Source organism: Xenopus laevis, chromosome 7L (assembly GCF_017654675.1).
Source record: "Xenopus laevis strain J_2021 chromosome 7L, Xenopus_laevis_v10.1, whole genome shotgun sequence".
In the NCBI taxonomy this organism is placed as follows: domain Eukaryota; kingdom Metazoa; phylum Chordata; class Amphibia; order Anura; family Pipidae; genus Xenopus; species Xenopus laevis.
Window position 1 is genome coordinate 4,666,922 of NC_054383.1, and position 72,089 is coordinate 4,739,010.

General features: G+C 42.2%; 1 protein-coding gene across 1 annotated transcript; it reads right to left on the reverse strand.

Annotated features, from left to right (window-relative positions):
* Positions 1 to 25,454: 25,454 nt before the first annotated feature.
* Positions 25,455 to 42,723, reverse strand: fam204a.L (family with sequence similarity 204 member A L homeolog; the record flags this gene model as incomplete). The annotated part of the gene is given in 5 exon segments (NM_001091563.1): positions 25,455 to 26,376; positions 27,109 to 27,227; positions 40,066 to 40,155; positions 41,629 to 41,728; positions 42,694 to 42,723. Coding segments are annotated over 4 exon segments (345 nt in total). The 3' UTR covers positions 25,455 to 26,324.
* Positions 42,724 to 72,089: the final 29,366 nt, after the last annotated feature.

Consider the following 72,089-nt stretch of genomic DNA (forward strand, 5'->3'; position numbering starts at 1 on the left):
AATGCAGTGTTATTCACATAATTCCACTATCATTGCAGTGGGTCTAAATGTGCACAATTGCATTTTTTTTTGTATTTTGTACGTAAATTGGTCACAATTTGCTGAAAACTTTGGCTGTAAAATTGCTGTGGAGGCGCCATCTCAGTGCATTGTGCCTGATCCTGAGCTTTGAGAAGGAGCCAACACTTCCGGATGAAACTGCTTTGAGACACTAATTGTTTCTGCCCTTCCCATTGTATTGTACCACGACTTGGGTCGAGCTCCCTAACTCCACTTAGTGGTAGACATGAGAATAGCACCAATCAGGAAAAAATCAGGGGTTTTCTGCTTTGGTGCTATTCTCATGTCTTCAGGAATAATACCAAACACTCGATGGCTAATGCGGGGGTAACTCCTGCGTTTTTATTGCGTCAGTGATGTAACGTTTCAGGGGCGTGCCCCCCAGACAGACATGCAGAACATCCCTTACAACGTGTCTTACACCCCAAGTAATTAGCATATTAATCAAATGAAACAAGTGGTTAATTATTATACAACATTATATCTATAAACCAATATAGGTGTTTAAAGTAGGTAGTCCATATCCAGCAGGTCCCTTCTAGGATCTTCCTGATTTGTAGAATAGGGAGTGATTCCTGTAATGCAAACAACAGTCCATTCTATTAGGTCACCCAATAATAGGGGTATAGTCTCACTCTTGTGCCTAAGTAAGTGAACCACTTTAGTGAAACACCAACCGAATTTCAAATGCAACATGTACAACCCAATTATTATACTGTACCTACACATACATTTGTACATGGCAATTAGTATGTGGTAGTGAATTGGAAAATGACACTATCTTACCCTATCCAAGAGCTTTCCCTGGATAGTATCTCATTCATTGAAAAAAATCTAAAAAGAGATGAGACAATTATCGTTAGTTCAGAATTGATACAGTTATTTGATCCTGTTCGTTTTTTTAAGGAAAGGGGATTGTATAAAACCTAAGCAAAAGGAAAAGGGAAAAATAACGACCACAGTGAAATCGAATGGCACTTTCCCCTGTCGAAACTGCAGCCACTGTAATGGGATCATAAAGGGGGATTCAGTAAAGTATCCCTTAAAGGACAAGTAAAGTCTAAAACAGAATAAGGCTAGAAATGCTGTATTTTGAATACTAAACATAAACATGAACTTACTGCACCACAAGCCTAATCAAACAAATGATTTCTGCTTTCAAAGTTGGCCACAGGGGGTCACCATCTTGTAACTTTGTTATACATCTTTGCAAGACCAAGACTGTGCACATGCTCAGTGTGATCTGGGCTGATTAGGGATCGTCATAAATGATCAAAACAGGACACGCTTTAGTTCTGCATGGCTGGGAAGTAAGGCGGGGGCTCCCCCTGCTGTTCATAAGTATGATTGTTTCCCTGCAGAGCAGTTAGGGACCGTCTGACAATTCCTATCTACAGCAGTAAATGAAGGGAGAATTTCACTGCATACAGTCAGGTTTCTTATAATTTTTAATTAAAGTATATTGGAGACAGATTTATTTTTCATTAAAGAAAGTAAAAAGAAAGTAAAAATTTTTGTCTTTACATTCCCTTTAAAGGGAACTAAAATATAGATATAAAAGGGTTCCATACTTGTGATAACAGTGACATGGGGGTAAATTTATCAAAGAGTGAAGTTCCGCCGCTAGAGTGAAATTCCGCAGCTCTCCATTCATTTCTATGGGATTTTGAAAGGCGTATTTATCAATGGGTGAAAGTGAAATTTCACCCTTTGATAAATACGCCTTTAAAAACCCCATAGAAATGAATGGGAAGTGGCGGAATTTCACTCTAGCGGCGGAACTTCACTATTAACTTCACTCTTTGATAAATATACCCCATAGTGTATACCATCAAATGCCCATGTGGGTAGGTTAAACAAGCAGGAGTATGAAGCTGCGGTTGAACAAGGACAAATCAGTCATAGGCAATTACCAACCTCCAAAAAAGGGAGATGTACCAGAGAAAACAGGAAAGGAGAGAAAAAGAAAAGAAACGACATTAGCACAACATTTTCAGGAAAAAGGTCAAATAACATCACAGCTAAGGAGGCAAATAGTAGAGAAAGTCTGGGGTAGAACTGAAAAGGAGACTAAAAGGAAATTACTGCAAAGGGAATGTTACTGGATTTGGCTTGTGCAGACTAAACAACCCCCTGGGTAAAATTATAAAACTAAAAGTATTACATGTATTGCTACTTGTAAGTCTGAAAACGAACAGTATCAAATAACTGTATCAATTCTGAACTAACGATAATTGTCTCATCTCTTTTTAGATTTTTTTCAATGAATGAGATACTATCCAGGGAAAGCTCTTGGATAGGGTAAGATAGTGTCATTTTCCAATTCACTACGACATACTAATTGCCATGTACAAATGTATGTGTAGGTACAGTATAATAATTGGGTTGTACACGTTTCATTTGAAATTCGGTTGGTGTTTCACTAAAATGATTCACTTACTTAGGCACATGAGTGAGACTATACCCCTATTATTGGGTGACCTAATAGAATGGACTTAAAGGGATACTGTCATGGGGAAAAAAAATTTTTCAAAAAGAATCAGTTAATAGTGCTGCTCCAGCAGAATTCTGCACTGAAATCCATTTCTCAAAAGAGCAAACAGATTTTTTTATATTCAATTTTGAAATCTGACATGGGACTAGACATATTGTCAATTTCCCAGCTGCCCCAAGTCATGTGACTTGTGCTCTGATAAACTTCAATCACTCTTTACTGCTGTACTGCAAGTTGGAGTGATATCACCCTCCTTTCCCCCCAGCAGCCTAACAACAGAACAATGGGAAGGTAACCAGATAACAGCTCCCTAACACAAGATAACAGCTGCCTGGTAGATCTAAGAACAGCACTCAATAGTAAAATCCCATGTCTCACATTCAGTTACATTGAGAAGGAAAAACAGCAGCCTGCCAGAAAGCATTTCTCTCCTAAAGAGCAGGCACAAGTCACATGACCAGGGGCAGCTGGGAAATTGACAAAATGTCTAGCCCCATGTCAGATTTCAAAATTGAATATAAAAAAATCTGTTGGCTCCTTTAAAAAATGGATTTCAGTGCAGAATTCTGCTGGAGAAGCATTATTGACTGATGTGTTTTGAAAAAAACATTTTCCTGCAACAGAATCCCTTTCAGTAGTGATGTGCGAATCTATTCGCCAGGTGCGAATACGCGGCGAATAAATCCACAAAACTGCCACGAAAATTCGCCGGCATCCAAAAAAAAAATTCGCCGGCATTCTCTTTTGAGAAATGGATTTCAGTGCAGAATTCTGCTGGAGCGGCACTATTAACTGATGCGTTTTGAAAAAAAACATGTTTTCCGGTGACAGGATTCCTTTAATGAACTGTTGTTTGCATTACTGGAATCACTAATAATAATTAACTACTTGTATCATTTTATTAATATGCTAAATACTTGGGGTATAAGACACATTTTAAGGGATGTTCTGCATGTCTAACGAACACGTTACATCACAAACCCAATAAACACGCAGGGTTTAACCAGCTACACTAGCCATCGAGTGTTTGTTATTATTCCTGAATACAATAGTGGGAGAGTTGCCGACCTCTCTAACCAGCACTGGGCAAACGCAACAGGAGAGGAGGGGGAAAGAGGAAAACTGTGGTTCGTACACTGTTCTCATGTCTACCACTAGGTGGGAGCAATTTTAGCAATGCAAACAAATCCTTCAGCAGAGATGTTAGGGAGCTGCTATCTGGTTACCTTCCCATTGTTCTGTTGTTTGGCTGCTGGGGGGGGGGAAAGGCAGGCGTGATATCACTCCAACTTGCAGTAAAGAGTGATTGAAGTTTATCAGAGCACAAGTCACATGACTTGGGGCAGCTGGGAAACTGACAATATGTCTAGCCCCATGTCAGATTTCAAAATTAAATATAAAAAAATCTGTTGGCTCCTTTAAAAAATGGATTTCAGTGCAGAATTCTGCTGGAGAAGCATTATTGACTGATGTGTTTTGAAAAAAACATTTTCCTGCAACAGAATCCCTTTCAGTAGTGATGTGCGAATCTATTCGCCAGGTGCGAATACGCGGCGAATAAATCCACAAAACTGCCACGAAAATTCGCCGGCATCCAAAAAAAATCAGACACCAGCGTCGTTTCGCAAATTTTTCCGTTTCTATAGTTTCAAGGGAAATTCATGAATTTTTCGCGAGCCAAAAAGCCCCAAATTCGCCCAACACTACCTTTAAGCTGTTGGCTGTGAGTGTTGGTGCTGGGCACTGCTGTGTTGTTCGTGGGTTCCCCTGTATCAATACACACACACACACACTGACACACACTGACACACAATTAGGAATAGGAGGCAGGAAGGATGTACCAGCCAAATGCAATTACATAGAAGCGCCAGGAGCTTTTGTGCTGCTTCAGTGAATGGTGATTATCAGCACCGGACTGGGCGCCCCAGCACCAACCAGGGCTGCCACCATAAGGGCCACACAGAAACCCCGTCCCAGCCACAACTCCCCTCCTCCCCCCTCTCCCCAAGTGAATACCGTCTCTCATTTTACAGCCACAATCAGGCCAGGGGGAGGTAATGCTGCAGCACCCAGAGCTTTAGCGGGAGCCAATCTGGGCTAGCGGTAGGGTTGCCAACTTTTTTGGAAAAAAATACCAGCCTCCCTATATATTTCGATTTTTTTCCCTATTAATAACATTGGGGTCAAGCATACTGGCCAGGTGGCAACCCTAGCCAGCGGGTCCACAAGGGATTTATTCCAGTGTCCCACGGCCACTCGATTGCATCAAGTTGCAAGAACGACAACTGCCAAATCAAGCGCTAAATCATTTCAAAGGGATCTTCCCCAAACACACGGCGCAAACAGTGATAATTTATTGTAAAACATAATTTTAGCAAATTCATTTTATAAAATCATTAATGTAGGTTACAGACCTCTGTGCCCAGTGGCCACCGACTTCTTAGGCTTATGTGTCTGCTCCTGGGTTCAGTTTGTTTGATATAGTGTGGGTGTGTATATATATGTGTGTGTATGTGTGTATATATGTGTGTGTGTCTGTGTGTGTATATATGTGTGTGTGTCTGTGTGTGTATATATATGTGTGTGTGTGTGTGTATGCGTGTATGTGTGTGTGTGTGTGTATATGTGTGTGTGTCTGTGTGTGTGTATATGTGTGTGTGTCTGTGTATATGTGTGTGTGTCTGTGTGTGTATATATATGTGTGTGTGTGTATATGTGTGTGTGTGCGTGTGTGTATATATGTGTGTGTCTGTGTGTGTATATATGTGTGTGTGTGTGTATATATGTGTGTGTGTCTGTGTGTGTATATATATGTGTGTGTGTGTGTGTGTATGCGTGTATGTGTGTGTGTGTGTGTGTGTATATATGTGTGTGTCTGTGTGTCTGTGTGTGTGTGTGTGTGTGTGTATATATGTGTGTGTCTGTGTGTGTGTGTGTGTGTGTATGTGTGTGTGTCTGTGTGTGTATATATGTGTGTGTGTGTGTGTATGCGTGTGTGTGTATATGTGTGTGTATATATGTGTGTGTCTGTGTGTGTATATTTGTGTGTGTATGTGTGTGTATGCGTGTACTGTATGTGTGTGTGTGTGTGTGTATATATGTGTGTGTCTGTGTGTGTATATATGTGTGCGTGTGTATGCGTGTGTATATGTGTGTGTGTGTATATATGTGTGTATATATGTGTGTATATATGTGTGTGTGTGTGTGTATGTGTGTGTGTATGTGTGTGTGTGTGTGTATATGTGTGTGTATATATGTGTGTATATATGTGTGTATATATGTGTGTGTGTGTGTGTATGTGTGTGTGTATGTGTGTGTGTGTGTGTATATGTGTGTGTATATATGTGTGTATATATGTGTGTGTGTATATATGTGTGTGTGTGTGTCTGTGTGTGTGTGTGTATATGTGTTTGTGTGTCTAAATCCCCTGTGGGTCACATGCAGTTGCTGTGGGTACCAAGTGTCACATGGTTCAGTGTATGTTTGGGCACTGGGCAGAAGTGCGGCGGAGATGGAGGGGTTTTGTGCACATAAAGTGATATTGTATTTCTCCCAACTATATATTTTATATGCTGTTAAAAATGCCCTGATTCAATTTCTCATTTTAAGCACCTAAATTTCCCATTTTATCAGCTATTAAGCTCAGTTGCGGCAGCCATTAGTCTACAGAATGTGCCGGGCATTGTCCTGGTGGCTCTCAGCAAGAACTCATTGTTTTCATTTCTAATGCGCAGAATATGAATGAGGGAGAGTCTCCGGTGCGGAAAAGCAAGTGGCGGGTTTGTGACTGTCAAGCCTGAAACATGGCACAGTCACTTGTTACCGTCACTGCCACATTCTACTGATTTTCTACTTTTTATCTCCTGCATTTGGGGGCCTCAACGTGACGATGAAGAGGGATTGAAGGGGATTTGTGAATCTAGCTCCAGTGTCTCCAGTGCAACATTTCTATGGGTTCTTAGTAGTGATGTGCAGTTGGGTCCATGGGTTGACCACTGGTTGGACAGATTCAGGTTGAAATTTGGCCAACCACTGAGGGTTAGGGTTGGGTGTGGGTCAGACTGGGGAAGTAAACTCCACCACTGCTCCCAAAGATTCCATGTCTTGAAATCAGAGGCACACACAAAAGTAGTGTACATGATGAGATGACGCAAGTGCGGGTCCTACAACAGCAACATTTTTTAGATTAGGGTCGGGTGCGGGCTGAGTTTTTCTTGATCCGCTCATCACTATTTCTTAGCATTTCTGGCTACTCTTTGTTTCCAGATACATTATGTTTCCACCTATGTGCATCTTCATTGTCTCTTCTGTCGCAAGGCCACCATCCAATGGACATCTTGCAACATGTGAGGACCAACAAAGACCACAAATGTATTAAGGGTATATGGGCACCCTGTAACATTAGTGGTTTTTGGATATGGAAAACACTGGAGCAACTGTCATGCAGCTTTAGTTCCAAGAATATCTAGGATGGAAACTAATTTGTATACCACTAATTCACCTTCAAATGTGACTTTTAGGCATATCTAGGAGATCAGATAATCATTGTCCACAAATCTGAGCCTAATTGTTCTTCTGGCTGAGCTCCACTTGCTAATACTGAAGGCCCCACAGTTTAGGAACTACTCCTCTACATTAACCAATAATGATAGTCTTCTCTAACCAGCTAGAAGGAATACTTGTCTGTAAATAAGTGCACCCTAATGACTGATTCATTTTGCATGGCTAAAAAACAAGTTGATATCCCCTTGTTTCAGGCAATGTTAGAGGAATATATTGGAGAAGCAGTTCACAAAGACCTTTATGATGCTCTCCAGTGAAAGAGAAGGACATTCAGCCAATGGCACATATCAGTCAGCCATCCATTTAGGTCATATATATCTACGTGGGACCTTCTTGATGCTGTTTTTTGGATGTAGTATGAGCCCAGGTGCACCATGAGAAGCTTAGGTCCTACATGAGACATCTTTCCCTCCATGGGAGGTTTTCCTGCCAACTGATTTCTTTCTTGCTTTTGGTCGTTTTGATGAACTGAGCTCCAGACTTCTGTTTGTTAGGTTTCTACAGGCCAGTGCCTTCATCGTAGACCTCTGGTTAGAGGCCCCAAACACAAGTTGGACTACACAGGGGATCTTGAACTGAAAATGTCTGAAAACCTAGTTTCATCTTACTTAATATTTACTGAGCTAGGAATTCTTGTCTCTTCCCCTTTAACCAGGTTATTAATGGAGTCATACAGGGGACACTTTATATTCATTACTCGTCGCTTATCAAGTTCTAGAAGCATCACATTCATATGGGACATCTTAAGCCACTTGACCAAAAACATATATCCATGTAGCTATTTCTGAATGTGAAGGAGTGGGAATCGCAAGCATTTGTGTAACTCATTATCTGTGCGTTTCGCCACCATAGCAGCCGTAGATTTATCAAAGGAGTCCTTCAGCCAGTTCCTGAGCAATTGAAACTGTTGTAATTGGAGCACATGCGTCTTCTGAAGCACTGCCGGAATTCTTATTTATCTGCGAGTGGCACGTTATCACGGAACATTGGCTGTTTGCTCGATGCTTCTCTCCTGTGTGCACCTTCATCGTCCTACAACACATGAATAGTTTTCTGGATGAAAGGACCGGCAATGAAAGGTTCCTCTTGAGGAACTGAGCCCAGTGAAAGTGAGAAACCAATAAATGATGAGAAAAAGAAGCACTGAATGGGTATATTCACCAGCCTGGGCACCTACTGTAATGTTAATGTGAAAATCAAATGACTCAGGGCCTTGCTGACCCCAAAAAAACATCTGGAAGATGACATGCCTAGAAAATAATCCTGTATACATATTGTGCTTTTATATGGACAAGGAATTCATCTGTGACTTACCCTATCCTTATATTTTACAATAGGGGGCATTTTATTTACTATTTATAAGATTTATACATCAGTTGTGCATCTCTTCCAGATTCCTTTGGGAACCCTCAAGGCCTGATATTAGTTTTTGATATGGAAATCCGGACAGGACATTGAAGTTAATGACATGGCCTGTCTCGGCATTCGCCCCACCAGGACAATGGAATCAGGGGTGGAGCAGTGACATATGGGGGTGGGGTTAAGATATTAGGGGAGGTGTTTGTGTCTCATGAGGGTAGGGTTTTGACATCAAAGGTGGTTATTGTGTCTGAATTGCCTAAGGGTCTCTAAGGGCCTGCAGTAGTCATGTCTTTGTACCTTCTTGTAATTGGGGTAGTAGACTTCAGTGTGGGCAGGACAAGTTGGCAGTAGGACCCTGAGGTGGGGTCTTCATGGCCAAGAATTAACCCTACAATGCCCACTGCCATCTAAAGAAAACAGGGACATGCATATTCAGGTGACACGGGCACTACAAACTAAAAATACAATTATTATTAAGGTTTTCTTGAAGTAATGCAGACATTCCATGTCCGAAGGACTATATAGTATATATATAATGTAGGACTATAGGCTTTATATTACTGTGTATCATGGGTTCCGTCTCTGTCACTGGCACAGCAGAGCTGAGTACAGTGTAGCACAGGGGGTACCCCAAAAATATTTGGAGTAAAGTTAAGGGGTTCCCCATCTGCACTTTGAACTCTCCTGTGCAATAAAGCTCTTTTTTCCAACTTAAGACCCAAATGTTGATCTCCAATCATGATTTTCCCTCTGTCTTTGCATGTTTAGTTTTTAATGTAAGGAATAAGAATTGTGCCCATGGCTTTCTGTGGCAGTGCCAGAGTCTCAAGATCAGGAACCCCAGACAGAACTAGGAGTCTTGAGATCAAGAACCCCAGACAGAACTAGGGGTCGCGAGATCAGGAACCCCAGACAGAACCAGGGGTCTCGAGATCTCGAGATGAGGAACCCCAGACAGAACCAGAGGTCTCCAGATCAGGAACCCCAGACAGAACTAGGGGGTCTCAAGATCAGGAATCCTAGACAGAACCAGAGATCTCAAGTTCAGGAACCCCAGACAGAACCAGGTGTCTCAAGATCCGGAACCCCAGACAGAATTAGGGCTCTTGAGATCAGGAACCGCAGACAGAACTAGGAGTCTTGAGATCAAGAACCCCAAACAGAACCAGGGATCTTTAGATCTCAGGATCAGGGACCACAGACAGAACCAGGGGTCTCAAGATCAGGAACCCCAGACAGAACTAGGGGTCTCAGGATCAGGAACCCCAGACAGAACTAGGGGTCTCGGGATCAGGAACCCCAGACAGAACCAGAGGTCTCAAGATCAGGAACCCCAGACAGAACCAGGTGTCTCAAGATCATGAATCAGGAACCCCAGACAGAACCAGGTGTCTCAAGATCAGGAACCCCAAAAAGAACCAGGGGTCTCAAGATCAGGAACCCTAGATAGAACTAGGGCTCTTGAGATCAGGAACCCCAGACAGAACCAGAGACTGTGCCTACGTTGCTCTGTATAGGGAGAGGCACAACGTAGCTGAGAAGGCATTTTCCTTCAGAGAAAGTCATTTAATACAGACTAAGAAAAACTTCCCACATCTGTTGATCATATTAACAACCTCGTTAGTCTTCAAAGCCCCCCCCCCCGAAGCCTCGGGACCTTTGTACTGAGCCATCTCTGTGCTCTGATAGGCTGAGGGCCTGCTGCTAATTAAAACAGCATTAACCCTAATGGTCTGGAAAGAAGAGAGCTCATTTAGAAACAATTGGCATCCACAATCCAGGCTGCAAAAACAAATGATGCCATGAGCCCTGGGGAAGGCACAATTTATCCTGAGATAATTACAGACTAGCTGGGAGCCGGGTCACATAGGACAGGTTTTATACAGGAACTCAAAGTGATCACATGTGAGGAACTATTTACATCCATTTGCACTGTGTCAGCATTCCATTGGCTGGCATCAATCTAGCACCCCTGGGCTTACATTTCCACAGCCTGTAGTCAGGCACGCAAAGCATGCTGGGAGCTGTGCTAGGCTGTGGGCTGACCAGGGAATGCTCTAGGCCTATAGTGATCACTGCCGCATCTTCTCTCCTGCACAGGTAAGGGGTTTGCCTCGTAACCAATAGAGAGTTATATGTAGGAAGAGTAGGAGATAATAAATATATTACCCCAGATAACCATGGTAAAACAAAATAGTAGACGTAACACCTTTATATACATGTTGCCTAACCTGCAGCTTTGCGTGTGTTTTAATTACATTTTCTACCATGCACATCTAAGGGGTCTGAGAGCTGTAGTTCAGAAGCTGCTACAGAATATATGGTCACCAGTCCCTGTTATATATATATATAAACAGCCCCATCAAGACAGTCCTGCATAAAGTACTCCTAGGAAGTCAATAGCCTGATGTACATTGTAAGCAACAGTCCTGCCCTGCTTTATGGCAGCTGAGATTCTAGCTATCTGTATAACAGAACATTCTGTCCCAGTGGCTGCACAGATCCTATCTGATCCCCATTGTAAGCAGCAGTCCTGTCCTGCTTTATGGCAGCTGAGATTCTAGCTATCTGTATAACAGAACATTCTGTCCCAGTGGCTGCACAGATCCTATCTGATCCCCATTGTAAGCAGCAGTCCTGTCCTGCTTTATGGCAGCTGAGATTCTAGCTATCTGTATAACAGAACATTCTGTCCCAGTGGCTGCACAGATCCTATCTGATCCCCATTGTAAGCAGCAGTCCTGTCCTGCTTTATGGCAGCTGATATTCTAGCTATCTGTATAACAGAACATTCTGTCCCAGTTGCTGCACAGATCCTATCTGATCCCCATTGTAAGCAGCAGTCCTGTCCTGCTTTATGGCAGCTGAGATTCTAGTTATCTGTATCACAGAACATTCTGTCCCAGTGGCTGCACAGATCCTATCTGATCCCCATTGTAAGTAGCAGTCCTGTCCTGCTTTATGGCAGCTGAGATTCTAGCTATCTGTATAACAGAACATTCTGTCCCAGTGGCTGCACAGATCCTATCTGATCCCCATTGTAAGCAGCAGTCCTGTCCTGCTTTATGGCAGCTGAGATTCTAGCTATCTGTATAACAGAACATTCTGTCCCATGTTAATCACAGCTCATTATCATGGGTTATGACTAAACCAAATCCACTGCCAATCCAACCCTGCCCAGTGTCCACAAGTCTCACTCTCAACCTTCTTTTTCTTGGGGTCTCCTTTGCCATGAGGACCTAACTGCAATACCCCCTTGATGGTGGTCCTGTTTGCAGTGCTTGTAGAACCATGAAATGTCGAGCTAAAACCTGGAACAATGAGTGACAAAATTGTGACTTCCATTGAGATTTGCCTCCCCACCCACTGTGCTCCTTGTCTGCTAAACTGTAAGTACTATCTACCCTCATGCTCTGCTGGGTTCTGCACCATAACCTCTGGGTGGGTCATGCCACTTCAAGTCCTCTTCTTGGTAGTCTTCCAACAGGAGCATGTGCAGCTGACGTTGATGCAGACCTGGTTCTTCTGCCCATGCTCAGTTTTGGAGAACAAGAAGAACAGATGCCAAAGTGGCACCACGACTCTGCTTTACTACTCTCACTCATGCACCCTTACTCCAGCCCAATGGCATTTTCCAGGGGTGACCAAAGCCAAAGGACAACTTAACAAAAAGTTTGTCTTCAGTGTAAGACAGCAGAATAGGGCTCTCTAGAGGAGGGGCATGGAGTTGGCATCATGGTCCAAGTGTTGGCCTCATGTCCCCATCTTGTTTTGAGAGTTCAGAGGAGAATCACTCCAGAGGGTGAATATACAGACATATTCTGAGGACTTTTCTAAACCCTGAGTGGGTAGGGCATTGTTCAGGACCCAAATTAAAAGGAGCAATGAAAGTTAAGGTGACAAGTCCCACAGAGGCCTGAATTACACACACAATGGAGAATGGATCTCGGCAATATGTACTGAAGAAGCTTCCCACAACTCATATTAACTGGAAACAGATACTGTGAGATAATGTGTTTCCCCTGTGTCTTGTGGGAAGGAATGAGTTAATTAAATTACCTTGAATCCACTATTCATTGCTGCCAGGTAATGGGTAACATGCTCAGGCTTGACAGGCTGGGGGATAGGAGCTAACACTCAGCCTGTCGTCTCTTTAGCAGTAATTGAGATGACAACTCTGCTGAGAATTAGAATCTTGTCACAAATGCGGTGGCAGCGATGGGACTGGAGCAGGTGCACATGGAGCAAATACAGGCTGGATATCCTTATACCTACTTGGTGGGGGGGCGATAGGAACATGGAAGTGGCATTTCCCGTGAGGTGGTCTCTGCTTTACAAGTGAATAGGGACACATGCAATGATGTCAGTGGCTCTGTTTCAGGTGGAACAAATATTATAACCCTGGCACTGTCCAGCCGTTATATTCCTATACAAGAATTCCCGGAACAGCTGATTGAACCAGGCACAACACATCCTTAAGCTACAGTCAGAGTGTGCTGTAAGTTATATTTCTACTGCAAGCAGTTGTGCAACTGACTCCATCTTACCCTGCTGTCACTATCTTACCCTAATATCAACCATCTTAACAAATTGTCTCCTTCAGCCCCTACTGTCACCATTGTGTCCTTCTATCAGTCATTTTGCTCCACAGTCTCCATCTTGTTCTTCTATCAGTCATCTTGCTCTACTGTCTCCATCTTCTTCATCTATCAGCCATTGCTCTACTGTCTCCATCTTGTTCTTCTATCAGCCATCTTGCTCTACTGTCTCCATCTTGTTCTTCTATCAGTCATCTTGCTCTACTGTCTCCATCTTCTTCATCTATCAGCCATTGCTCTACTGTCTCCATCTTGTTCATCTATCAACCATCTTGCTCTACTATCCCATCTTGTTCTTCTATCAGCCATCTTGCTCTACTGTCTCCATTTTGTTAATCTATCAGCCGTTGTTCTACTGTCTCCATCTTGTTCTTCTATCAGTCATCTTGCTCTACTGTCTCCATCTTGTTGATATATCAGCCATTGCTCTACAGTCTCTATCTTGTTCTTCTATCAACCATCTTGCTCTACTGTCTCAGTCTTATTCATCTATCAGCGATTGCTCTATTGTCTCCATCTTGTTCTTGTATCAGCCATCTTGCTCTACTGTCTCCATCTTGTTCTTCTATCAGCCATCTTGGTACATACTAACCTATATCTGTGACCATGCTGTGTGTGCCAATGCAGAACCCTAGTGCCAAATACCCTCCAGTTTGGCCCAATGTGGAGCTCTGGGTTGTCTTAAAGCCTTTCTTATATATAACTAACATTAGGGGGCAGATTTACTAAGGATCAAGTTGTTATTTCCACGAAAATTCTAATTTTTGAGGTTATTTTTTTGGTCAAAAATCTAATTTTCGGGATAAAAAATAATTCAAAATTTTCAAGATTTATTGTACCCAGACCCTGGAAATAGGTTGAATCTGAAAATACACCATCTAAACCCTGTTGAGGCCATGTAGGAGTCAATAGCAGAGGTCCCTTGAACCATTTGAAGATGTTAATAGCATTCACGATGTTCCAGTTTTTTCCGGAGGGTTTTGCCCGAAAACTCGATCAATTCCAGGGCACTTACACCTGGCCATTGAATGAGCATTTATTGCATTTATTTAAGTCCAACCAAAGCTTAACAAAGAAGTAAATGAAAAGCATTTCTAGCCATATTCATATTGAGGCTTTATTTCTCCTTTAAAGAGTCTCTAGTAACCCATAGCAACGAATAAGACTTTTAATCTTTTCATCAACTTTGCTGTACCCTATACACGAAGTGTAAAAAATCATAATCGAAATCATATTATTAGTATTTTAGTTCTGTAGGAGTGTAATGTTATTGTAATGTTTTGTTATATTTTGTTTTCAATAAAAAACATAAAAACCCGAGAAACCAATGGCTGGGTAGAAAAAATAATGCAGACCAACTGCAAACTTTCTCATCATCTGACTTCCCCAGTAAATGATTTCCTTATTTGTGTGATTGTGAGCGGCCGACCTTTCCCACCAGCTTGTATGTAATTGAATTCATTTATGGTTGTACCTGCCGGCTGTTCCCGTGTTTGTACCGCAGCATTTTCATTGGTCCGTCATTTCCCCGCCCCGCGTGTGTTTGTCAGTGCAAGCAGCCTGGCAGCCCCGTCACCATATTGTCTCTGCAGATTCAACTTCTGCTGCTGCATTTGCTAATGACATATCATTATGTATCTCATAGCATGTCATTAACTATTAAATCTATTAGTGGAGCTGAGTCACAGGTGGAGACATCCATGGGAACTGCAAGGTCAGTTCTCCCTACTGACACAGGATCCCCCGTGAGCTCCATTTAACCCTCAGTGGAGCACCAAGATTGTTCCAATATCACCTTCCCTACTTGGGGCTGAAATAATACCCCTCCCCCTGCACTTACTTCTTAATTGTCTGTTTTGTTGTTTTTTTTTTTAAATCTGACGTTAAAGGATATTATTATTTTATTCCTTAGGTTTAGGGACACAACAATAACATCACACTGAAAATAATGTGTAATGGTTTATAAAACCTGTCCTGCTTTATGGCAGCTGAGATTCTAGCTATCTGTATAACAGAACATTCTGTCCCAGTGGCTGCACAGATCCTATCTGATCCCCATTGTAAGCAGCAGTCCTGTCCTGCTTTATGGCAGCTGAGATTCTAGCTATCTGTATAACAGAACATTCTGTCCCAGTGGCTGCACAGATCCTATCTGATCCCCATTGTAAGCAGCAGTCCTGTCCTGCTTTATGGCAGCTGAGATTCTAGCTATCTGTATAACAGAACATTCTGTCCCAGTGGCTGCACAGATCCTATCTGATCCCCATTGTAAGCAGCAGTCCTGTCCTGCTTTATGGCAGCTGAGATTCTAGCTATCTGTATAACAGAACATTCTGTCCCAGTGGCTGCACAGATCCTATCTAATCCCCATTGTAAGCAGCAGTCCTGTCCTGCTTTATGGCAGCTGAGATTCTAGCTATCTGTATAACAGAACATTCTGTCCCAATGGCTGCACAGATCCTATCTGATCCCCATTGTAAGCAGCAGTCCTGTCCTGCTTTATGGCAGCTGAGATTCTAGCTATCTGTATAACAGAACATTCTGTCCCAATGGCTGCACAGATCCTATCTGATCCCCATTGTAAGCAGCAGTCCTGTCCTGCTTTATGGCAGCTGAGATTCTAGCTATCTGTATAACAGAACATTCTGTCCCAGTGGCTGCACAGATCCTATCTGATCCCCATTGGAAGCAGCAGTCCTGTCCTGCTTTATGGCAGCTGAGATTCTAGCTATCTGTATAACAGAACATTCTGTCCCAGTGGCTGCACAGATCCTATCTGATCCCCATTGTAAGCAGCAGTCCTGTCCTGCTTTATGGCAGCTGAGATTCTAGCTATCTGTATTACAGAACATTCTGTCCCAGTGGCTGCACAGATCCTATCTGATCCCCATTGTAAGCAGCAGTCCTGTCCTGCTTTATGGCAGCTGAGATTCTAGCTATCTGTATAACAGAACATTCTGTCCCAGTGGCTGCACAGATCCTATCTGATCCCCATTGTAAGCAGCAGTCCTGTCCTGCTTTATGGCAGCTGAGATTCTAGCTATCTGTATAACAGAACATTCTGTCCCAGTGGCTGCACAGATCCTATCTGATCCCCATTGTAAGCAGCAGTCCTGTCCTGCTTTATGGCAGCTGAGATTCTAGCTATCTGTATAACAGAACATTCTGTCCCAATGGCTGCACAGATCCTATCTGATCCCCATTGGAAGCAGCAGTCCTGTCCTGCTTTATGGCAGCTGAGATTCTAGCTATCTGTATAACAGAACATTCTGTCCCAGTGGCTGCACAGATCCTATCTGATCCCCATTGTAAGCAGCAGTCCTGTCCTGCTTTATGGCAGCTGAGATTCTAGCTATCTGTATTACAGAACATTCTGTCCCAGTGGCTGCACAGATCCTATCTGATCCCCATTGTAAGCAGCAGTCCTGTCCTGCTTTATGGCAGCTGAGATTCTAGCTATCTGTATAACAGAACATTCTGTCCCAGTGGCTGCACAGATCCTATCTGATCCCCATTGTAAGCAGCAGTCCTGTCCTGCTTTATGGCAGCTGAGATTCTAGCTATGTATAGTTTATTTATATAGTTCTACTAGAGCAGAACTGTACAGCAAAGCACAGAACATTTCCTGTTTATGGAAAACTCAATAAATATTTATTGGAGAAAAAAAAGAACATGTCATGCTCCCAAACCATTGAATCTATAAACTTGATTCAATGAGAGGAATAATAATAATAATTTTGAGTGACAATTTACATTTTTGTTGCTTATGTTTTGTATTGAGCTTATCTTTTGAGTGACAGAAGGCTGGGCCATACACTAAGAACCTCCCAGATGATTAAATGGTTAAAGCTGATGGTCCTACAACTGTGCTAAAAACTTTAGGGCTTACTAAAAGGTCAACTCTCATTATTCAATTACCCCCCAGTATTAAATTAAATCAGATACCAGGGCCCCCTGCCATAAAGGAAGACAAAACTGCTGTTGTTGAGCCACACAGGAAGTAGAAACAGTCATGTGATACCAGGAAGTATATAAGTATGAAACGTGACTGTAGCTTTTTCATAACTAATTTTTTAATACAAAAATACACATTTAAAGGGGTGGTTCACCTTTAAAGGAGAACTAAAGCTTAAAGGGATGGTTCACCTTTAAGGTAACTTTTATTATGTTATAGAACGGCCAATTCTAAGCAACTTTTCAATTGGTTTTCATTATTTATTTTTTATAGTTTTATAGTTATTTGCCTTTTTCTTCTGACTCTTTGCAGCTTTCAAATGGGCGTCGCTGACTCCCTTCTAAAAAACAAATGCTAATTGATCATTTTTGTTAATGTTAATTGTTATTACTGAACCTTCTATTCAGGTCTCTCCTATTCATATTCCAGTCTCTTATTCAAATCAACGCATGGTTGCTAGGATAATTTGGACCCTAGTTACCAGGTTGCTTAAGATGCAAATTGAAGAGCTGCTGAATAAAAAGCTAAAGTCAAAAACCACAAATAATAAAAAAATGAAAACCAATTACTGTATATAACCAATATCCCTCTCTACGTCATACTAAAAGTTATCTCAAAAGTGAACAACCCCTTTAACTAAAGAAGTAGGTAGAAATGTTGTAAATAGGGTTGCCACCATATAGCCCGGTGGAGACCAGGCAGGGGTGGGGTTGTGAGGTGGAGGGCGGTGAATTCGTGACGGGGCTACGACTCTGCGATTGACCGATCGCTATGTCAATCATAGGGAATCCTGTCCGGTTTTCCCAATTTGGAAAACCGGGCAGGCAATTTGGACCCAGGCGGCCCTTCAAAATACTGGGTTGTCCGGGTCCAAACCAGACAGGTGGCAACCCTAGTTGTACATGATGTTTTGTGCTTCTGTACCAGCCCAAGGCAACCACAGCCCTTTAGCAGTAAAGATCTGTGTCTCCAAAGATGCCCCAGTAGCTCCCCATCTTCTTTTCTGCTGATTCACTGCACATGCTCTGTGCTGCTGTCACTTACTGAGCTTAGGGAGCCACTCACAATATACAGTACACATAGAATAGAAATGTCACAATATAAGGCTGATTAGTAATTAATACACATAATTACTACATGGCAGCACAGAAACCAGTGCCATTAGCATCAGAATTTAATAATCAGCAAACCTGTAGCATCAGCTTATATTACAGCCAGGGAAGCTCATTTTCTGCTGGATAATTAGTGACGAGCCCTAAGCTTAGCTTCTCAACAGCCAATCAGAGCCCACTGAGCATGTGAGTGTCACAGACACTTTCCAAGATGGTGACCCCCTGTGACAAGTTTGAAGTCCTGGATCATTGCTGCTATTGACAAGCTCAAACTTTAGCCTCGTGCAATAAGTTCACTATATAAAATAGGGTATTTACAGTGCTACGCAATATGTTGGCGCTATATAAATACATGTTAATAATAATATTTTTAGCCACATTGATTTTTAGGGTTTAGTTCTCCTTTAAGTTAACTTTTAATATGTTATAGAATGGCCAATCAACTTTTCAGTTGGCCTTCATTAGTTCTTATAGTTCTTTTTAATTATTTGCCTTCTTCTTCTGACTCTTTCCAGATTTCAAATGGGGGTCACTGACCCCATCTAAAAAACAAATGCTCTGTAAGGCTACACGTGTATTGTTATGGCTACTTTTTATTACTCATCTTTCTATTCAGGCCTCTCCTATTCATATTCCAGTCTCTTATTCAAATCAATGCATGGTTGCTAGGGGAATTTGGACCTAACCAGACTGGCTGAAATTGCAAACTGGAGAGCTGCTGAATAAAAAGCTAAATAAGTAAAAAAACACAAATAAAAAAACGTGAAAACCGATCGCAAATTGTCTCAGAATATCACTCTCTATATCAGAGTAACAGTTAATTTAAAGGTGAACAACCCCATTAAACAATATATTACAAGTGTAAGTCTAATCCCAATGCCAGTGCTATTGTTTACCATGAGCATCTCTTTAACCCTTTCTCGAGCTTTATTATTTCTGCTGTGCTGTCTGTTGTCAGGCAAGGTAACGGGGCGAGTGCAAGTGTAGCCTCAGCTTCAGTCCCGGGGAGACTAAGATCTGTGATGTCCCAGAAGGCCCTGGGAAAGGTCTCCAGCCAATCAACACCATCACCCAGCAGCTGGCAGGGAATCTGGGCTCCTGTATGTAAATCACTTTCAAGTGGCAACAAGGAGTCCCCGGGCGAAAGGAGTAAATAATTATAAAGGAACATCTGGTTTTCCTGCGGCTGGGGGGGGGGATAAGTGGAGATTTCCCATTAGAAGTTACCAACCAACCCGTGTTGCTGGGACGCTGCTTATCTTTCTTACCTGCAGCCCCTGAGGGAACACGTATGTAATGTTACAGGAAACAAAATACTTTAAATACTTCCCATAAATGCAAGGTGAAATAACAACATCAATAAAACTCAATGGAAGAGCTTAAGCTTTAAATGGACATAGAGTCCTTCTAATATCCTTATCATTTACAGTAGGGGGTACATTATCCCTTATAATACATGAGTGATACTCAGAGTTCCCTGTATAACTCAGCCTGCAGCCTACTCATGTATTATAAGGGATAATGTACCCCCTTCTGTAAATGATAAGGATATTAGAAGTCACTGAGGGGTCTGTGACCATATAAAGACACAAGGCTGCAGGCTGAGTTATACAGGAAACTCTGAGTATCACTCATGTATTATAAGGGATAATGTACCCCCTACTGTAAATGATAAGGATATTAGAAGTCACTGAGGGGTTGTTCTGTGACCATATAAAGGCACAAGGCTGCAGGCTGAGTTATACAGGGAACTCTGAGTATCACTCATGTATTATAAGGGATAATGTACCCCCTACTGTAAATGATAAGGATATTAGAAGTCACTGAGGGGTTGTTCTGTGACCATATAAAGGCACAAGGCTGCAGGCTGAGTTATACAGGGAACTCTGAGTATCACTCATGTATTATAAGGGATAATGTACCCCCTACTGTAAATGATAAGGATATTAAAAGTCACTGAGAGGTTGTTCTGGGAGTCTATAAAGGCACAAGGCCAGGAGCAGAGGTGCAGCACTGGGAACCATATAACATGGATTTTTTTCAGGTGGTAAAACAATGAATTAGTCAGCATTAGTCAAGTTAATGAATGATGAGTCTGACAGCCACATACCTGTGACCTACCATACCAACATTACTACTCACACAGACAACAGGAGAATTTACGAGAATCCGTTGCAAGAACCTGTTGGGGAGTGAGATTTATGAGCCTGACTATATGATTTAATACACAGTCATCAGCACTAATTACAGCAGGGAGCTCTCCATTAACAGACAGCAGACTTTCATTCTTGGGATCGGCCCGTTGGGTTTGGCCAGGAAACTGGAAACGAAGCCTCGGGGGGGCAAAAGAGAAGACGTGTGAGAAGCATTGCCCGGCTCTTTGTTTCACCTCATCTTGGGCTGACAGCGAGGAGTCGAGGGGTCGTACCCAGCCGAGCTGCAGTCTATTCTACTGCAGCGGAGCAGCGGGCCCTTATTTAAGGGGTTTTTCACCTTTAAATTAACTGTTAGTATGATGTAGAGAGGGATATTCTGAGACAATTTGTAATTGGTTTTCATTTTTTATTATTTGTGTTTTTTGTGTTATTTAGCTTTTTATTCAGCAGCTCTCCAGTTTGTAATTTTAACCATCTCATTGTTAGGGTCCAAATTCCCCTAGCAACCATGCACTGATTTGAATAAGAGACTGGAATATGAATAGGAGAGGCCTGAATAGAAAGATGAGGAATAAAAAGTAACAATAACAATACATTTGTAGCCTTACAGAGTATTTGTTTTTTTTAGATGGGGTCAGTGACCCCCATTGGAAAGCTGGAAAGACCAATAGAGAAGTTGTTTAGAACTAACTGTAACATACTAAAAGTTAACTTAAATGGGAACCAAACCACCCCTTTAACGAGCAATATATATTGGTAACAAAGATCAATTTCTGAAAGGCCCTATAACTAAAGTGCTGTATGTGTTTTTTGATGGTGGCAAAGCTCCTATAACTGCCTGTGCCACCCCTCATTTTCTGACACCATAAGTAGAGGATTTTGGCTTAAAGGACCAGTAACATAAAAAAAATGTGTTTCTTTGTAAAAAAAAAAAAAAAAAACACCAAGACCGTTTTAACTTTTAAATTGCAAAGCTTTTATTAAGAAATTACTTACCGATTCTCTGCATGTGCTCCTCTTCAGATACAGCGGCAATCCATTGTGCGGCACTCGATTTCTCCTCCCTGCCTTCTATAGGAGATAGCCAGGGAGGAGAAATCAAGTGCCGCACGATGGATCGTGCCCCTGTCGCCGTTTCTGAGCACATGCAGAGAATTGGTAAGTAATTTCTTAATAAAAGCTTCGCAATTTAAAAGTTAAAACTGTCTTTTTTTAGTTAAAAATTTTTTTTTATGTTACTGGTCCTTCAACCACACTCATTAGGTGGTTCCCTTTAAAGCCATGGGGAGGCAGTGTAAATGATTTCAACTGCTTCTCCTCTGGCACCTGGAAAAAAATAAATAAATAAATTATATATATATATATATATATATATATATATATATATATATATATATATATATAACACACACATATATATATATATCTATATCTATATATATATCTATATATATCTATATATATATATAATACACAAGAGCCATGAATATCCTGTAAATTATATCTTTATAAATGATGACTAGTGATGTCATCAGTTATAAACGGTGAGAAGTGATGTGATTTCTCTTACAGGACTCACTAAAACTTGTGTATTATAATAAATAAAGTCCTCCCTGTTGGAAAATATGAGGATATTAGAAGTTACCTCGGAGTTCCATGACCTGTATAAAAACACTTGGCCTTCGGCTTCGTACTTTTATATGGTCATGAAACTCCTCTGTAACTTGTAATATCCTTATATTTTACAATAGGGGGCACTTTATTCACTATATAAACTGTGCTTAATGATGTCATTGGTTATAATCGGAGCTTAGTGATATCATTTCTGTCACATGACTCACTGAAACTTGTGTATTCACCTGAATGAGCTCTGTATTGGGGAACTATATATGTTTTATGTATTGGGGGAACTATATACAGTTAAGTCCATAAATATTTGGACAGACATTTTTTTCTAATTTTGGTTCTGTACATCACCACAATGAATTTTAAATGAAACAACTCCGATGCAGTTGAACTGCAGACTTTCAGCTTTAATTCAGTGGCTTGAACAAAAAGATTGAATAAAAATGTGAGGAGCTAAAGCCTTTTTTTAACACGGTTACTTCATTTCAGGGGCTCAAAAGCAATTTGACATATTAAAAAACTGAAAATAAAATGTTCATGTCTAATAGTTGGTTGAAAAGCCTTTGCTGGCAATGACAGGCTGAAGTGTTGAACTCATGGACATCACCACATTCTGGGTTTGCTCCTGTTTAATGCTCTGCCAGGCCTTTACTGCGGCTTCTTTCACTTGTTTGTGGGTCTTTCTGTCCCAAGTTTAGTTTTCAACAAGTGAAATGCAGCTCAATTGGCTTCAGATCAGGTGACTTGGCCATTCAACAATATCCCACTTCTTTGCTTTAATAAACTCCTGGGTTGCTTTGGCTCTATGTTTTGGCTCATTATGAGACGCCTCCCAATCAATGTGACTGCATTTAGCTGGATTTGAGCACAGTGTCTCTGAAGAGCTCACAATTCATTCTTGTGCTTCTGTCCTGTGTCACATGATGGATAAACACTAGTGTCCCAGTGTCACTGGCAGCCAATCACGCCCAAGCCATCACACTGTCTCCCAAATGTTTTATACACAACTGTGCTATGCTTTGGATCATCAGCTCTTCCACACCTTCTACAGACTTTTTTCTTTCCATCATTCTGGTGGAGGTTGATCTTGGTTTCATCTGTTCAAAGAATGTTTTTCCAGAACTTTTTTAGATGTTTTTTTTTTAGCAAAGTCCAATCCAGCCTTTCTATTCTTGATGCTTATGAGTGACTTGTACCTTGCAGTGCAGCCTCTGTATTTACTTTCATGCAGTCTTCTCTTTATGGTAGACTTGGATATGGAGACTGTTCTTCACTTGTTTGGCTCTTGTGAAGGGGTCTCTCTTCACCATGGAAATGATTCCGATATCATCCACCACTGCTGTCTTCCGTAGACGTCCAGGTCTTTTTGCGTTGCTGAGTTCACCAGTGATTTCTTTCTTTCTTTCTCAGGATGTACCAAACTGTAGATTTTGCCTCTCCTAATATTGTAGCAATTTCTCAGATATTTTTTTCTGTTTTTAGGACAAGGAAAGTGTAAAATAGAATAAGGCTAGAAATGCTGTATTTTGTATACTAAACATAAACATGAACTTACTGCACCACAAGCCTAATCAAACAAATGATTTATGCTTTCAAAGTTGGCCACAGGGGGTCACCATCTTGTAACTTTGTTATACATCTTTGCAAGACCAAGACTGTGCACATGCTCAGTGTGATCTGGGCTGCTTAGGGATCGTCATAAATGATCAAAACAGGACAAGCTTGAGTTCTGCATGGCTGGGAAGTAAGGCGGGGGCTCCCCCTGCTGTTCATAAGTATGATTGTTTCCCTGCAGAGCAGTTAGGGACCGTCTGACAATTCCTATCCACAGCAGTAAATGAAGGGAGAATTTCACTGCATACAGTCAGGTTTCTTATAAAAACGGTACATATTTTTTAATTAAAGTATATTAGAGATAGGTTTGTTTTTCATTAAAGTAAAAATGGGATTTTATTTGTTTGCCTTTACATGCCTTTAAGGATGGCTTCCTGCTGAAAAAGGCCGAATCCTGGATTCGGTGCATCCCTAGGTAATGTACAGAACCAAAATTAGAAAAAAAAAAAAGTTGTCTGTCCAAATATTTATTTATTTTTTAACAGTCTGTGGGGGTAATTTAGAAACTTTGCACAGGGCAGATTGGTCCGCAAAGTGAACATATTTGCGCATGGTTATATTTATAAAGCTGAATAAGAGTGTGGAAAAAGAATTGCAAAATTTTTTTCACAATGCGAATGTCTATAAGAGCTTTTAAAATATGTCAAAAATTCACAAAGTGCGAATATTTATGAGCACACTCTACAACTGAATTACGCCACAACTTTGGTGGCGGAGAAAATATTTGCAGAACAGTTTTGCAAAGTGCGAATTTCAGTTACTGTCAACGCTATTTTCGCACACAACAACCGCACACATTGAGTGCGCTCATGCAAACTCCTGTCTCATTTGCGCACCGTTTGCGAAGATTTATTCCCAATGCGAATTCGAAAAAAACGGAAAGACGGGCAGAGCAGTGTAATATATTAGCGTTCAGGAAAAAACATGGGCAATACAACCATTTGCGAATAAATATGATCTGCGCAAACTTTATAAATGACCCCCCAAATGTCTAGCCGTCCGTTTACTCTTCCGCAGCCTGTGAGAGGGGTCCAGTAAAGAACACAATCCCTTCGGCCGCTATGAATGGAATTAGAGAGAATGGCAGGAGCTCGGGAGATTTTCGGTACTTTTCCCGCTGCTAATCTCTGGGCTAGGGGCGCACTCCCCGGGTTTTATCAGAGGCAGGAGAAGCTTATCGTCTCATTTCAGCCTGTCTGCCATTAAACTTGTAATTCACAGTTAATTTGCAACTTGGTGTGGCACGGATGTGGCGTTACAGCTGTGCAGAGCACTTAAAATAAAACAATAAATCTATAATGTGTTGACCCTCAAAGCAAATGCAAAATCATCCGGAGAGGAGCAGGGAGAGGGGAGTTAATGTGCCGTTACTTTGCACAGCTTAAGGCGCAGAGAAATATTATTAACGCTGCATATCATTTACACCCATGGGACAATAAATGTGCATTTGATATTACACTAAAACTCATTCTGCCCTAATGGACTTTCCGGTTGGAATTAGGGGGTTATGTTAATTCCGCGCATATGAAAATGTATCCCAAGAATTGCTCCTGCCCCTTTGTTTATACAGAGCCCACCTACCTGCCGGGCTGTACAGTCTGTGGCTGCTATTGGAAAATATAGTGACCATACTCCATAATGTTAATCAATTCTGCAAAAATAGAAAAGAGACAATATCATGTCCAAATGTATCTATAGAGCAAAGCAGTGTTGCCTTCTTTATTTATGTACAATGTTGTTTTATTGTAGCACCTGTATACACAGCTCTCCCCATAGCCCTGAGGATAGTGATTGAGAGATACCAGTGTGGGATCAGTTCTGCGGAAACCAGTTATACAAAAAGCTCAGAATTACAGAAAGGCCGTCTCCATTTTATCCAAATAATTCAAATGTTTAAAAATGATTTTCTTTTTCTGTGTAATAATAAAAGTCGCTTGTACTGGATCGCAACTAAGATATAATTAATCCTTATTGGAAGCAAAACCAGCCTATTGGGTTTATTTAATGTTTATATGATTTTCTAGCAGACTAAAGGTATGAAGATCCAAATTACAGAAAGATCTGTTATGTGGAAAACCCCATGGCCCAAACATTCTGGATAACCAGTCCCATACCTGTATGGATATCTCACCATAGCTCTAAGCATAGTGATACATCGCCTCAGTGCGAGGGCTACGGAAGATCTACTAAACATTCTCTTGTGATTTAAAGTGAGCAGTTGGCAGATGAGCTGCTATTGGATGAGGCATCATATCAGAACAGATCAATAGTGAAGGTGGTAACGGAGATTGGCTGGTGCAATGTTAGCCAACAACAGCCACCAACACAGCGATGAAGATACCACCTCTGTGACAACAGTTTAATACAGACCTCTCAATTTTTAGGGAGCAAGTTTCCCATTGAATTTCTATGCCCCACGCACCTGTTGTATAAAAAAAACATTTTAAAAAAATCTCAGAAACAGTTGCCTTCCCAAGAGGGTTCCAAGAGGATGCAGATCAGCAGATGAGCTTACACTCCTTTCCATTGCTTTGGACAGTGTCACTGTTCTGAAATCCTGGCCTCACATTACTCCACGGCTGGAATAGAAATGATGTACCCCCATGTTTTGAGAGACTCGGAGGGGGGAGGAATTCTGTGCACCCCCTGTTGGTGAGAAGCAACACAAGGCCAGTTAGACTAGCCTTGCCCTTGCCTTTATTTACATTGCATGGAGGTGATTGCCAATCAGAATCCAGGAAGCCGCATCGGGGCCGGTGAGCTCCATCATGTTCCGACAGGACTTCACATGTATCCCATGTTGCTCTTTGTTTCCCATCTTTGCTTTGCTTCAAACCTGAAAATTGCAAAACAGCCGTGATGAGTGTGAATGTGCAGCGGCTCTGCCAGGTAAGACTTTTACATTATTCAATCGCATTTCTCTCAAGTCTCAAATTAGTGGTGAAGTTGCCAGATAAGAACTACCGTAACCAGCCGCCTGCTTGAGAGCCAATGAAACGGTTAAAAGCAATACAGAAACAGGAGTTGTTCACCTTTAAATGAACTGTTAATATGATATAGAGAGTGATATTCTGAGACAATTTGCAATTGGTTTTCATTTTTTTATCATTTGTGGTTTTTTTGTTATTTAGCTTTTTATTCAGCAGCTCTCTAGTTTGCAATATCTGCAATCCAGTTGCTAGGGTCCAAGTTACCCTAGCAACCATGCATTGATATGAATAAGAGACTGGAATATGAATAGGAGAGGTCTGAATAGAAAGAGGAGTAATAAACAGTAACTAAAGCAATACAGTTGTAGCCTTACAGACCATTTTTTTGTTTTAAATGGGGTCAGTGACCCCCATTTGAAAGCTGGAAAGAGTCAGAAGAAGACAGCAAATTATAACAATTAAAAAATGAAGACCAATTGAAAAGTTGTTTAGAGTTAGCCATTCTATAACATACTAAAAGTTAACATAAAGGTGAACCACCCATTTAAGTAAGGTTTCTATTATCTGTGTATTTTCCGCAAAATAAAGTGATGATCATTTCCCATTGGTCAGTTGGTACTTCCTGGTGTATAACTTACCCCCAACCAAGATTCTTCCCTTTCTTCTTTTTCTTTAGCGTCTCCTGGGACGTCTCCCCTTCTTCCTTAGTTTGCACGTGTCTGTGGTAGGAGGCTGCTTTGCTGACCTTAACAGCCAACTGAAAAGAAAGGGGGTCAGTTAGACAGGGAATTAATTTATTAGTAGTCATATTGGCCAAACATTTATTGCTGAGATGGGAGATGTCCGAAAGTGCCCCCCACTCCCCAAGTACATAATGTGATCCATGAAGAAGAAGGAGGTCACCCCTAAGATGCAGTGGTAATTTGGAGTTTTCAGATCACAACCTGATATATATATATATATATATTTCCCCAACAGACCTTTATAGTGGGCTTTCAGAAGAATCTTAATGGAACAGTAACACCAAATAAACAAGCTGATGTAGCCATGGGGGCAGCCATTCAAGCACAGGATACACAGTAGATAACAGATAAGTACTACTATAGTTTATATAAACAAGCTGCTGTGTAGCCATGGAGGCAGCCATTCAAGCACAGGATACACAGTAGATAACAGATAAGCACTACTATAGTTTATATAAACAAGCTGCTGTGTAGCCATGAGGGCAGCCATTCAAGCACAGGATACACAGTAGATAACAGATAAGTACTACTATAGTTTATATAAACAAGCTGCTGTGTAGCCATGAGGGCAGCCATTCAAGCTAGAAGAGGAGAACCGCTCGCACACCCTGGCCTTCGATTCTGATCGCGTGGTGCACAGTGAAGGAGGGATCCCTCCAAATCCAACGTAGAACCAAGAATTTTACTTGCACTCAAAGGCAGATAAAAGCAGGGACATACCCTTGCACTTTATTGGCAGAAAGGTGCAACGTTGCGGGGATGTCCCCTTTGTCAAGCATGCCCGCAGCCCGACCCACAACCCGCAGAACCGCTGACCCGTGTCTATACCCGCACCCAGAACTTCTACCCGCAACCCGGAGGGTACGGCAGGATTTTGCAGGTAACCGCGGGTACCTGACCCGCTGCAGGACCTGAGCTATGTGAAAACCACAGTTGTGAAAACCACACTGTTGGCACTTTAGCATACACCTTATATGCACATCCACCCAACCATTAGGCCAAGGCTAAGAAATGTTTTAAATCTGGCTGATAGGCTGGGGCAGCACATTGCCTACACTTTTATGGATTTTATGCTTATTTATTTATTTTTTAAGCATGTAGCACTTTTTTCCAGGATGAGTACAATTCCTACAGGTTTGCGCTTGTCTAGGAGAAAGATATGTGGCCATTATTCTCCTTCTCCCCCTGAACCTGGCCCCAAGTGGATGCAGCAACTATGGCCCTCTTCGGAGGTCATTTGTGTCCTTTCCCTTCGGGGATTGGAGAAAGGGGATCTGAAGACCCTTGCCCCCTGCCTGTGCCTTTTGTGCGTGGGGGATAGAGAGTTCCATCCTAGCCTTCGGGCGAAGGTGGTTCCGAAAAAACTCTTTTTTCCTTGTACCTTTTGGCCAGATGACTCAGAGTTTTGTGGGGTGAGTCTCAGTCTTGCACATTTTTGCACTTGTGTGTGACATATAAAACTGGGTGATATGAAGCACGCTGGAGCTTCAATTGAAAAAATAAAATTCAAATAATCTGTCCCTTTAATGCAGACGATTATATCCGAAGCAAAATGTTCCCGGCTGGAGATTTCCTCGTATTTTCTTATTCCGACAACAAAACGCGCTCTCTTGTCCCTGCAGGGATGGAAATCACAATGGATCCAGTGCAGAAAGAGGAAAGAATGGGGTGTTTATACAATTTTTCGGAGCACTCTAGATCGCATTTTGCGTGTCAATGAGAGACGGGCTGTGGTCACATTACCTCTTGAGTGAGAGAAAGGGCCAGAGAAGAGCCGGAGTGTAGCCCCCCTCTATCTGCACACGTTCGAGGGGAAAGATATACACAAACATAAAGCCAGTGCAGCCGTCAGTAGCAAAGCCTCGGCACTTTTCATACGGAACCGCCGCTATTTAGCTGCATTTTAATTAGGGTGTCTAAACATTATCGCCGGGAACTGGAAATTGGTCCGAGCCGGCAGTCGGGAAAACTAAGCTCTAAAGGCTTTTTATCGCTATATTTCAGGAACCAAGGGTGTAAAATGTTCTAATTTGGCCTATATTAAAAGCCATAAAAGGTCTTTCAAAAAGATTAATGGTACTTTGCTTGGATTTAAGATAAGGGCTTTAGCTGGTAGCAGCAGCGGGTCCTGGCTGTTCCCTCGAGGCGATCATCTTTACAGCCACTTAGAAGATTTGTAAAAGCACCGGCGTAACCTCCAGCCAACGCACAGCCGCATTCGAGATTCTACCCCCCCCCCTTCCTTCAAATTCCTTTCAGTTTTACAGGTTTAGAGTGTGTAAATCATCTCCGACAGTAAAATAGACATAAAGATTCCGGCTTGTAAAACAGCATGGTGTGCTCATACAGCAGCTCCACTCCCAGACCTTTCACAGGAGCTCTTGCCAACAATATTATCTTTTATTTATAGAGTTCCTCCAACAAGCCCATGTACAAATGAACTGCCGAGATGTCAATATAATCCCGTAAGTGGGTCGGTACCTAGAGCTAGTGGGCAATACACATTTCTAAGGCCTTTTTGAGGTTGATTCATGGAAGAGACATGACAGCCAAACACGGGTCGAACATACGAGGGGCCACACACAATAAGCAGCCTTGCTATTGTTCCAATCATTCAAGCACTCGCAAACAGGGGGAAGAAAAGGCTTGAACCACAAACTGGCCATTGGGAGACGACATATTCTAACCTGTCCCATTCCAGGACCGAGCAATATCTATAGTACATGGCTATGGTATGGGTTGTGCCACGCGTAGACCAATTATAGCTCACATATGGACGTCTTTACTGTTGCCGACTTATAAATAAAGCTTGTTGGACGCGGCATGATGTGGCCCAGTTTGTACCCATTCGCTTTATTGCGATTCGTTCCTCCAAATGAAGATAAACCGGTCCATCTGGATGGAAGATAACGGGTTGATTAATTGGCCTCTGAACTGATTATCCCACAGAAACATCTCCAGTTCAGTGCTAAATAAAACAAGCTAATTACCTTCCTCCTATCAGCTAGGATCATCGGCAGAGAGAACTGTAAATTCGATCTCATTTTCAGCTTTGCCGAGTGTTTATGTGCCAAGGCGAGTATAAATTACGCAGAACCTGACACCTTCCTCAGCGGCACCAAGATGAACAAACCCCCCCCCCCACACAAACTCTTTCAGTGGTGTTTTTAACAAATTGTTTATTTTATCAGCGATTCCGATTGTCTTAACGAAAGCTCAACATTAGAGTCAACGGAGTTACCTTGGAAACGGAAAAGATCAAAGCGACAAAAAAAAAAAAAAAGAGGGGGTAAAAAAGCCCTCAATTGTCTGATTAATCAAGTCAGCAAACAGCTTATTTCTTTTAGCCTCCATGCAAGTATGAAAATGAGATTCCGGCAGCTCGGCTTTGTGCAGATTTGTTCTTTCTTATCAGAACAAAGCCAGCGGCAGCCTATTTCACGGATCATTGGCACTGTCAGGACTGATGCACAGAATGGGTGACAGCCCCTTAGTCTCAGGCTTGAGTAAAATTAGCAAAAAAGTCGGCACAAATTACCCCCTCATCTTTTTAGTAATATGACATTATTCATTTATTTTTTTATCCAATTTTCAATTTTTGTCACACTTTCTAGACCCCCACTCGCCCTTTCAACTGGGCGCCCCTCCTTCCTGCAGGCAATTTCTTTCCTAAGGTTTCCGGCTAAGCCGTATAAGCACAGGAAAATGCGTCCCATAGAGGGGCAAATCTACGAAACACCCTTTTCACCATGAGATGGCTTAGTTGATGATTCAAGGCAACTAGTAGTATGAGCCATCACCAATATGTCCACTATTACATTAACATATCCCTCCCATAGTGATGACATCATCAAAAATTGCAGGTGACATTATCACAGGTCATCATCATATGTGGACACCGGGACGCCTGTATCTTGATCACTTGGCTGTACCCCATTATCGTGCATGTGAAACTGGGTCGTTAAGGAGAATCAGAAACTGCCTATGATTAAGTGCGAGAAGCATGAAACGCGTCAGTCGTTGGTTTTTTAAAGGAGAATTCAACCTTTTAAGAAATAAAGCCATACCCCCACCCTCCTCTTAAACGGTTGAATTCTCCTTTAATGGATCAAATAAAGACTATGTTTTAACTGTCATCGTGCCTGAAGTGTCCTTGGGTGCGAAAGTCTGGGAATTTGATATGGAGAATCTGAAACTGCCTATGTTAAGTGCAAGAGGCATTAAACGCGTCAGGCATTGGTTTTTAATGGATCAAATACAGACTATATTTTCAGCATCATCCTACCTGAGATGTCCTGGAGTCTGAGAAACTGGGAATATGATTTGGATATTCGGAAACTGCCTATGATTAAGTGCAAAAGACATGAAACGCTTCAGGCGTTGGTTTTTAAAGGAGAATTCAACCTTTTAAGAAATAAAGCCATACCCCCACCCTCCTCTTAAACGGTTGAATTTGCCTTTAATGGATCAAATAAAGACTCAGTTTTAACAGTCATCGTGCCTGAAGTGTCCTTGGGTGCGAAAGTCTGGGAATGTGATTTGAAGAATCTGAAACTGCATTAAACGCGTCAGGCATTGGTTTTTAATGGATCAAATACAGACTATATTTTAAGTCATCCTGGAAATGTGATTTGGAGAATCAGAAACTGCCTATGATTAAGTACAAGAGGCATTAAACGCGTCAGGCATTGGTTTTTAATGGATCAAATACAGACTATATTTTAAGTCATCCTGGAAATGTGATTTGGAGAATCAGAAACTGCCTAAGATTAAGTACAAGAGGCATTAAACGCGTCAGGCATTGGTTTTTAATGGATCAAATACAGACTATATTTTAAGAGTCATCCTGGAAATGTGATTTGGAGAATCAGAAACTGCCTATGATTAAGTACAAGAGGCATTAAACGCGTCAGGCATTGGTTTTTAATGGATCAAATACAGACTATATTTTAAGAGTCATCCTGGAAATGTGATTTGGAGAATCAGAAACTGCCTATGATTAAGTACAAGGGGCTATGAGATGTTATGTCTATAGTAACACTTAAAGGTCGAGTTTGGAGAGTCCAAACACAAGATAATCGCCACCCCCCTTAATATACGACTAATTTGCAAATCGATGAGGTGAGACCCCAATTTTTGGGATACCAAAACAACTATTTAAGTTTCAGTCTCTCCAGCTCACATCGAATAAGATACCTTCAGTGGGATCTGGATACAGATAACCAGGATTCGGTTCGGGATTTGGACTTTTTCTGCAGGATTCGGAATCGGCCGAATCCTTCTGCCTGGCCGAACCAAATCAGGTTCAGGTCAGGGAAGGAAATCACATGACTTTTTGTCACAAAACAAGGAAGTAAAAAGTGTATTCCCCTTACAAGCCCTAATTTGCATACACAAATTAGAATTCGGTTCGGTCTAATCTATTGTGAAGGATTCGGGGTTTTGGCTGAATTCGAAATAGTAAATTTGGTGCATCCCTAGTCAAAACTAGAGATGCTCCAAATCTACTATCTTCAGATTCAGCTGAATCCCTTGTGAAAGATTCAACCGAATACTGAACCGAATCAGAACCCTAATTTTAGGGATGCACCGAATCCAGGATTCAGTTTGGGATTCTGCCTTTTTCAAAAGAATTCATATTCTGGATTAAAAGTGCCTAGCCGAAACGAATAAGAATTAACAAAAAAAAAAAAATCACATGGCTTTTCGTCAGACACAAACAAGGAAGTAAATTTTGTTTTTACCCGCACCCTATGCACGCACTTTTCCCCTCATTCCCCTAATTTACATATGCAAACTAGGGTTCAGATTTGGTTTGGTATCCTGCAGAACCTTTCACAAAGGATTTGAGATTTGGTCGAATACTAAAATTGTAGATTCGGTACATCCCTACCTAATTTACAAATGCAAATCAAAGCAAGGGAGGATGAAATATTATTTTACTTCCGTGTTGGTGTGATGAAAAGTCACTTGATTTTAAGGATTCGCTTCGGCCGGGAAGTGGATTCACCAGAATCCTGTGGAAAAACGCCAAATCCTGTCTGAATGAATCAGTAAATAGTGCTGCTCCAGCAGAATTCTGCACTAAAATCCATTTCTGAAAAGAGCATTTTATATTCAATTTTGAAATCTGACATGGGGCTAGACATTTTGTCAATTTCCCAGCTGCCCCAAGTCATGTGACTTGTGCTCTGATAAACTTCAGTCACTCTTTACTGCTGTACTGCAAGTTGGAGTGATATCACCCCCTCCCTTTCCCCCCCCCCCAGCAGCCAAACAAAAGAACAATGGGAAGGTAACCAGATAGCAGCTCCCTAACACAAGATAACAGCTGCCTGGTAGATCTAAAAACAACACTCAATAGTAAAATCCAGGTCCCACTGAGACACATTCAGTTACATTGAGAAGGAAAAACAGCAGCCTGCCAGAAAGCATTTCTCTCCTAAAGTGCAGGCACAAGTCACATGACCAGGGGCAGCTGGGAAACTGACAATATGTCTAGCCCCATGTCAGATTTCAAAATTGAATATAAAAAAATCTGTTTGCTCTTTTGAGAAATGGATTTCAGTGCAGAATTCTGCTGGAGTAGCACTATTAACTGATGCGTTTTGAAAAAAAACATGTTTTCTGATGCCAGGATCCCTTTAAATAAGAAAGTTCTGTCTTGCATAAAAAGGGCATTAACTCAAGGGATGAAAACATAATTATGTCTCTTTATAGGTCCCTGGTGAGGCCTCATCTGGAGTATGGGGGCAGTTTTGGACTCCAGTCCTTAAGAGGGATATAAATGAGCTGGAGAGAGTGCAGAGACTAAGTGCAACTAAACTGGTTAGAGGGAGGGAAGAGTTAAATTATGAGGGGAGACTGACAAGGTTGGGGTTGTTTTCTCTGGAAAAAAGGTGCTTGTGAGGGGACATGATTAGACTTTACAAGTACATTAGAGGACATTATAGACAAATAAGCAGGGGACCTTTTTACCCATAAAGAGAATCACGTACCAGAGGCCTCCCCTTCAGACTAGAGGAAAAGTTTCATTTAAAGGAACAGAGTAGGGCAGTGATCCCCAACCAGTAGCTCGCGAGCAACATGTTGCTCTCCAACCCCTTTGATGTTGCTCCCAGTGGCCTCAAAGCAGGTGCTTATTTTTTAATTCCTGGCTTGGAAGCAAGTTTTGGTTGCATGAAAACCAGATGTACTGCCAACCAGAACCTCATGTAGGCTGCCAGTCCACATAGGGGCTACCAATAGCCAATCACAGCCCTTATTTGGCAGCACCCAGGAACATTTTTCATGCTTGTGTTGCTCCCCAACACTTTTTACATCTGAATGTTGCTCACGGGTGAAAAAGGTTGGGGACTCCTGGAGTAGGGGGTTCATCACAGTGAGGACAGTGAGGTTGGGGAATGCACTGCCGGGTGATGTTGTGATGCTGATTCAGTTAATGACTATAAGAGGGACTTGGATGATTTTTTGGACAGACATAATACAAAGGCTATTGTGATACTAAACTCTATAGTTAGTATAGATATGGGTATATATCATTTATGTGACAGTAGGGAGGGGTGTGTGTATGGGGCTGGGTTTTCATTTGGAGGGGTTGAACTTGATGGACTTTGTCTTTTTTCAACCCAATTTAACTATGTAACTATGTAACATAGCCGACGACCCCGGGTTTCCAGTGTCTCTGTCAGCCAATCAGCACGTGAGGTAATGCCCCCCGTGTTTATAAGGAAATCCCGTCTCTTGCTGCTTTGCTGCAGTCGGCAGCGGAGAGAGAGAAGCGGGTATATACTAACAGTGGTGGTGTTTTCAGCAATTTCTTTATCTCCGTTCTTCTTTGTAAGAAAGCTTATTAACACGCTTTGAACTTAAAATCACATTTACAATTATGTGCCATCAACAGTTTTATAAGCTAATTAGAAAAAAAAGATTAATTAATGACTAGCCTGCTAATAAAATGGCAATCATGAAGAAAGAATCCAAGGGTACTAAGCTTCAACTACCACCAATTAAGAGCTAATTACAAACAAATTATATATGTGTTTTGCTGTGGGCTTTAATTTACTAAAATGGTTTTAATTAAAAGAGAAAACATGCTGATTAATTTGACTGCAGAAAAAATCTACAGTATAAACTAAGCATTGTCTTTCTTTAATTAGACTTGTAACAGCCAAATCTTGCCTTGAATTTCTCTCTCTCTCTGAGAAGCAATACCAGATACTGCCAGCAAACTGCCGAAACTGATCTTCCCTTTAATGGCTTTTTCTTATCCACAGTATCAATAATACACAAGTGATACTCAGAGTTCCCTGTATAACTCAGCCTGCAGCCTTGTGCCTTTATATGGTAACAGAACAACCCCTCAGTGACTTCTAATATCCTTATCATTTACAGTAGGAGGTACATTATCCCTTATAATACATGAGTGATATTCAGAGTTCCCTGTATAACTCAGCCTGCAGCCTTGTGCCTTTATATGGTCACAGAACAACCCCTCAGTGACTTCTAATATCCTTATCATTTACAGTAGGGGGTACATTATCCCTTATAATACATGAGTGATACTCCGAGTTCCCTGTATAACTCAGCCTGCAGCCTTGTGCCTTTATATGGTCACAGAACCCCTCAGTGACTTCCAATATCTTTATAAATTACAGTTGGGGGGAGACAATGAATTTTGACTAATTTTTGTTGAACCGAAACAGGTCGGATTCGCCCATCAGTACCGGTTACCATACACTGCCAGTGAAACAGAGTTTAGGGCTGGTGACGTCTCCGCTCGGAAAAACATTTCCAGGTTCTCGGGTGCTGTGTCTCTGCAGAGCTAAAAGCCCTTGAGCGTTTGCTTTTGTCTGACAGGACTCTGCATTTCCCCAGGAATCCTCGAGCGAAGGCACAGGTAATTAAATGAGGGAAATTATATGGTGTTCCTTAAGGATCCTGTGAGAGGCACACGTATCTCACCGACTGCCGTTCCCTAGGGTGATACATTATTAGACTTTTAGGCTCCCCTATGAAAGGTCTAAAGTGCACCAGTCTGTGTTACACCTGGGGGCCACGCTGGGCCCTGACATGTCTCTATTGACATTATGAGCTTGTTATCCGTCAGTCAGCACTGTATTTTGTCCTTCTATCAACGCTTATAAAATACATATTTATACTTTGACATATGTCCAACCAGCAGCTACGTATACAATGACTACACAGCATTGCATTTATATATTTAAATTGTATTCCAGCATTGCCCAAACCAGAAACAGAGGTGACCCTATTGATCAGTGAGCGCTGGAGATAAATGTAGGGAGTTATTTATTAAACTCTGAATGCCAAAATCCTGAAAAAAAAAAAATTCTAGTATAAAATCTGAATTTTTAGTTGGAAAAAAACAGCAATTATTCGGGATTTATTATACCCCGAGGATGGAAAAAGTCTGAATCCGAAAATCTGGCATCTCAGAACTGCCACGGTTGCATTTAAGTCAATGGGAGAAGTCCTAAAGATATCTTGATCTGCGCTGGGTTTCGGGACTTTTCGGGTGGAAAATCTGAAAAATGTGTACGTTTTTTTCTTTTTTTCAGGGTTTTCCCCGCACAGGAAATTTTCCGAAAAATGTATTGATAAATAAGGGGAAAAATTTGTGCAGATTTGGTTGGATTAGTTTTCAGAAAATAATGAGATAAATCCGGACTTTGATAAATGGGCCTCCCCATGTCTGTACGGCTCAGTAAACAAGGTGAGTGCAAGCAGATGGGCAACAATGCTGGGGCTACACAACAAGGTGATCGATGCTGTTAAAACAACACACAACAGCTATGAGAGGGAGTCATGAAAGGGAGAGCCAGGTCACTGTCTAACCTCTGCTGCCAGTTTGACCCCTCCTGCACGCTGTAGCCAACGGCTTGTAATTAGGACTTGTAATTATCCGGGCATTACGGATCTAAATAAACAAACAGCTGTTGGGCGTTTTACGCTGAATCAATGCCATCTTAGTACTGATCCGTGCTGTTTGGTCAGAGGGGATAAAGGCTTAAAGCAAAGCTCCGCTTCTAAGTCCCTTAATCAGGACCCCAGGCAAGCGATGCGCTGCTGTGTACGGAGCGATAACATGCTACGCCTTCAAATTGACCGAGGTGTAATCTGTCGGCAGAGACCGACCCAGCCAAATGCTTACGGAGACGACTCGCAAGGTCACGTTTGTCTCCCAACAGGTCAGGGCTCTCGCTGTGATCGATCAGCAGCCGATAGGGACACGTATCTTCATGGTTACCTGGTTCATATGTTTATCTGGCAAAGGGTTAAAGTTCCCCCGGCGGTGTCGGTGACTTCACTTCATTACACACAGGCCCCGCACATCACGCTCTATTTGTACGATTTGTTTTCCTGGCCGCGCTCTCCCCCATCAAAGCGCTTCCTTCCAAGACGATATTTAACGGCTTAGAAATGTTATACAGCAGAAATTAGTCTCACCTATTAGAACAGGAACTGGATTAAAGCTCTCTGGGAACTCGGCCCCAGAGGGAAGGTTTTATCAGTGCGTTCCAGTAACTGCCTGATTTTTGGGGGGGAAAGAAGTGTCAGAGCTGCTGGTTAAAGAGCTGCACCTCTCACGACTTTAAATACAACGGTGTGATATGTACACTTCAGGCCTAGCGGCAGCCTGAGGTTGTTTTGACAGAGGAAAGTGCATTTCCTGGTTATACAGGTATTCCAGCGCCCCGACTCCAGGTGTAACCAGGTGAGATACAGACTAATAACATTTCACAGAAACTTCCTTCCTAATGGGCAGGTGGATTCCCAATTCATTTTAACTGGAAAACAGCATCAAAACATGAAGTGTGTCTGCGCCCAAAATCAGTTTGTAATAAGGAACATAGCTCTGTGATTAAAAAAAATAAATAACTTGCAGAGGGATGTATAATCAAATAATTAGCTTCTCTTCCTCTCTTGCACAAAACAGCAGTCCTGTCCTGCTTTATGGCTAAGATTCTAACTATCTGTATAACAGAGCATTCTGTCCTAGTGGCTGCACAGATCCTATCTGATCCCCATTGTAAGCAGCAGTCCTGTCCTGCTTTATGGCAGCTGAGATTCTAGCTATCTGTATAACAGAACATTCTGTCCCAGTGGCTGCACAGATCCGATCTGATCCCATTGTCAGCAGCAGTCCTGTCCTGCTTTATGGCAGCTGAGATTCTAGCTATCTGTATAACAGAGCATTCTGTCCCAGTGGCTGCACAGATCCTATCTGATCCCCATTGTAAGCAGCAGTCCTGTCCTGCTTTATGGCAGCTGAGATTCTAGCTATCTGTATAACAGAACATTTTGTCCCAGTGGCTGCACAGATCCTATCTGATCCCATTGTAAGCAGCAGTCCTGTCCTGCTTTATGGCAGCTGAGATTCTAGCTATCTGTATAACAGAACATTCTGTCCCAGTGGCTGCACAGATCCTATCTGATCCCCATTGTAAGCAGCAGTCCTGTCCTGCTTTATGGCAGCTGAGATTCTAGCTATCTGTATAACAGAACATTCTGTCCCAGTGGCTGCACAGATCCTATCTGATCCCCATTGTAAGCAGCAGTCCTGTCCTGCTTTATGGCAGCTGAGATTCTAGCTATCTGTATAACAGAACATTCTGTCCCAGTGGCTGCACAGATCCTATCTGATCCCATTGTCAGCAGCAGTCCTGTCCTGCTTTATGGCAGCTGAGATTCTAGCTATCTGTATAACAAAACATTCTGTCCCAGTGGCTGCACAGATCCTATCTGATCCCCATTGTAAGCAGCAGTCCTGTCCTGCTTTATGGCAGCTGAGATTCTAGCTATCTGTATAACAGAACATTCTGTCCCAGTGGCTGCACAGATCCTATCTGATCCCCATTGTAAGCAGCAGTCCTGTCCTGCTTTATGGCAGCTGAGATTCTAGCTATCTGTATAACAGAACATTCTGTCCCAGTAGCTGCACAGATCCTATCTGATCCCCATTGTAAGCAGCAGTCCTGCCCTCCTACATTTTTCTACCCCAGAGGAGACAACATTATGACCTTAAAAAAGGAAACTATCACTCAATCGTTTATGAAAGATGTAATAGCAGCTGCCCAGCACTAATTTAAAAAGCATAAAACGTTTAATATTTTAAAAAGGAGACTAAGGTACATGGCACAAGGAACGTACTACCCGCTGGCAACTTTCAGCTGTCAGAGAAGTGGATTTCAGCCTAAAAATGCTTCAGTGTGTGTCTGAGCCAAAATCAGCCTGTCTCCAACATTAAAATGAAACACAGACGCCTGCGGGGGGTAGTGACTGCGCTTGTGCAAGTTCTTTCAGGCGACTGTCAAATACAAATGCAGCTAATGTGAGTTATAAAGGGCGTTCTGGCACCAGCTTTAGAGCTATGAAGCATCAAAACACCCCAAATCAACCTCTGTACAATTGTTTTTACATATACACCAGGTGAAGAGGGTGCATTCACATGCAGTATCCAGGTAATGATTTCAGTAAACCGTGTCCGTGTACAAATGATATGCATGGAAGTGAATTGCAGGCACATTAGAGGTTTGGTATAACTAAGGGGTTTGAAACCAGCTCGGGGGTATTTATCATGATATCGTCGAGACAAGTAAACCATCAGCAATGTCACCATGCAAAATTGACTGTAAATAGATACACTCACAATGAACCCTGTCCAATAAATGGATACAATCAGAAGGATAAATGGAAAAAGAGGGTGTGTCTGTGTCCGCCAAGTGCATCAATGAAACCTGCTTCACTTATACACTGGTGTTTACACATCGCTGCTTCACTCAGCAGGTAACATTTCACATTGAGAGAGAAGGAAAAGCTGAATGTACTTGCCTCGCGGGTTGCAAGTCGGTCGCTGAGCTGCTCGGCCGTGTCCAAGTCCCCGAGCTTCACAGCTGTATCTATGTTCTGCTCCAGGCGCGACTGCAAAAGTAACAAAAATCCTGCTTGTTACTCGGAATCGGACCTAATATCAATCATTTTCAATGTAGACATTAAATGTAACCACACATGGACAGAGCTGGTTGTAAGATCCAAGAGCAAACAAAGTAAGCCTATGACTGTCCCAGTGACACGAAACGTGTTGTGCATGAGTTGTTTATACAAATAAAATGTTTCTAATTTTTATTTACTATTAGTCTGATCTATGTGTGACCTATTTGAGTGCCTTGCTCCAACATTTTGTTTTTCCTACACACGGATTGTCCACTCCCTTGAGCTGAGGGCCTGAAGCAGAAGCACCTGGGCCACCCATTCAATTTGGTGAGTTATTCCACTGGCGAAGAATTTTATGCTTATACATAGGTGCCTTAAAGGGGTGGTTCACCTTTAAGTTAACGTTTAGTATGTTATCAAATGGCTAATTCTAAGCACCTTTTCAGTTGGTCTTCATTTTTTGTTTTTTATTTATATATATATATATATTTTTTTTTTTGTTAAATTATCTGCCTCCTTCTTCGGATTCTCTCCATCTTTCAAATGGGGGTCACTGACCCCATATTAAAACAAATGCTACACCTTTATAGTTATGGTCACTTTTTATTACTCATCTTTCTATTCAGGCCTCTCATATGCAGACTATGGTCTGTTATTCAAATCAATGCATGGTTGCTAGTGTAATGGGGCCCTCAGCAACCAGATTGGTGAAACTGCAAACCGGAGAGCTGCTGAATAAAAAGTCAAACAACCCAAAAGCCACAAATAATAAAAAATGAAAACCAACTGCAAATTGTCTCAGAATATCCCTCTCTACATCAAACTAAAAGTTAACTCAAAGGTGAAGAACCCCGTGGCACCGATTACATTGTATGAAACAAGTTTTCATACGATATTCGGGGGGTGTATGGTGGAAGACAAGCCGACCAATATCGATGTCGATGGGGCTGGTGGAAAATTTTGATCGGACACCTTCGAAGGCACCTGAACATCGGAAATTGTAAAGTGCTGAATCGTCAGATACAGGTAGAATTCTATTATTTCTATCAGTATATCGGATGATTCAGCTCTACATGTGTGTATTGAAACAAACAATCTTTTCTGGAAAGATCGTAATTGAAACGTCTATGGCCACCTTTACTGAGGGAACAAACCAAGTGGGGATAAAGAAGTCAGAAATCGATTTATGCAGTGTGGGTTCCCTGTCTTCATCTGGAAACGTTCCCTTAATAAGACCAGACCATCTGACTAAGGGTAAGGGCACACCTGGCAATTCGGGAGATCTAGTCGACTTCGGAAAACGAAGTGCCGCGTGTGCCATGCCGCAGGCATTTTTTCATTATAGCCGGCGGAAGACAGGGGGAAGCCTTCGGGGAAATTAGTCAAAGAAGAGGCAATTAGTCGCCGGGCGGCTAAATCTCCCCGAATAGCCAAGTGTGCCCTTACCCTAAAAACGGTTACCTTTTTCATGATTTTCTGACAAACAGGAGGGTTGAACTGATCGTGCATTCCAAAATACGGCTGAAGGGTCTCCAACGCCTTCATTTTCACTGGAGATGGGCTGAAAAAAACCAACAATTGGCTCAGAATCACAAATGCCCAAGAATTATGACAAGTACAGTGCCCCCCCCCCATCTGCCCATTTCTGGGTCATACCCTTATTCAGTTAGCCCCCCAAAACATTTGATTTGTGTTAAGTTACAGACATGCAGCTGGGCCTTTTGCAAATGAATCGGCCCTCTACTGCTGTCGTTGTGGGTCCACAATAAAGAGCTTTTCATAAGAGTGTACATTCATTATTTATTTTTTTTAGATTACAAGATATTAAGGGATACATGTACTGTTAATATGAATGAAATATGTTACAACAGCGCCACCTGCTGGTCATTTTCCCATCAGTCTCACCACCAAGTAGTCAAGGAAGTTGTCAGGAGAATGAAAGAGGCTGCTCTGATGTTTTTCTGCTTAGGAATGATTTGAGAAAGGTTTCTAATTTTATTCCTAAGCAGAAGAACATCAGCCTCTTTCTTTCTCCTGACAACTTCCTTGACTACTCGGTGGTCAGACTGGTGGGAAAATGACCAGCAGGTGGCGCTGTTGTAACAAAATTAATTCATACTTACAGTACATATATCCCTTAATATCGTGGAATCTAAATGTACATTGCAAAAGTGCTTAGAATAGCAGCCACGTTAATTTTAAATTTGCTTATTTTTAAGGTTTACTTATCCTTAAATGATCAGCCAGAAAAGCAAATCTCTCAGCAATGTGGGTCACAAAGTGGAGACAAATGATCAAGGAGGAGGATAGACAATCCATGCAATAGGTTTGCAATCTCTGGGAGCCGATCGATGATGCCCTTAGCCATGTGGCTGCATAAATAACCAGTGGCCAACACCAGACCAGAAGTAGGACTGTTTTGTCCTGATCCAGAGAATTCCAGCCAAGAAACCTGGGCTCTATGGGATGCACGAAGGGACTCACATACATAATGGGCTGCTCATACGTCAGTGTCCTGTACTGTACCTTTGAGTTGCTTCCGGATCTTCTGTCTGACTGATCTTACATTTGCCTGAAATAACAAATGGAAAAGCCAATTCAACTCTCCAATTATGTTTGTTGATATTTATCAAGTTACTATGTTAAATTCCAGAGAAACAATATGGCAGTTCCCACCCTTCCATTTGTATAAAGAGGAGTACAATTCACCCCTTATAACCTCATGCTGTACATGTAAGTGGAAACGTGTAACACGGGGCCAAAGTGAAACCGAATTGAGTGCTGACCTTTATTATTTCTGCGGCGTTTCCTCTTCCTTTTTGGGATGGCCTGCGACTTTAAATTACACAGTTTCTTTTGGAGATCCAAAAATTTCTGTTAAAACAAGAGATAAATAGAAAATCAACTGAATTTTCTTGGACTAACTTGCAGTTCTGTCACCCTCAGACTTAAAGTGAAAGTGCACAAAGTAACTAACTATGGTGCAGACATTGATCTGTAGGGACAACTTGCAGTTGGTATTTTATGTTTGCCTTTTTCTGCCTCTGCAGTTGTCTAGGTCAGTGACATCCAGCTCACTGATTGTGTAATAACATTTTCTCGAATTTCCCTCTCCTATATGTCCTCCATTCAATCCACTGCTTTGTTGCTAGGCTGAACAGCACTCTAACAATCAGACGACTGTTTAAATTCCAAACTAGAGAGCTGTTTATTTGAAAAGGAAGGCCAATTGCAAATATCCCCTTTAATATGGCTCCCATTCAAAAACATTAATCAAAATGTTAAAATCGCTGAAAATTTGTAATGATTGTACACTGCCCATCCTTTGCGATTTCTTGCACTGCTGGTCCTGACTGCAAATACCTTTGAAACCATGTTGCATTGTTGAGCTCCGGTTCCCACGATGCTGCAGGAATGAGTCCTGAGCCCCTATTAGAAGACTTGACTTATAAGTGATGGGAGACGTGGGGCCCACACTTGTATCTCCACCAACATCTGCAGGGAAGGTGCCATTAATCTCTAAAAGTCACTGTAATTTTGTCAAATGGAGACAACCTTGTCAGGGACTGACCCAGTGAAGCTCAGGTTTCATGGGTGATTGGGAGAGGCCTCCTCAGACAGCCACGCACAGGGCTCATCAGTGATTTATTTACGACAGATACATCTTTATTAGACTAATTAGCCCTTAAACTTCAATGGCATTCCCCTACCCCGGGATGCACACACATTTATTATTAGTGACATTATCTTCCCCACCCCCTCACCCCAGTACACAAGAGCAATTACTTCAGAGGCGGAATCTACCACTAGGGGCTAATTGGGGGGCAGGAGATCAAATACCACTGTAGCATTAAAGGGCCAGCAGCTCTAAAGCAAACACGTCTGTCTTGTTGCACACTTGTGTTTTAAAGGAGACACAGAAGGGCCCGTTTATACAGGGCTAGATATTAAGGGCTACACAATCTATTGCTCCTGTAAAAAACAGATGACACCCTGCCTCATTCAAATTTGTGAGTTGCACCGTACACAAAGTGCTAAAAAAATAAAATAAAACAACAGCAGCAATAAAATCTGTGTGAGTAAATACGTGGGGAGGGAGTGGGGCTCCCCAGCTGTAAAGGGCACAAAGGCATCTGAGCTACAGCGAGTCTCATCTTTACATCAAACAGCAACTCCCCAATAAAGATGAGTGAGTAGTCCCACCATTATACATGGCTGATCTTTCACGGAACAGGAACTCGCTGTACAACATCTCTGCGCCTTTAGATCCTTTAATGTCAACAGATTGGAGCGGCACGGAATTAGCAGCATGTCTGATGCCAACGTGCCACCCTCCATCACCCCCTCAGCAGGAAGGCTGGAAGGTTCTGTATCTGGAGTCAGAGGCAGCAGTGCAGAGAAGAGAAAGGGACAGACACAATGGCAGTTACAGAAAACTATAAACCCAGTGAGAATGAGGAATGAATGGATATTGGGAAGTTGTATCAGGAGTCAGAGGCAGCAGTGCAGAGAAGAGAAAGGGACAGACACAATGACAGTTACACAGAACTATAAACCCAGTGAGAATGAGGAATGAATGGATATTGGGAAGTTGTATCAGGAGTCAGAGGCAGCAGTGCAGAGAAAGGGACAGACACAATGACAGTTACACAGAACTATAAACCCAGTGAGAATGAGGAATGAATGGATATTGGGAAGTTGTATCAGGAGTCAGAAGCAGCAGTGCAGAGAAAGGGACAGACACAATGACAGTTACACAGAACTATAAACCCAGTGAGAATGAGGAATGAACGGATATTGGGAAGTTGTATCAGGAGTCAGAAGCAGCAGTGCAGAGAAAGGGACAGACACAATGACAGTTACACAGAACTATAAACCCAGTGAGAATGAGGAATGAACGGATATTGGGAAGTTGTATCAGGAGTCATCATCATTTATTTTTATAGCGCCGATAAGATACGCAGTGCTTTACCTTAGTTATAACAAACGGGGAATAAATGGAGGATAACAAACAAGGGTTACAGAGTACAATAGGATTAGAGGGCCCTACATATTAGAGTTTACAAACTAAAGGTTAGGCCTAGGGTACAATTGAGACATTAGGATTTTAGAAAAAATTTGTGATTTTTGATTCCGCAATGATTGATTAATTAATTAATGTACATTGAATACGTTTCTTTAAACAGGAGGGTCTTTAAGGAGTGCTTGAAAGTTTGGAAAGAAGGAGAAAGTCTGACAGCTCGATGCAGAGAGTTCCAGAGAAAAGCAGAAGTCAGAGAGAAGTCTTGTAGACGAGAATGGGCAGAAGTGATCAGAGGAGAAGCAGGCGAAGATCAGAAGCAGAGCGAAGGTTGTGTGAAGGAGAGTATTTGGAGATTAGAGATGAAATATAGGGAGGGGTTTCATTATTAAAGGGATACTGTCATGGGAAAAAACATTTTTTTCAAAATGAATCAGTTAATAGTGCTGCTCCAGCAGAATTCTGCACTGAAATCCATTTCTCAAAAGAGCAAACAGATTTTTTTATATTCAATTTTGAAATCTGACATGGGGCTAGACATATTGTCAATTTCCCAGCTGCCCCAAATCATGTGACTTGTGCTCTGATAAACTTCAATCACTCTTTACTGCTGTACTGCAAGTTGGAGTGATATCACCCCCTCTCTTTCCCCCCAGCAGCCTAACAACAGAACAATGGGAAGTAAACAGATAGCAGCTCCCTAACACAAGATAACAGCTGCCTGGTAGATCTAAGAACAACACTCAATAGTAAAAACCCATGTCCCACTGAGACACATTCAGTTACATTGAGAAGGAAAAACAGCAGCCTGCCAGAAAGCATGTCTCTCCTAAAGTGCAGGAACAAGTCACATGACCAGGGGCAGCTGGGAAATTGACAAAATGTCTAGCCCCATGTCAGATTTCAAAATTGAATATAAAAAAATCTGTTTGCTCTTTTGAGAAATGGATTTCAGTGCAGAATTCTGCTGGAGTAGCACTATTAACTGATGCGTTTTGAAAAAAACATATTTTCCAATGACAGGATCTCTTTAAGGACCTTGAAAGTGAGTGTTAGCAATTTGAATTTGATTCTAGAGGAAATTGGGAATCAAATTCAAATTAGTCAGAGGCATCAGTGCAGAGAAAGGGACAGACACAATGACAGTTACACAGAACTATAAACCCAGTGAGAATGAGGAATGAATGGATATTGGGAAGTTGTATCAGGAGTCAGAAGCAGCAGTGCAGAGAAAGGGACAGACACAATGACAGTTACACAGAACTATAAAGCCAGTGAGAATGGATATTAGGAGGTTGCTTAGAAATAAACATTCATTAAATCTCCTGTAAGACGCAAACACACACACAGAGCAATATTTCATATTTCCAATAAAACTGGGGTGTTTGTATTGAGGGTTATGTTTCCATTTTTGTGTTCAGATTTAATCATACTCCGTGAATGAAATAGTAAATACAGGATAAAATCAAATTGCTTCAATGTGAGGGACTGGCCAGACACAGCTTATCCACTCAAGTGCCAAGTCTCCATAGAAGCGGATCTGGGCCCAGTTTGAGGAGTGAGGAGCACAAAGCTGCATCCATGTGCCAATGAGATCCTTCCCCGGTGGGATTGACCCTGCCTTGTGGCCCTGCATATCAGCTGACAGGTGTATTTACTCATGTATATACACCCACTTATACCAGCGGGAGAAGCCATACTGTTTTCTTACACATTGCAGCTTATCATGTGCAGATAATGTCTTGTCTCTACGTGTCGGCATCAGGGTGTATAGAGAGAAGTTGTGTGTATGCAGGGAATGAGCAATAATATCACACTGTAGAGTCCTGCGCGGGTCCATTTTTTGGGACCCGAACTAGACCTGTACCCGCATTCTTACCCGCTTGGACCCGCCACCCGACCCTACCCGCAAGTACCTTATCCCCAACCCGGACCCGCGACCCGCTGACCATCAAGAATCAGGAAGTGCTGTCATTATAAACCGGAAGTGACATCATTGGAAGTAGATGTGATCAGAAAAAAAAAGGAGTAAAACAGGAAGTGCTGTCATTGTAAACCGGAAGTGACATCGTCGGAAGTAGGCGTGACCAGAAGAAAGGAGTGAATATCGATATTGAGAAGACCCGCGGCCCGACCCGCAACCCGCAGAACCGCCGACCCGCGGGTATACCCACACCTGGAACTTCTAAACGCAACCCGCAGGGTACCGCAGGTTTTTACAGGTAACCCGCGGGTACCCGACCCGCTGCAGGACTCTATCAAATGCATTGTCAAAATATCTACACAGGGCCAATTCAGCAGATTATTTGTCCATGGAAGGGTCCTGTCAGATAACAAACTCAATGAGAATTGGACAGATATCCAAACAGGTTAAAAAAACCTTGTCAGGGCAAGGACTGCATCAAGGACCTCTCTCCAGACAACCTGCATCGCCACTTATGTTCCCATCACAAGCTGCTCATGTCTGCTGAAGATCTGCTCACTTGGCCACCTTACCATAGAAGTGCATCCTAAGGTGTATGGCAGCTCCCTCCCATATGTATAAATACAAATATCATTATACGTTATTTGGCAACATATTCCACAGGACAAGACATGCATCTTTCCCATCACTCCCTGCCAGGGTGAGCTTACAATCTAAGGTCCCTATCACATTCCCATCAGTCCCTGCCCCAGTGAGTTTACAATCTAAGGCCCCTATCACTTTCCCATTTGTCCCTGTGCCAGTGAGCTTACAATCTAAGGTCCCTATCACATTCCCATCAGTCCCTGCCCCAGTGAGTTTACAATCTAAGGTCCCTATCACATTCCCATTTGCCCCTGTCCCAGTGAGTTTACAATCTAAGGTCCCTATCACATTCCCATCAGTCCCTGTCCCAGTGAGTTTACAATCTAAGGTCCCTATCACATTCCCATTTGTCCCTGTCCCAGTGAGCTTACAATCTAAGGTCCCTATCACATTCCCATCAGTCCCTGTCCCAGTGAGTTTACAATCTAAGGTCCCTATCACATTCCCATTTGTCCCTGTCCCAGTGAGCTTACAATCTAAGGCCCCTATCACTTTCCCATTTGTCCCTGTCCCAGTGAGCTTACAATCTAAGGCCCCTATCACTTTCCCATTTGTCCCTGTGCCAGTGAGCTTACAATCTAAGGTCCCTATCACATTCCCATCAGTCCCTGCCCCAGTGAGTTTACAATCTAAGGCCCCTATCACTTTCCCATTTGTCCCTGTGCCAGTGAGCTTACAATCTAAGGTCCCTATCACATTCCCATTTGCCCCTGTCCCAGTGAGTTTACAATCTAAGGTCCCTATCACTTTCCCATTTGTCCCTGTCCCAGTGAGTTTACAATCTAAGGCCCCTATCACATTCCCATCAGTCCCTGTCCCAGTGAGTTTACAATCTAAGGTCCCTATCACATTCCCATTTGTCCCTGTCCCAGTGAGCTTACAATCTAAGGCCCCTATCACTTTCCCATTTGTCCCTGTCCCAGTGAGCTTACAATCTAAGGCCCCTATCACTTTCCCATTTGTCCCTGTGCCAGTGAGCTTACAATCTAAGGTCCCTATCACATTCCCATCAGTCCCTGCCCCAGTGAGTTTACAATCTAAGGCCCCTATCACTTTCCCATTTGTCCCTGTGCCAGTGAGCTTACAATCTAAGGTCCCTATCACATTCCCATTTGCCCCTGTCCCAGTGAGTTTACAATCTAAGGTCCCTATCACTTTCCCATTTGTCCCTGTCCCAGTGAGTTTACAATCTAAGGCCCCTATCACATTCCCATCAGTCCCTGTCCCAGTGAGTTTACAATCTAAGGTCCCTATCACATTCCCATTTGTCCCTGTCCCAGTGAGCTTACAATCTAAGGTCCCTATCACTTTCCCATTTGTCCCTGTCCCAGTGAGTTTACAATCTAAGGCCCCTATCACATTCCCATCAGTCCCTGTCCCAGTGAGTTTACAATCTAAGGTCCCTATCACATTCCCATTTGCCCCTGTCCCAGTGAGCTTACAATCTAAGGTCCCTATCACATTCCCATTTGTCCCTGTCCCAGTGAGCTTACAATCTAAGGCCCCTATCACTTTCCCATTTGTCCCTGTCCCAGTGAGCTTACAATCTAAGGTCCCTATCACATTCCCATCAGTCCCTGTCCCAGTGAGCTTACAATCTAAGGTCCCTATCACATTCCCATCAGTCCCTGTCCCAGTGAGTTTACAATCTAAGGTCCCTATCACATTCCCATTTGTCCCTGTCCCAGTGAGCTTACAATCTAAGGCCCCTATCACTTTCCCATTTGTCCCTGTCCCAGTGAGCTTACAATCTAAGGCCCCTATCACTTTCCCATTTGTCCCTGTCCCAGTGAGCTTACAATCTAAGGTCCCTTTCACATTCCCATTTGCCCCTGTCCCAGTGAGTTTACAATCTAAGGTCCCCATCACTTTCCCATTTGTCCCTGTCCCAGTGAGCTTACAATCTAATATCCCTATCACTTTCCCATTTGTCCCTGTCCCAGTGAGCTTACAATCTAAGGTCCCTATCAGAGAGAAAGAGAGAGAGAGAAGGAATGCTCTGTTTCCAGTATAAGTTATTGCCTCTCAGTGCTGGTAATGTAAAACAATAAGGAAGTTCGAGTTACACAGAATGTGCGAAATGAGAACTGGACCCGGAACTGAACCTTTCCCTGACATCATCACCTGAGGTACCGGAATGAACTGGGCCTCCCCTTCCCTGAGCAGCAGTAACTTGAGGAGATACTTACATTATAACAGGTCTCGCTGATCCCAGACGGACAGGCTGAGTGTCCTCCTTCTGACTCCGGCTTATCCTCCCCCACTGGAGAAACTTCCTCTTCTTCATCCTCAGACAGATCGCTTTCCGTCACTCCCGGGGGTAACAAGCCGCTCCACATCCTCACGGCTACGCGGAAGACGCCATCTTTCGTCCCTTGAAGTAGGAAGGCGTGGCGTTCGAAACCGTCCAATCAGGGGCATTGAAAGAAAAAGGTGCGCGACAGTGACGAGGCGCGGCACGCACAATAGGACGCTTGCGTTCCAATGATGCCAGGAACATAATATTTGCTTCCATGGATACTGCAACGCATTAAGGTATCATTGTAGCCGTATTTTAGGGATTCTTTTCCTGTGCAACAGTAATAATGATATTGAAACAACTGCTAAACGTCAGTTCAGGTGCCTGTCATGTGTTTCCTTCTTGTATTATTTGTAGTTTCCATTATGCTGAATGTAAATCCTGTCTGGTTATTGGGATCCTCAGACAAGTCACAAGTGGTCTTTCTATAGACTCCCTCTCCTAACCATCTACTCTGAATTCTTACTCTAGCAACCAGCTGGAGAATAGCATTCTGACCCTAGCAACCAGCTGAGAACACAATTCTGACCCTAGCAACCATCTGGAGATTAACATTTTGCCCCTAGCAACCAGCTGGGAACACAATTTTGACCCTAGCAACCAGATTAACATTCTGCCCCTAGCAACCATCTGAGAACACAATTCTGACCCTAGCAACTAGCTGGAGAATAGCATTCTGACCATAGCAACCAGCTGGAGAACAACATTCTGGGCAGGAGCAACAACCACCTGTTATAAACATACTCCAGGATATCGACATTTCTTTCATTGGTATGTGTCAGTAACAATAACAAGGGAGCAACTTACGGGGGAGTGGTTGATCTCCTTGAAGTGTTAAACCAGTGCCCAGTCCACGGTGATGTTCCTGGTGCCAGGCCCAGACTGACAATCTGTGGGTTGTGGGTTGAGACTGCGGTATGTTGCCATAGACACTCACTATTTAAAGGAAAACTATACCCCCAAAATGAACACTTAAGCAACAGATAGTTCATATCATTTTAGGTGGCATATTAAAGAATCTTACCAAACTGGAATATATATTTAAGTAAATATTGCCCTTTTACATCTCTTGCCTTGAACCACCATTTCGTGACTGTATCTGTGCTGCCTCAGAGATCACCTGACCAGAAATACTTCAACTCTAACTGTAACAGGAAGAGATCACCTGACCAGAAATACTGCAGCTCTAACTGTAACAGGAAGAGATCACCTGACCAGAAATACTGCAACTCTAACTGTAACAGGAAGAAGTGTGGAAGCAAAAGACACAACTGTCTGTTAATTGGCTCATGTGACCTAACAAGTATGGTTTGTTTGTATGTTTGTGAGTACAGTGAATCCTACGATCCCAGGGGACGGCCCTTATTTTTTAAAATGGCCATTTTCTATTTATGATTACCCATTGGCACATACTACTAGAAAAGTATATTATTATGAAAATGGTTCATTTACATGAAGCAGGATTTTACATATGAGCTGTTTTATGTGATATCTTTTTATAGAGACCTACATTGTTTGGGGGTATAGTTTTCCTTTAATGGTCTGGTGTGGGGCTGTGTGGGCCCCTGTGTACCATAAAGGAGAACTAAAGCTTAACTAAAGAAGTAGCTAGAAATGTTGTACATGATGTTTTGTGCTACATGGCAGCACAGAAACCAGTTCAATTAGCATCAGAATTGAATAATCAGCAAACCTGTAGCATCAGCTTATATTACAGCCAGGGAAGCTCATTTTCTGCTGGATAATTAGTGACGAGCCCTAAGCTTAGCTCCTCTTGCCGCAAGTCGTGGCAAATACAAGGTGCGCACATGCGCACGCCCCTTGTGTGCCGGCAGGGGTGCAACTCGGCGTGGGAACCCGGTGCCAGGGGACCCTGCCCCGGGCCCCCCAGTCCGACCCTGTATAGACCCTCCCCACCGATGACATCACAAAAGGGGCAGGCTCGCATCTATAAAACCGGAAGCCGGTAGTCTAAGGTTGCAGGTGGGGAGAGCAGGTAGAAGAGCTCAACCCAAACCCCTCCTACGACCCGGAAATGGTGTGCTTAGGTCGGCCCGAATCCACCTGACCCGCAGATAAACCCACTGGTCCCGCGAGTATCGTGCCAGCTTGCACATCACTATAGCCCACATTTCTTGGCCCAACTCTAGCCTAAGGTTTCAGGCCTATGCACCACCGAACTTGAGCTCACTCGTACCTTTATCAATATCTAGCATTTCTCTAGTGGGTGGGGGGGGGGATTACTCACAAATTTCATCTAAAAACTAAAAACAGCTCCTCTTCTAACTTGCCCAATGTTTCCATTTTCATTTGAATTATCCAGGCTGGAGGGCCACAGTATTAAAGGCTTGGATATCAGAAGCGAGCGTTTGTTTGTTCTCGTAGAATCTGGGCCCATTCCGCCCCCCCCACGCATTGGAAACGTTCCAAACCTTGCCATGCTTCTGCTGCTCCCCCTGAAACCTGCCTGCATTCAAACAGCAGTAATTAAACTGGAGGGTACAACCATTGTTTGATGCCATTGTGCGGGCGCATTAATCTGCAGCGGAGCAAATGCGAGGGCAGACGCCGCAGTAATTGGAGACTGAGCATCAGTTTCAGGCAGCGGAAAGGAGCAGCCATCGGCCTCTTTTATTTGTTACCTGCGTTGCTTGGCTGGGACCTGCACTCGGCTCCACGTCCCCTGCAACTGCCTGATGCCATTATAGAGGGATTAGGGTTTGTATCCGGAGCAGAGCCGGTGCCGCTTACAAGGAGATAGCTGCTTAATGCATGTCTGTGCTTTGTTTCTGCAGTCGCTCTGTAAGTGCAGATAACTGATATACTGACGTTGCCTGGGATAACTGATTGTTCTACCCAACTAGTCATCAGCATCTAATGAGCCGCACTTGATTTTATTAGCATTTTGTATGAAATCAAAAAAAAATGCTTGCAGAATAGAGATCTTCAGCCTGCGGCTCTTCAGCTGCCACCCCAAGGGTATCAAAATAATGAGAAGGTTCATCCTTCAATACTATCTCCCTCCTGCAGGTGGCACCCTGTAACTGCTACACTCAGTAGGCCAGTTGTTTGTTAGCAGCTATTGTTGCGCCACCAACATCAGCAGCACTGAGAGTTGTCCAACACCAGCTGGAGGGCTGCCAAACAGACTGTGGCACCTGCCTTTCTGTATTCAGAGTAGTGGGGACTCTGTTGGAGCCCTGCAATTTTAAGAAATATGAGCCTCAGAGCCATGCAAGGCAATATCTAGGGCATGGGGCTGTGGTGGAGCTTGCAAAGGGTCCATTATGCTGATTCTGGGTGGAGGGGGGGGCAAGATTTCTGAAGGCAAATATGCCTTCTTGCCATGGAACTTACTCAGTTCAAGTGTGAGCTGGTGTGAGCTGTAGCGCTCTCAGGTCAGGGGGCGGCTTGATATGGATCGGGGGGGTCATTGTTTTCTTATAATTATAGAGATAATATACACCTAGCGGAGTTCAAACAACTTAATCCTCCTGCTGAAAGGAGAATATACAGTGATGCCATGAGATACAGCAGTGTAATCACACTACACCATATAACCGCACAATTAGGCACCAAGCAAACCCCAAGTAAATGGGCAACCGTGTGTAGTTACAGCTTCCCTCCAGCAGGGGGAGAGAAAGAGAGTTTGGAATAAAGTAAAGAGGGCTGCCAATGAAATAGCGTAATATGGGTATTGACATTGTATGTCTCGTGTGTCTGTAACATTCCTATATACTGTATATATATATATATATATATATATATATATATATATATATATATATATATATATATATATATATATATATATATATATATATATATATATATACAGGGCCGCCATTAGAATTCAACAACATTTTCGGGGCACCCAAGCCCCAGATCCCGCCCTCTCTACATCACAGTTAAAAGACCACACAGACATCAGTGCTAAAAAAAGGTAACCCCCCCCCCACACACACACGAGTTATAAAAAGTTATTGGTGACCAGGGCCCCCTATAAGTTAATAAAAAAACATTGGCGCCAGGGCCCCCCTTACAAGTTAAAAAAAAATTGGGCCCCAAAGAATATTTTTTAAAAAAACATTGGCGTCAGGGCTCTCCCTTACAAGGAAAAAAAATTGGGGCCCCAAAGAATATTTTTTAAAAAAAACATTGGTGAGTGGCTCCCTAAACTCAGTAAGTGACAGCAGCACAGAGCATGTGCAGTGAATCAGCAGAAAAGAAGATGGGGAGCTACTGGGGCATCTTTGGAGACACAGATCTTCACTGCTAAAGGGTTGCAGTGGCCTTGGACAGCTTTGACCAAATATATAGCTGGTTTTTATGGCAGATTAGAGACAACTGGCTTATTGAATACATCAAATAGAATGGCTACACAGCACTGGCTGCTGGTCAGAAATGGTATTGCAGCCAATAGGCCTGTGTGGCTGTTTTCTGTGTATCTGTGCCATGTGATAGGAATAAACTCTTGTACCTCCTCTAAACTCACCAATAGAATCCAGAGCTGTGATAAAGTGGAGATGGGGTAGTAACTAATTCACTCAGAAGGGGGCGCTATTTTGTGCCTGGAAGGCAGGTGCAATATATATATATATCTATATATATATCTATATATATATATAGATATATATATATATCTATATATAGATATATATATAGATATATATATATAGATATATATATATATATATATATATATATATACGGTACACAGTAACCAGAGGTCTCATTGTTCATTGTAACCTGTGTGCAATTAGAGACCCCCCGGAGTGGGAAGAATGAGAGGCAATAAGCGCTGTCAGATAAACCAAACATTTAGGAGCCATAATGGGGTGGAGGGGAGAGGTATCTGCGTGCGACAGGCTGTTTATGGGGACAATTTGAATTGAACTTTAAATGAACAAAGCCCCTATCTGGGTAATGATGTGAGTCCTGGGCTCGGCGGCGGCTGCTGGAATTCATTAGCGCACATTAACATATAAAGTGGCTGATATCTCTAATAGCAAAGGCTTGGCTTTCTGGGATGCTATTTCAGCACCACCTCTTAGGGGCCACAACACAAAGCTCCAAAATACGTGTTATATCCCCCCCCCCAAAGATAACAGGGCCCCAGACTCCCCCCATGCTGAACTATTTCCCCTCTCTCTTTGCTTCCCCTTTAGAGCTGAGCGCAGGAGCTAATTAGGCTGCCGCGCAAGGAGACAGCTAAAATAATGCGATTAGAGAGAATCATTTGGCAGAATAATTACAAGGAAATTGGGCGCACACAATCGCCAGATACATGGATTGCTTGACCCGCGCCGGAAAGTGAAATAAATCCTTTCTCTATTGCCGGCCTCAATTTGTTTTTTTATCGCCCGTAAGTGCTGTTTGCGCAGCCGGGCCAATTTGCATGTGTAATGTGGCTGTACAAACTGACAGCGAGGAAATGATGGGAGGGGGGAACTGACAGTGGCATGGGGGGGGGCAGCTCTGATCGTTTTGAGAAATCACTGAGGCTTGAGGTTCTGTACGTTCAATCCGTTTAGTTGTTGGCAACTAAAAGTCATTATGGTGATTAGTCATTTATTAATGTATATTTACACCCTGTGCCCCTATGAACCATCTCCCAGCATGTGACAGAGAATGGACAGTGATCCGACCCCTTCCTGAAGGTCCTGTCTCCATCTTCATATTCTCTCCTTACTCTGTGCTTTGTACAAGAGCAGGTTTAGGGAAGGAATTAGGGATGCACCGAATCCAGGATTCGGTTTCAGCCAGGATTCTGCCTTTTTCAGCAGGAATCGGATTCGGCCGAACCGAATCCGAATCCTAATTTACATATGCAAATTAGGAGCAGGGAGGGAAATTGCATGACTTTTTGACACAAAACAAGGAAGTAAAAAATGTTTCACCTTCCCACCCTTAATTTGCATATGCAAATTAGGATTCGGTTCAGTATTCGTCCGAATGAAGGATTCGGGGGTTCGGCCGAATCCAAAAAAGTTGATTCGGTGCATCCCTAGAAGAAATACAGGAACATGTCATCTTTCAACAGGCAGGTGAAGCCCTGTAACAGGATCATTATCTACACTCAGTCGGCCACTTCTTTCTAGGCTTTCCAGAGAAAGGGAAGAGTGTTAGTGATCTGTGCTCCCCCATTTATTGTTGATGTACCCCTCCCTGTTTGGTCATGCTGGGAAGGAATGAAGGTTAAATGCCTCGCTTTGTGGAATGGGTGATTTCATGTATGTTCAGTAAATGTGTTGGACTCTATGTCTGTGTCTGTGCCAAGCCCTCAAGGGGGTTCTCAACACGTGACATCCTTCCTCCACCCCACAAAATTGACTGCTCCCTAATCCCAGTACCTGAGCACCTAAAACTACACAACAAACTCCCCATGAAGAAAATTAAGGGGGCACTGCATGTTCCCATAGAAGTCCATGAAGAGAATGATGGGTGAACTGCAGGTTCCCTCGGAAGTCCTTGAAGAGAATGAAGGGTGCACTGCAGGTTCCCATAGAAGTCATTGAAGAGACAGAAGGGTGCACTGCAGGTTCCCATTGAAGTCCATGAAGAGAATGAAGGATACACTACACGCTCCCACAGAAGTCCATGAAGAGAATGAAGGGTGCATTGCAGGTTCCCACAGAAGTGAATGAAGGGTGTGCTGCAGGTTCTCATTGCAGTCCATGAAGAGAAGCCAGGCTGTTCAATGACACTGAGTATTGTGGTTCAGCAACTACTAATACATGGCATGGTTTAATGCATATGCAGTGAGAAAGAAGCAAGGGGGTCAATTATCACTGGGGGGCAAAGGGACCTGGACCCATGGTATGGTTCCCTGTCAAGGATTAAGGCAAATGTTGCTTTATTCACAGTATAGTTCATTTAAGATGTTATGTTCAAGCAACACTGTACTGACAATGGGCAGCAGGTTGGATATTTGCTTTATAAACCCACAAATACCCGGCAAGGAACAATCTACAGAACTGCCCTACTCCCTGTTGTAATGGGAAGGGAAATACAATTCCCGGGCTTGGATGAAACATCGTCAGACACTTACACTGGAACAGGAAATTTTGATTTGTGCATCATGAACTGATTACATGTATTCCCTCTATAGGGTAAAGTTGGGGCTTTTTATATACCCCCCCCCCCCACAGACACTTCTGCTGAGGAAATCAAATAAAGTTGCATTGCCCCCATTCTGTAAATGAGAAGCCCCCAGCTGCCAATGGGTCCTGCTGTATAAACTCTTGAAATCATATCTGCCCCAGAAACACACAAAGGCCCCTATTCATGTCCCATAGAGAGAGAAATATATGGGGTTACAACGAAATCATTGACTGACGGCCCCTTTGGACGAGAAATAAACAGCTTGGGGCTTGTGTTATGAGGCTAACTGTGAACATTTAGTCAGGAGTCGTACAGGGCAGTGGTACAGACATCAGCAACAAGACTTGCAGTTTCACCCTCTATTTGTATATGAGATGGCCATTTGCTCATGGGATGTCCTGTGACATGGAGTAATTACTATCTGAGCAGTCTCTCGATTGGCTCAAAGTTATGGGAAGTTAACGAACCCTCCATATGCATCAGTCCTGTCTTGCTTTATAGCAGGGTTTACGGCTTTTTATTCTGGATCAGGACTCAGGGAGCTGCCCATTACCAATGTCTCTTAAGGGGGTAAATATATAAATGAAGGATGGCAAGTGGCTGGAGAAGGAATGATAGAGGACTGGGGCTAGAGCTGGACCAAACAGTACTGGTACTCAAGGCAAATACTACCCAACGCCCTGCCTGCTGCTCGCTGACATCATTGGTGGCCAAGTTCATGGTCATGGTCAAATTACGGCCCTCAACCCACTAGAAAAATTTTGTGTCAGCCCAAGCTAAACCGTGCAACGCTAGTTCTCGTTGCCACTGTGCTCAGGGAGGAAACAGCACCCATATCTGCCACTCACTTCTTCCAATAGATCCTGAAGGCTATGGCAGACCTGGTGGGGACAGGCAGCTCATTGTATTGAAATGCTTGGGTCAAACACTGAAGCCTAAATGAAGGTCGGATAACTCCCAGGCCAATGAATAATGGCTACAAAACATCATAACCATAAAGGTAATTTCTTGCTAGAATAGTACCGACCTACATTTGAGCCCCACCATCAAACTGTTCATTATCACTTTCCTTCTTAAGGACATCAACACAAGAGCCTGTCCCTATAATAAAAAAAAGCCATCCTATAATGTTGCCGATATCCCCTTCCTTTAATTCTGGCAAACCTTGGACTGAATCCTGGATTCGGTGCATGCCTAAAATTTGATTTGGGTCCCAAGGTAGTGTTTTCATTCCATAATGGTATTCCAGTTTTGGACAATTAGCCAAAGGTATATAATACACAGTTACCCCATGCATAATTAAGGCACTTTGGTGAGATTGGGATTGTTCAATACAAATTTCATTTGATTGGGATGTGGCCAAATTGTTTTGGCTTTTATCTTCTGGAGGATGTGGTGCGTGTGTAGCACAGACACACTGTCTAGAGTCCCTTTAATGCTCAATTGCTTTATCTGATTGCCTGACACAAGATCATTCACTGCCTCGGAGGCAACAGCTTCTTGATCTTTTCCTTTGCGGTTCAAACACGTGCTTTCCTGACATGACACGGAATAAGTGTGCGAAGATGGAAGCTGTCGTCGTACAGCAACAAGCCTGATCCTCAGGTTTAGATGTGGTTTCCGTGCGGGCGACATGACTCAGCTAGTTGCTAATGTTACCTACTCTTGGCAAGCTCACAGACATCTTGCATTCTTAGCCCACATGGGCACTTTGATCATGATACAGCATGAAATATTTGAAGGACACAAATCAGGACAGGACTCCAATGAGCCGAGCACAATTACCCCTCAATCCTGGGAAATAATATCACTTGAATTTGAGCATATGTGAGATAATGCTTTATGGACTGTTCCTTGTGCCCACTTTGAGTGCAGGATTTGGATATTAGATCCTAAGCCATTACCAATAAAAAGTTATTATGAAGTTACTTTTATGGCAGCTTCATGGGGCAATGCCAAATAAAGCCTTTAGCCTTAATTAGGGTTTATTCTCTTTTTTACAGAACATGTGGATGTTCAAACAGCCAAAACCAGACAAGGATTGAATGAAAGGAACCATAGTATATCAAGCAGCTATGATTAGGCTACAAAATGCACTAGTGATAGAGACTCTAGATGGGTTCAAAGCAGAAGGAGAAACTGTAAACTAGTAATGTAAGCATGTTCAGTGTCCAGGTCAAGACCAAAACTGGAAGGGGTGATATCCCAGACAAGAACAAATCTGGGAGGGGTGATGCCCCATGCAAGACCATGACTGGGTGAAGTGATGTCCTAGTCAAGACCAAGACTGGGTGGGATGATGTCCCAATCAAAACCAAGAGTGTGTGTTGTGATGTCGCAGTTGAGGCCAAGACTCGGTGGGGTGAATTCCTAGTCAAGACCACATCCATGTAGTGTGAAAGTCAGGACTTACACCAGGTAAGGTGAGTCCCAGTCATGACCTAGACCAGGTGGGATGAAGACCCAGTCAAGACCAAGACAGAGTGGGCTAAAGTCCCAATTAATAAAAGAATAGTATACTCAAGTATAAGAGTCAAGCCAATAGAATAAAGAGTCACTGTGTTCCAGATAATGTTACGTTATAGTATCAACAGTTATAGGACAGATGATAGGATGAATTATTTTTTTACCTGGTCTCAAAAGGAAGAGAAAACAGCCTTATTGTCAGAAGCAAGTATTGGAGTGCTCAACCCTCATTGTCCAAAAGTGACCAAGACTGGGTGGGGTGAAATCCTAGTCAAGACCAGGTGAATTGAAGTTCCAGTCAAGGCCAAGATTGGGGAATGTGTAATTCAACACCAAGCAATTGTCATTTGGTTCCTCTTTAGCTGTGAATGCTCTCAGATGAGAAAGTGAGTCTGACCTGTGCATCAATGTGTCCAGAGATAATATATATTATCAGGTGGGAGATATTTGCCTTCTCTCTGTAGTAATAAATGGTCTGGTATTTCCTGCTAATGAGCAGCCAGCAATCCCTTTGGACAATTTAAAGCATTTTTATATTGCTTTTTGGGTGGAGAATTTATGAAGGGAAAACGCCAAGTCTGTATTTACCATGAGGCCAAGCCATACATGAAACAGAAAATAGCAGCAATGTCAGGTGCTGGGGCTGCCGTTTGCTCTGATCATTAGCACCACAAATGGTTCCTGAAAGACAGGATTTTTACATGTCACTTCACGCTGTTTCCCCCTGATGCTTCAGATAAACATCCTCAAATACTCTCCTTTATGTTTGGCCTTGAGTCTCTCAGCATTTAGCACCTGTCAACACTCAGCCATTCCCTTAGCACTTCTACCTTATAATGACCCAGGTAAGTGTTTGAAGTTTCAGCAAGAGGCAAAGTAGGACCCGCAGCACCTATCAACTTATGTAAGTGCAGTCTATTGACACAACTACCCATTAGTCAGCGAGGGAATGCAAACCTGCACATATGCTATATCTGTCACATAACATATTTATAGCACATACATCAAAGTGATCTGTGTCCATGGCATTTAACCCATTCCAGAGCTCTATTTATAGGGGGTTAGACAGGAAAGAGTGGCAGGTAGGAAAAACCAGTAAATATATATAGTAATGTATTAACAGTGGGGTAATTCCACCTAGGGAGGGAGTGTGACTGTGGGATAGCAGGTATAGTAGGGAGAGATGGTGTCTATAGTAACAGTGGATAATAGTCTCTGGGAAGGGAGTGTGACTGTGGGATAGCAGGTATAGTAGTGAGAGATGGTGTCTATAGTAACAGTGGGATAATAGTCTCTGGGAAGGGAGTGTGACTGTGGGATAGCAGGTATAGTAGTGAGAGATGGTGTCTATAGTAACAGTGGGATAATAGTCTCTGGGAAGGGAGTGTCACTGTGGGATAGCAGGTATAGTAGGGAGAGATGGTGCCTATAGTAACAGTGGATAATAGTCTCTGGGAAGGGAGTGTGACTGTGGGATAGCAGGTATAGTAGGGAGAGATGGTGTCTATAGTAACAGTGGGGATAATAGTCTCTGGGAAGGGAGTGTGACTGTGGGATAGCAGGTATAGTAGGGAAAGATGGTGCCTATAGTAACAGTGGATAATAGTCTCTGGGAAGGGAATGTGACTGTGGGATAGCAGGTATAGTAGGGAGAGATGGTGTCTATAGTAACAGTGGGATAATAGTCTCTGGGAAGGGAGTGTGACTGTGGGATAGCAGGTATAGTAGGGAGAGATGGTGCCTATAGTAACAGTGGGATAATAGTCTCTGGGAAGGGAGTGTGACTGTGGGATAGCAGGTATAGTAGGGATAGATGGTGCCTATAGTAACAGTGGGATAATAGTCTCTGGGAAGGGAGTGTGACTGTGGGATAGCAGGTATAGTAGGGAGAGATGGTGTCTATAGTAACAGTGGATAATAGTCTCTGGGAAGGGAGTGTGACTGTGGGATAGCAGGTATAGTAGGGAGAGATGGTGCCTATAGTAACAGTGGATAATAGTCTCTGGGAAGGGAGTGTGACTGTGGGATAGCAGGTATAGTAGGGAGAGATGGTGTCTATAGTAACAGTGGATAATAGTCTCTGGGAAGGGAGTGTGACTGTGGGATAGCAGGTATAGTAGGGAGAGATGGTGCCTATAGTAACAGTGGATAGTAGTCTCTGGGAAGGGAGTGTGACTGTGGGATAGCAGGTATAGTAGGGAGAGATGGTGCCTATAGTAACAGTGGATAATAGTCTCTGGGAAGGGAGTGTGACTGTGGGATAGCAGGTATAGTAGGGAGAGATGGTGCCTATAGTAACAGAGGGATAATAGTCTCTGGGAAGGGAGTGTGACTGTGGGATAGCAGGTATAGTAGGGAGAGATGGTGCCTATAGTAACAGTGGGATAATAGTCTCTGGGAAGGGAATATGTTCTAGTAGCATTTACTTGAGCAATTATTATTTTAGTAACAATCCTTGTTGTTGGGGACGAGTTGTATGTGTCCATACAAGGCCGGCGTTTCTTGGACCTTCTCAGGTACTTTGCCTGCAGATGGTAGAAACTTTGAAAGTCTGCAGACGAGTCTGATGCGCAGCCCCTCTAGCATCAACCTCCCTTCTCATTACACGCTTGCAACACACAATTTCATGTCCTTTTTTTTTATCTGCAAGAAACCTGCTCCTCAATAAAGTCTTCTGACAGATTTGGCCAATGCTTTCACTACGGATAAGGAGAGGAAATAATTGCAACACACTCATCTTCCCTTTGATGTGCTCATTTTATTTCTTCTGCTTTCGCCTTGAAGCTTTACCGTTTAAAAGGGAAACACTTTTTATGTTTCTATTCATTTTTTTCCGCCACAATATGATAAAGAAATAAAAAAAGAGAGAGATTTACAGAGGTGAAAAGCAAAGCCGTTTTGTAGCATTACGCCATGACTCTTCTTTTGCTGCTTTTCTTTCTTTTATTATTTTGGCGCATGAAAGATGGTTCTGCCTTTTTGGGATCGGAGAGTTTATGAGAATCAGAGCTGCAGTGGTGTATCCACGTGTCACCTGTTTCCTAGACTCGTAGGAGTGAAAGATTATTTTGCAGTTTATTTATTCAGGGCTTTGCTAGTTTTGGTGGCAGAGAGGTTTGAACTCTTGACTTGTAGTGTTGGAGCCCAGGGTTCAATTCCAGCCAGGGCAATATCTGTATGGAGCCTGGTTTTTACGGAGCCTAGTAGTTTGTGTGGCTTTACCACTCTGATTTCCTCCAAAAGGGAAGTTTGTTCTATCCTTTGTTATATATTTGTATATATGAAAGGATTTTATTATGTGTATGCAAACCATGCAACCAGGATCCTGAGTGGAGGATCCCGTATGCATGTTAAACAGCCATACTTTGCAGTGACTGGTAGAAAGGTTGGTGCTGGTTAAAACAAAAATGAGTACAGGTGTTATAAGATTGGGGGCATTTATTTAAGGGGGTTATTTAAAAAAGATAAAATTTTACACCTCACAACTCAAATGGTTTCATATTTAAGAAAAACCTTGAATGAAAAAACTTGAATCAGCGAGTTTAGAGTTAACAACCCTAAAACTCAGCAGAAAAAAACGCAAATTGATTGTGTTTTTGAGCGAAACCCTCCGAAAAGAACTCAAACATCATGAAGGCTATTAACATCCTCAAATGGTTCAAGGGACCTCTGCCATTGACTCCTACATGACCTCAACAGGTTCTAGATGATGTATTTTCAAATTCGTGCTATTTCCAGGGTCGGTTTATAAAAAATCTCAAAAAAATTTAGTTTTTTTAATAAACTAAAAAATTTGGGGGGTTTTCAACCCAAAAAAACTATTTTTGACTCAAAAATAACCTTAAAACTCAAATTTATCATGGAAAACACAACTCAACCCTTAATAAATCTGCCCCTAAGTGTGGTCGCCCCCTTAAATTTTGGGAGGAAGATATTTTTCATGAACATATAATAACATTGCTTGACAGTCAGTGCCCCACTGTGCCTCCTTTATCTCCTGGCATATTTGGACATGGGGGTTTGGGGCCCACCGGGGTTTGCTGCTTCAGGGGCCCTCACACATTCCCCTGGCCCACCACCCAGACGCAACCCCCCCCCCCATGGGCCGAAGGTGATCAGGGGGCAGCAGACACAGAGTACAAGATACTAGGAGGGGAGTGGGTCGGCAGGGCCCACCAGGATTATTTTTTCCAGTGGCCCGCCGGCCCTGCCTCTTGGGTCGCACCAACAACTACAGGGTTTCTCTTTTGTTACTCTGTTATAGTTCTGATGCACAGCATTACATACTCTATGTTTCTCTTCCTTTTCTAGCTCTCACTTTATTGATTAAATTTTAAGGCCGATGGCCCTACACAACCATCTGTCCTGAGATATGTGGCCCTCAAAAAGAACGAGGCTGCAGGATCAGTGAATGGCAATCTGTGGCTGGGCCCGGTGAGTTACTCAGTATCATGGGATCAGATGATGCCATTAAAGGAGCAGGAAAGCTACAGAGGCAGTTTATTGCCAATAGATTAGCTGCAATAGTGCAAGCTATAACACTATATTTATTCTGTAGAATGTGTTACCATATCTGAGTAAACAGCTCTAGAAGCTCTCTGTTTGCTTAGGATAGCAGCTGCCATATTAACTAGGTGTGACATCACTTCCTGCCTGAGTCTCTCCCTGCTCACTTATAGCTCTAGGCTCAAATTACATCAGAGAGGAGGGAAACGGAGGGAGAGAGAAGCAAACTGAGCATGCTCAAGCCTTAGCCCTGGAAGTTTAAGCTGAAAGAAGGAAGTCTGATACAGATGCCCTTTTGCGATAAATATTGGCTTAATAAACCACTTTTGATACAACTTTAACAAAAAGTTGTGCATCCAGATTTTTTGGCAATTATTCTACTGACCCTAATGCAAGGGAAAGGTCTTCTGGATAAGCACTCTGCACTTTCAACAAGTGTTATTTTTGGGATAAGGTTGAGCTCTCCATCATCGTGCATTGATACAGAAGCCCATGAGTACACAATAGAAGGAAAGAAATGTGCTGTTTCTTTTGACAGAGGACTCAGAGCAGCATTACTTTGAGGGGTTACTGGTGTATTTATATAGACCTTTATGATAAAGCGTACTTACTTTTAGCCTTTCCTTCTCCTTTAATTCTGTATCAATAATAGACTTGTTTTTCATTATAACGTTACCTGCTCACAGTGGCACCCATGGGACTGCTTGTTGGGGCATGTCCAATACTTGGAGTCCACTGATTGGCTGGGCAGGCTCAGATGCCCCTGACATGACATGTGATGTAACCATTTACCAGTCATTCAGTAAACTGACAACAAATATACAGAGAAGGAATGTTCTGAATGTGCAGTTAGCTATAACCTCCCAAGCAAACAATATGGCAGCTTCTACCTATGTATAAATATAGATATAAAAAAATGGAATGTCCTGGGAACACAATGAGCACCCGCTACAAATGTATTGATATTTGCTACTTTTTATTATTCATCTTTCTATTCCTGTCTCTTATATTATATCAATGCATGGTTGCTAGGATAATTTGGACCTTAGTAATCAAACTGGAGAGCTGCTAAATAACTAAAAAAAAAACTACAAGTAATAAAAAATGAAAACCAATTGCAAATTGTCTCAGAATATTACTCTCTACATCATACTAACAGTTAATTTAAAGGTGAACAATCCCTTTAAATGACATGTCATAGTGTTATCCGTGCACAAGAGCAAGGGGTGCTGCCCATTCATTATTCGGATCCATTGATTTGATAATGTTGGGGTACAGATGAAACTTTTGGGGGTCAGGGAGTGGGTCGGAGTTGGGATAAAATGTGAGTTGTGGGAGTGTGTTTAGTAGATTAGGTGCAGAGCTCTAGTTTATACAACTTCAGAATTCCAGCGTAGGGCACTATCATTGCTGCTGGGGCATGACAGAGGCATTTTATGGGTACGTAGAATTAGAAATGATTAGCCATGGGGAAATTTATCCAATTTTGCTTTGCCGAAAAATTCTCGAATTTCCCATGAAATTCGCAAAACATCGAAAAATTTGCATTGAAGTCAATGGCCGTCAAAATTATTTTGATGCACGTCAATTTTGACTCTCTGCAGTTTTTATGCGCGCGACTATTCTGGTGTTTTTGACGCAGTGGATTGTTCACCGGCCTGGCCGGTAAAAATGATGGTTGATCCCAATGTTATTAATAGGAAAAGAAGATAAATATATAGGAAGGTCAGTGATCCCAATGTTATTAATAGGGAATAAAGATAAATATATAGGAAGGTCAGTGATCCCAATGTTATTAATAGGGAATAAAGATAAATATATAGGAAGGTCAGTGATCCCAATGTTATTAATAGGGAATAAAGATAAATATATAGGAAGGCCAGTGATCCCAATGTTATTAATAGGGAATAAAGATAAATATATAGGAAGGTCACTGATCCCAATGTTATTAATAGGGGATAAAGATAAATATATAGGAAGGTCAGTGATCCCAATGTTATTAATAGGGAATAAAGATAAATATATAGGAAGGTCAGTGATCCCAATGTTATTAATAGGGAAGATAAATATATAGGAAGGTCAGTGATCCCAATGTTATTAATAGGGAATAAAGATAAATATATAGGAAGGCCAGTGATCCCAATGTTATTAATAGGGAATAAAGATAAATATATAGGAAGGTCAGTGATCCCAATGTTATTAATAGGGAATAAAGATAAATATATAGGAAGGTCAGTGATCCCAATGTTATTAATAGGGAATAAAGATAAATATATAGGAAGGTCACTGATCCCAATGTTATTAATAGGGAATAAAGATAAATATATAGGAAGGCCAGTGATATGATCCCAATGTTATTAATAGGGAATAAAGATAAATATATAGGAAGGCCAGTGATCCCAATGTTATTAATAGGGAATAAAGATAAATATATAGGAAGGTCAGTGATCCCAATGTTATTAATAGGGAATAAAGATAAATATATAGGAAGGCCAGTGATATGATCCCAATGTTATTAATAGGGAATAAAGATAAATATATAGGAAGGCCAGTGATCCCAATGTTATTAATAGGGAATAAAGATAAATATATAGGAAGGCCAGTGATCCCAATGTTATTAATAGGGAATAAAGATAAATATATAGGAAGGCCAGTGATCCCAATGTTATTAATAGGGAATAAAGATAAATATATAGGAAGGTCAGTGATCCCAATGTTATTAATAGGGAATAAAGATAAATATATAGGAAGGCCAGTGATCCCAATGTTATTAATAGGGAATAAAGATAAATATATAGGAAGGTCAGTGATCCCAATGTTATTAATAGGGAATAAAGATAAATATATAGGAAGGTCACTGATCCCAATGTTATTAATAGGGAATAAAGATAAATATATAGGAAGGCCAGTGATCCCAATGTTATTAATAGGGAATAAAGATAAATATATAGGAAGGTCAGTGATCCCAATGTTATTAATAGGGAATAAAGATAAATATATAGGAAGGTCAGTGATCCCAATGTTATTAATAGGGAATAAAGATAAATATATAGGAAGGTCAGTGATCCCAATGTTATTAATAGGGAATAAAGATAAATATATAGGAAGGCCAGTGATCCCAATGTTATTAATAGGGAATAAAGATAAATATATAGGAAGGTCAGTGATCCCAATGTTATTAATAGTGAATAAAGATAAATATATAGGAAGGCCAGTGATCCCAATGTTATTAATAGGGAATAAAGATAAATATATAGGAAGGTCAGTGATCCCAATGTTATTAATAGTGAATAAAGATAAATATATAGGAAGGCCAGTGATCCCAATGTTATTAATAGGGAATAAAGATAAATATATAGGAAGGCCAGTGATCCCAATGTTATTAATAGGGAATAAAGATAAATATATAGGAAGGTCAGTGATCCCAATGTTATTAATAGGGAATAAAGATAAATATATAGGAAGGCCGGTATTTTTTTCCAGAAAAGGTGGCAGGGTAACTGCCATTGTGCCCTCCACTACTACCAGCAGTGAAGCTTGCCATGTGCCTTTGCCCTTATGCTGGGGTTTGCCAGCCCAAAGATGCCCTGGACCAGTTTGGGGCCCCTGGCAAAGAATAAAAGCTTGGGCCCCGTATGATGCAGAGAGGACTGTACTGACCCAACTGGTACCAATATACATACAAATGTCAGGCTGCCTGAGCTTCTGAGTCTCCCAGAGCCGCCAATAGACTGACATCACATGACATGTAAGTCGTTAGTATGACTAATTAATCAGAGCTGTCTTTGGGATGGCAGGACTGTGTGGCTAATTACCTTTTCAACTGGCAAATTGTGTCTGAGAATAATAAGAAATAACATTACCTGATGAATCCTTTTATTTCCTGATGGTATCACCAAAGGCACAGGGAGAGGAGATAAGGAGCATGAATGCCATCGCAAATTACATCTCAAAGCTGCGATTTATAGATGGCTGCTCATTTGCATAAAACATATCCTCTGGAAATGGAGTTTAACCCTTTCTTCTCCCTGTTGGACAAAGCAGCATCTTGGCACCATGTTGCTTTGCTGCAGGACCCCAGGGGCGCAGACTGAAGATGGTGTAGGTGCTATAGAATCCCAATATCCTTGCTGTGTGTTTAGGGGGGTGCAGAATGCTATATAATTCTGTAAGGGTCTGGGGGTAGAGGGGGGCAGATGCACAGCAGTGTAGTTGGGCAATTTGACTTATTGGGGTATATTTATCAAAGAGTCACTGTCCTCTAGAGTGAAATTCCACCACTCTCCATTCATTTCTATGGGATTTTTAAAAGAGTATTTATCAATGGGTGAAAGTTCATCCTTTGACAAATACTCCTTTCAAAATCCCATAGAAATGAATGGAGAGTGGTGGAATTTCACTCTAGAGGACTGTGGCGATCTCTAACTTCACTCTTTGATAAATATACCCCATTGTAACTTATTCCCAAGACTGAGAATTATCTAACCCAACCAGTCATCTGGCTTCATATACTGCATGGACGGAGCTGGTTGGGACATAACAGGGTGTGCTTGGGCATGGCTGGAGTATAATGGGGTGTTGCTTGGGCTGTGGTCAAATACTACTCAACCTCCAGGAGGTTGTCATCTCTGTGATAGGTTGGCGGATATCTCACCATACCAGGAGAATCCCAATACAAGGTGATAGGGAAGGATGGGCTTGGGGTGCTATAGGAATCTCTCCCAGTACTACACAATAGGGAGTGGTGGGCTCAAATTTCTGCAGGAACTGCTACCAGTGATATGGAAATATGGGCTCACTGTGGCACAGGATTCTCTCCCAATACAGTTCTTATACTATACATTGTGCCAGGGCTTATACTATACATTGTGCCAGGGCTTATACTAAACATTGTGCCAGGGCTTATACTATACATTGTGCCAGGCTTATACTATACATTGTGCCAGGCTTATACATAATTGTGCCAGGCTTATACTATACATTGTGCCAGGCTTATACTATACATTGTGCCAGGCTTATACTATACATTGTGCCAGGGCTTATACTATACATTGTGCCAGGCTTATACTATAAATTGTGCCAGTGCTTATAAAATACTTATACTATAAATTGTGCCAGGGCTTATACTATACATTGTGCCAGGGCTTATACTATACATTGTGCCAGGGCTTATACTATACATTGTGCCAGGGCTTATACTATACATTGTGCCAGGGCTTACACTATACATTGTGCCAGGGTTTATACTATAGATTGTGCCAGGGTTAACTGTACATTGTGCCAGGGCTTATACTATACATTGTGCCAGTGCTTATACTATACATTGTGCTAGGGTTTATACTATACATTGTGCCAGGCTTATACTATACATTGTGCCAGGCTTATACTATACATTGTGCCAGTGTTATACTATACATTGTGCCAGTGCTTATACTATACATAGTGCCAGGGCTTATACTATACATTGTGCCAGGGCTTATACTAAACATTGTGCCAGGGCTTATACTATACATTGTGCCAGGCTTATACTATACATTGTGCCAGGCTTATACTATAAATTGTGCCAGGCTTATACTATACATTGTGCCAGGCTTATACTATACATTGTGCCAGGCTTATACTATACATTGTGCCAGGGCTTATACTATACATTGTGCCAGGCTTATACTATAAATTGTGCCAGTGCTTATAAAATACATTGTGCCAGGGCTTATACTATACATTGTGCCAGGCTTATACTATACATTGTGCCAGGGTTATACTATACATTGTGCCAGGGCTTATACTATACATTGTGCCAGGGCTTACACTATACATTGTGCCAGGTTTATACTATAGATTGTGCCAGGGTTATACTGTACATTGTGCCAGGGCTTATACTATACATTGTGCCAGTGCTTATACTATACATTGTGCTAGGGTTTATACTATACATTGTGCCAGGCTTATACTATACATTGTGCCAGGCTTATACTATACATTGTGCCAGTGTTATACTATACATTGTGCCAGTGCTTATACTATACATAGTGCCAGGGCTTATACTATACATTGTGCCAGGGCTTATATTATACATTGTGCCAGTGTTATACTATACATTGTGCCAGTGCTTATACTAAACATTGTGCCAGGCTTATACTATACATTGTGCCAGTGCTTATACTATACATTGTGCCAGGGCTTACACTATACATTGTGCCAGGTTTATACTATAGATTGTGCCAAGGTTATCTATACAGTGTGCCAGGCTTATACTATACATTGTGCCAGGCTTATACTATACATTGTGCCTGGGCTTACACTATACATTGTGCCTGGGCTTATACTATACATTGTGCCAGGCTTATACTATACATTGTGCCAGTGTTATACTATACATTGTGCCAGGCTTACAGTATACATTGTGCCAGGGCTTATACTATACATTGTGCCAGTGTTATACTATACATTGTGCCAGGCTTATATTATACATTGTGCCAGGGCTTATATTATACATTTTGCCAGTGTTATACTATACATTGTGCCAGTGCTTATACTATACATAGTGCCAGGGCTTACACTATACATTGTGCCAGTGCTTATACTATACATTGTGCCAGTGCTTATACTATACATTGTGCCAGGGCTTATACTATACATAGTGCCAGGGCTTATACTATACATTGTGCCAGTGTTATACTATACATTGTGCCAGGCTTATACTATACATTGTGCCAGGGCTTATACTATACATTGTGCCAGTGCTTATACTATACATAGTGCCAGGGCTTATACTATACATTGTGCCAGTGCTTATACTATACATTGTGCCAGGGCTTACACTATACATTGTGCCAGGTTTATACTATAGATTGTGCCAAGGTTATACTATACAGTGTGCCAGGCTTATACTATACATTGTGCCAGGCTTATACTATACATTGTGCCAGGCTTATACTATACATTGTGCCAGTGTTATACTATACATTGTGCCAGGGCTTATACTATACATTGTTCCAGTGCTTATACTATACATTGTGCCAGGCTTATACTATACATTGTGCCAGGCTTATACTATACATTGTACCAGTGCTTATACTATACATTGTGCCAGTGCTTATACTATACATTGTGCCAGGGCGTATACTATACATTGTGCCTGGGCTTATACTATACATTGTGCCAGGCTTATACTATACATTGTGCCAGTGTTATACTATACATTGTGCCAGGCTTATACTATACATTGTGCCAGGGCTTATACTATACATTGTGCCAGGCTTATACTATACATTGTGCCAGGGCTTATACTATACATTGTGCCAGGCTTATAGTATACATTGTGGCAGGGCTTATACTATACATTGTGCCAGTGTTATACTATACATTGTGCCAGGCTTATACTATACATTGTGCCAGGCTTATACTATACATTGTGCCAGGCTTATACTATACATTGTGCCAGGCTTATACTATACATTGTACCAGTGCTTATACTATACATTGTGCCAGTGCTTATACTATACATTGTGCCAGGGCGTATACTATACATTGTGCCTGGGCTTATACTATACATTGTGCCAGGCTTATACTATACATTGTGCCAGTGTTATACTATACATTGTGCCAGGCTTATACTATACATTGTACCAGTGCTTATACTATACATTGTGCCAGTGCTTATACTAAACATTGTGCCAGGGCTTATACTATACATTGTGCCAGTGTTATACTATACATTGTGCCAGGCTTATACTATACATTGTGCCAGTGCTTATACTATACATTGTGCCAGGGCTTATACTATACATTGTGCCAGGGCTTATACTATACATTGTGCCAGGCTTATACTATACATTGTGCCAGGGCTTATACTATACATTGTGCCAGGGCTTATACTATACATTGTGCCAGGCTTATACTATACATTGTGCCAGGGCTTATACTATACATTGTGCCAGGCTTATACTATACATTGT